The sequence below is a fragment of the Talpa occidentalis genome, unplaced genomic scaffold, assembly GCF_014898055.3.
Source record: "Talpa occidentalis isolate TD23 unplaced genomic scaffold, MPIMG_talOcc4v2.1 talOcc4.5, whole genome shotgun sequence".
Taxonomy (NCBI): Eukaryota; Metazoa; Chordata; class Mammalia; order Eulipotyphla; family Talpidae; genus Talpa; species Talpa occidentalis.
Window position 1 is genome coordinate 117,507,338 of NW_023604861.1, and position 72,089 is coordinate 117,579,426.

Below are 72,089 nucleotides of genomic sequence, written 5' to 3' on the forward strand. Positions count from 1 at the left end.
AAAGGCCCACCAAGAGCAGTGTCACTGCGTTCTGTGTTCCTTGTCCCCAGCCCCACTCCTTGGAGGAAACTATCTATTGTTTTCTGTTTAACCTCTGAGTTTCTTTTTTGGACAGTTAAGTAGATTTATGTATGTCTTCCTATTTCCCATTTGCACACAAAAGGTAGCACACCACATATGCTTTTTGGCATTTTGCTTTTTTCACTTAAGGATACCTCTCTGAAATCTTTCTCTCTCTCTCTTTCTTATAGCTACAAAGTGTTTCATCATGAGTATTTATAGTAGTTTATTTAACCAATCACCTATGCTTGGATATTTAAATTGTTTCCAATATTTTGCAACTGTGAATAATGCTGCAGTGAATAACTTTGTGCAGTTTTTTTTAAAAAAAATATATTATTGGAGTTGTATCCTCAGTTAATGCCCAGAAGTACTATTGGCAGGTCAAGTGTAAATGCAAATGAACTTTGTTGGATAGTGCCAAATTCCTCTCCATAGGGCTTATACTATTTTGTATTCTTGGTGAGAATGCAATGTATGAAAGTGTCTGTACGCCCCCACATCCTTGCCAACAGTGTAATCCTAAGCGTTTGAATTTTTGCCAACCTGATGGGTGAGAAATGGTGTCTCAGTGTTGTTTCAATTTGCATTTCTCTGATGAGTGAAACAGAACATTTTTTCATATGTTTAAGATCCATTTTTCTGACTCCTTTCTTGTGAATTATATGTGGTTGTTTTATTAGTAATTTTTAGAATTTAAAAAATTTAAAACTATTTATTTGGCAGAGTTAGTTTTTAATACAGTTTCCACTAATTGAAGGCAGAATCTCAAAGTACCTGCTGTGGAGAATCTATCAATTGTGTCCTCAGGAATTCACAGTCTCTAAGCTGAACACTGTCACAGTGTATATGAGCATAAGCTCTGGATCCAGATTGCCTACCTTCAAATGCCAGTCTTAGGTGAGTTTTTAACCTCTTGGTGCCTCAGTTTCTCCATGTCAAAGATGAAAACATCAATAATGCTTTCCTCTGAGAACTCTTGTAAGGACTATATGACATGGCAAGTGTAAACTACTTTGAATAGTGCCTAGAACACTGCACATTTCATAAATGTTAGCTATTTTGCAGTCTGAAATGGCCTCAATATATTCTATGACTTAATCCATGCGAGAATCCTGTTATACAGGCAGTTATGAAAAATGAGGACCTAAAAGTTTAGAAATATTAGGTGAATCAGTGGTAAAATCAGATTCATTCATTCATTTATCCATTCCACATTTTTTGAGGGCCTGCTAAGCACTAGGGACTGGTCTAGGTGTTGGGGATTTACTCTCAGTGAAATAGATCTTTGAGCTCCTAGAGCTCACTTTTTTTGTGGTGGTGTTAGAGAGGACTGTGTGGGGTGTGGAAAGAGGTAAAACTCAAGGAAGCCATTTTTTTTTTTTTTGTCTGTCTTCTTCATCACCCGTCTCTTTAGCACCCACGACAGTATCACAATTCATCTGTTAGATGAAAGAATGAAAGAATAAATGACAGTCATGAAAAATGGGGTTCAAGACATAGGTAGGGCCCAAGTCTTGAAAGACCTTTAGCTATTCTGAGAGGGCTCAACTTTATCCTGAGCAGATAAATTACATGATCTGATTTGCATCTAAGAAAACTCAAGCTGGGGGCTGTGTGGAGGATATATAAAGGGGTAAAAAGCAGGAAGTTGTTATCATAAATCTAGTAGGGGAGCATGGAGCCTGGAACAAGACAGAGGATGAGGGGATGGTGAGGAGGTGAGCTGAAGAGAGATTTAGAAGTCTGAATTGGCTTCATGTAGAACTGCCAGGTGTGGAGAGGAGTAGAATACACTAACACAGTGGTTTCACTGAGATAACAAATTGAGGAGGATTGCTGACTGGGGAAAATGGAAGGTCTTTTAATCATATGGATTTGAGGTGATTGTGGGATAATACTCTCTGGACTGTACTTGCATTTGACTTCTTTACACTCCGTGGATTCAGGAGCAGTGGCTAGCATCTGGCCACAGTCTGGCAGTGGGAAGCTAATGGGTTATGCTCAGTGCTAAGTTAACTGCTAGTTCTAACTGGAAATTTATTCTTTGACAGCAAAAATATTCGTCTTTGCATCTTTTTTTTTTCTTATACCCAAGATGACACTTTGCGTAAAGCAGATTTTGGACGCTCTTAAATAGATACTGCATAGAAAGATTATGAAAGGAAATCCATCATCAAACAAGGCTTATGATTTGGAGCTTGGGCTACCCCAGGGGCACACCAGGATACAGGGACTTAGGAAGGAGTTAGATCAGGAGGAAGTCCAAATCTCTTTCCATAAAGACAGAAAACAGATGAATAAACAATCAGCCCTGGAAAACCCCTACAGAGTGGCACCCTGCAAGTTTCAGTGACACCTATGCTATTCTAAAGATTAGGTGGGGTGAAAGGTGATTTTAGGCTTGTGAGAAGACTGGAACAAGACAGTGATTTGGCCACCTGTATTTATCAGAGAAAAGGAATTTCTAATGCAGCTGGTGATGTGGTAAAGACTCCAAGAGAATAAAGACAATGTTTCACTGAAGCCTCCACAGGCTGAGACTCATTTTTAAAAGTGACTGAACTTCCTATAGGATGTCACTGGGTCTTCACAAGAAGGTTCATCACTGTTAGGGAAAATAACAGCTACAATTCATTTTCTGATTGGCGTGCTCGCTGGCTGGCTCCTGCAGGGTGCAAGGAGCAGAAGGGCGAGGCATGCACAGTGAAGACGATCCATCGGGCCAGGGTCCCATGAACAGATGCAGGAGCCTTTGCAAACAAACCATAGGGTGGTCTCTGGAGGGAAAGCAACCTTAGCACTTGCAGTAAAGACCCAGAGAAAACGAGGAAACAAGACACTGGCAACAGCTGGGGGCAGGGGGGAGAGGACGAGGAGACTAGCAGTAGAGTAGGAGGTGGAGATAAAAAGGAGAGAAGGAAAGGAGTGCGACCTCTGCCTCACGTGCAGGGCTTGAGTTAACGATTATGGAGAACAGATGTGAGGAGAAGCGGGTGACTGGGCTGGGAAGGAGGCGCAGGTTCTCTGGAGATCCCCTCTGCGTTTACACGGACCAACCCCGCGCTGAGGGGGTGTGGTACTGAGCTCAGGGAGGTGGGCGTGCGAGACGGTGGCGATGGGGGCGCCGCTCAATTCCTCCCCGAAGCGGAAGGCCAGGAAAACCGCCAGAAGCCGCGGGCAGCCCGGCCGCGCGGAGGCGGGCGCGAGGCCGCTGGGCGGGTCGCGGGAGGGCGTGGGGAGGACGCGGAGGCGCAACCGGGGGCGGCGCTAGGACCCGCCGGCGCCCCGCCGGCTCCCGGGAGGTTGATAAAGCGGCGGCGGCGTTTGACGTCAGTGGGGAGTTAATTTTAAATCGGTACAAGATGGCGGAGGGGGACGAGGCAGCGCGGAGGCAGCAGGGGCTGCGGCGCCGGCGACGGACCAGCGACCCGAGCACGGGGTTAACCACGTCTCGTCCACGACGTCCCTAGGTACGCGCCGGCGGGGCGGAGGCCGCAGCCCCAGGTGGGCGCGGGCGCGGGCTGCGGGGGCTCGCGCGCGCCGGCCGCAGGCGGCGGGGTCTCCGTCCGCGGCCGCCTCAGCGCTTCACCCGCCGCCGCGTCTGGCCGCTGGGCCTCGCCCCCGCCGCGCGCGGCCTGGAAGGGCTGCCCCGGGGCCGCGGCTCCGGCCGCTGGCGGGTGAGGCGAGGCGCGCGCGTCTGCGCCCGGCCCGGCCCCCTGCCCGCCCGCCGCCGCCGGCGACCGCCCGCCGCGTGGCTCCCGCTCGTCCGCCCCGACCTTAGGGGGCGGCCTTGAGCCGGGGCCGCAGCCCCGGGGCGCGGGGAGGTCGGCGGCGGCCCAGCTCGGCCCTGGCGCCCGCAGGGCAGCCCCGCAGCCGGCGGCCGCTCGCGCGCGCTGTCCTAGGAAGGCAGGAAGGGACAGCCTGGGCGCGCGGGGCCCCGCGGCGGCGGCGGAGGGCGCGGGGCGCGCGCGGGGAGCTGACACCCCGCTGTCAGGTCGGGAGGCTCCCGTGCACCCTTCCAGCTGGGAGCCGCAGTCTGCAGGCCGGGGCTGTGCCTGCGGTGGGGGCTCGGGTTCCGAGCGCCGCGGGCACCCCCCACCCCGCTACCCCCGAGCCGCTTTCGCGCGGGGTGCGCGTGGCTGGGATGCAAGTCCAGACTTAGTTGTCAAACTGGGGCGTTGAGGGGGTCACTCCGGTTTCCCCGTCACTCTGGACGGTAGTAAGGCCCGATCAGACCGAAAGTGTCCGTAGTGTGGAGTCACCTGATCTTCGCTCGCTCCTGGGTGTTGCTGCATGTGAACTACTGTATGTGCACCAGGCGCGCCCCTGCCCCCTCCGAGACGCGTTTCTTTGGCAGCCAGAATGTTGTGTGTCCCTCTCACTCCTAACACCCCTATTTTTAGGAGTTTAGCATTTGCTCTTTCGCCGTGGTGTGAATTGAACTCATGAAATCCTGATTGAGAATTTCGATGGTACTTACTGGCATCAAGTTTTCCAAAGGCTTAGTTAGCGATGGTAAAAAGCTTAGGTTAAGCGGGGCCGTGGCACAGATAAGAGTTTATTAATTCTATTCAATATGGACAGATTTTTTTTTATTTTTTATTTTTCTCCTACCACAATCTGAGAAAGATGAACTTTTAGTAAAATGTCAGCCATGAGAACTCACGTTCATAGAAAAATGCATGTGGAATAATACACTTCTTTCATGGTAGCTCTTAGACATAGGTCAGAGGTGATGACAAGTTGTTGAGTTATGCTATGGGAAGGAGAACAGAAAATGAAGTTTGTTTTATTATTACCTGCGAGTCAGAGCACTTGAAAGAACTATTTACAGTTCTGCTAGAGAAGAGACTTTGCCTTAGATCGCTTTTGGTTGGAATCCTCAAGTACATAGTTGCTCTGGAATGCTGTTGGGTTGATTGGTCTTTTGGACTCTAGGAAGTGTATGTTTTAAATTTATTTTTGTGTTTTTTAAGGTAGCAGTTTTAGGTGTAGTTTCAGAATGTTTTGTGTACTTGTACCAGGAGTCACATAACTTTATGCCTTTATGCTGAGAGATACATTGAGCAGAGATAATTCTTGAGAATGTTGATAAGTAAGTTCAGAGTTTATTAAATGTTGTCTGCTACTCAGCAACTTTGTTTCCCCCCCCCGCCCCCCACTGGAGTCAGAACTTTGATAGCCATTCCTAGCCTGCCTAGAACAGTCCCTGTTCCTACCACTTTGCTCTGAATCATCCATTGCAACATTAATAAAACAAATTTAAGATTTTTGTGTTTGAAGAACAAACTGGTGGTAAATGAATAGGGACTCACCTATTTTCTGCTAGAAACTTGTCTCCCACTTGCCTCTGGATAAGTAAAGTGTAAGAGCTGAGTTTTGTGTGAATCAGGTGCCACTCTAGTGGCTTAGTTTTAGACGATATTTTGTCGTTAAGAGAAATGCTTGCTCTTTTTAAGAATGTAGGATCTTCATGCACTTACGCACTCTCAGATTTTATGACTTTGTAGATTGATGAGAAGAATCTGTGGATGTGATTAAATCTATTTAGTCAAATCTTTTGAAATCCTTTGAATTCTTTGGGAGAGGAGCACCTTTAGTAAAGGGATATATATTAGAGGAAAGCATTTCAAAATGAAATTCTTGCATTAAGTTCTAGTGCACCTATTTTGGAGGGTTTTGTTTGTTTGTTTGTTTTTTTAATTTGCTACTAGGTTTTAACTTTAGGGGATCAAGTTTTTGGATACTCATAAGTGAAAGGAACTTAAAATTGTTAGGCCTTATCCAAAATTGTGCTTTTTCCATCCATCCGATATTAAGCAGCTGGTGTGAGTACCTGGAAGACTGTTGCTGAGTTTGCTGCTGGATTTCAAACCACATTTTTTTTTAAATTGGGAGATTTGGTAGCAAAATGCACTTAAATTGTTTATGCATAGTTGGAAGACTGTTCCATATATCCAGTTGTTGGTAGGCAAAGCTGTTTGACAAGGGTTTCAAAGTTTGGAGCCAGAAATATAAGGGATGGTTCAGAAGTTAAACTTTTTTTTTTTTTTTTGGTGATGGAGATTTATAGATAGCTTTATGTCCGCTCTACAAAAGGGGAGCCAGAAAAAGCACCAACCTGAAAATATGATGGCAATATGATAATACTTGGCATATTATAAAGTACTTCACACATTTGGCTTTGATTTTATTTTTTAAAGCCTGCTTGTGAAGGAATTAAGTTATTCCTGCTGGAGGGAGTGATTGTGACTTGTCTGCTCTCACAGAAACTGTTCAGAGGCACCCTTATTCTTTCTCATCAAACTTGGAGGAGGGAGGGTATGGGCCTTTTTTCATTGAAAAGTATCACATTTAAGTAGAGATGACTGGATAAAACTTTGTGGAATGAAGTCTGAAATGTGATAAGCTGGGGCAATTAAACAGTGTATGATGGGGTATGTATTAAGCAGAGTGGGAAATTCTAAAGTAGGAAGAGAAAAGGTAGATATTATAGAAAGCAATAGAAAAATTAATGAGGTAGAACAATTTTGCTTTTTATGGACATTGCAAAGCCAGGATAACAACTTTATAGATGATTTTTCAAGTTACTGGTAAACATTTCAATGTGGTTTAGTAGACATCCTCTTATACTCTGTGGCAAATGGTTGTCAGGTGGTTGCTTTTGTGGGTAGAGAATATCTATTAGAAACAACTTGTAAGTCACAAAAGACTAATTTACACATCTTTTGTTTTCCCAAGGAGACAGTACATGCTTCTGAGTGATGCGAGTGTAATCTTCTAGCCAGTCCACGTAAATCTAGGGGATTCCCTTCCTAGCCTGCCAGTTTAATAAAAATTATTTGTACAATTTCTATTTCTCCAATTCTGTAAGGCACAGTAAAGTATATGTAAGAATGTGCCAGTTTGACTGTTTGTGCTATGTACATATATAATTGTAATCAGAAAGTCTCTTCTATGTTTTTTCTCTCCCTGTAATGTGGACTTTATCTGTAAAGTGCTGACAATATGTTCATGATTGGAGTTATTGTATTAATTGTGATCAAAATGTAGCAAATATTCCTTTGCTTAGTTAGTGCTATAATTTTTTTAAGGTGAGACTTGAACTAAAAAGAAAATTTTAAAACAGGTGATTTGAAGGGGCTTTGATCATTTTATAAAATAAAAATCTACATTCTTCTCAGATATTTTAATAAAATTCCATTTTGGAGAAACACGTGGCAAAATAGTCTTATTAAATTTTTATATCAATTACAGGATTCAATATGAATTAATTTATTAGGTTATGGTCATGGCAGTTTCCAGGTGGAGTACACTGATTTTTCAAACAGCAAATGAGCAAATCTAACTTAGTTCTCTTATGCACAGGAATACCTAAAAAAACGACTGGTTTAAAATCACACTAATAGCGAATCTCTCCTCATCCCTTTCATGTAAATCAATTATAGTACAGCCTATCTAGTGATTAGACCATGTTTTAACTAAAGACACTTTTGAGTTCTGTAAACTTCCTATGACCTTCAGAATGGATTTAGAGTGGAGACTTGGATATTAACTAATATTAGCTCACTAACAACTTTTTCCTTTTGCAGATATCTACCCTAACGAATTTACCGGCCTTTAAAAAATTTTATTAAGGAAATAGTATCTATGAAGACTTTATTTAAATTTTTGTGGTTTATATTTTTCTAACATTTAGAAGGGTTTTTTTTTAGCATTTTACTGTGAAACTTCAAATAGAAAAGTTAGAATTTTATAGCGTTCACCCACATATTCAGCAAGCGTATTCTACCATTAATATTTTACTATTCTTGCCCTATTACATAGTTAGCTAGCCATTCATCCATTTTATTATTTGTGATGTACCGCAGCTAAATTAAATACACTAGTATACTTCTCCTAAATGCCTGAGAATTCACCAGAGTCAGAGCGGAGGGCAGAGCAGGCAGACTGACGAAGTACATTGCTGAGGGGAGCAGCGGGCAGCAGGAGAGGTCTGCTCGCCATGTAGGACCCTCGGCCAGTGGCCGGGGATTGAAACGGCACTGCAGAGGCTGCGGGCAGCTTCGTAGCCCAGCGCTCAACTGCTGCGCCACGGGGGAGGCCCTGAGATTACTTTTCTTATGGGAGTGGAAAGGTGGAGAATAGAGCAGATAGATACAGGATCATATTTAGACAAAGAACTAGCTTTTCCCCCTTGAGATTATCAGTTGACATATTAAATCTTGTATCAGGGCTTTTCCGTTGTTTGTAATGAATACCTACACAGAAAAGTATAGAACTGATCACTTTTCTGAATGTTCATGTAGATGGAGATCAAATATAAACCTTTTGGTATTTTTGAGTAAAGTTTGTCATTTCTAAGTTTACAAGTATACATTACTTTGTGTTCTGTATTGTTGAGGACTTTGTGGAGAGGGTGGACTTTGCCAGGCCTTGTAGAATGGGTGGGTCTTAGAGCTGAGAGTAAGACCACATGTTTGAACAAGTATAAGCTGTTAATAATGTATGTTGGTCAGCTTTTATGCCAAATAGTTTAAACACTTGTCTTGATTTCTAATACTTTCTGAAAGAACTGCTTAAAAAGTATTTAAAAAGCATTTGAGGCAACTGAAAGGTCAAATGGTATTTGAGCATGTTTAATAATAAAAGAATATGGATGTTTATATGTAGTCAAGTAGAGCAAAGAATTGATTTAAATAACTGGATAATTCCTAGAAATACTGAACAGACCAAAATGTGACTTCTCTGTCCTCTCTTTTTGAGCATGTTTGTTTGTCTACTGCAAGGAGTCCTGACACTCAAACTGCTAAACTAGAGAAGGAACACAAGGATGGTAGAAGCTCTGACTTTTTATCCCTTTTTTTCCCCCCCAAATTAGTCACATTTTTATCTAGCTAGAAGAATGTTTATTTGTCTATTTTGGCACTGTTCTTTTTATAGCTGCTCTCTTAGTAGGAATTTTGTCTGTAGTCAGCTGAGTTTGGGGTTTGAGTATATACATTTTAATTTTTTTTAAGTGCTGCTATAACGAGTCCTATGAGCTTAGAGAGTTATGGCAAAAATGGAACTTAATGTCTCTTTCCAGAATCTTGGCAGATACCTACTTGAGTTTGTCATAAAAATCTTATTCTAAATTTAAACTTGAGTCCTTGTATGGGTATATATATATTTTAATGACTCCTTTGCTAACTGGTTTTCCCAGATTTTAGTAGCTTTTCTCTATAGGTTTAATGTCTTTATCTTCCTACAGAGTTAATTTTTGGCTCTAAAAGGGAATGATTAACCTATTTGCCTGAGTCAAGGAAACCTACTCTAATTTCAATGGATTCTTGATTCCTGTGTTAAAAAACCTTGGAGTCATTTACCAATACTACTTCTGGAAATGGAAATTTAGAGCATTGTTGTTTTGTTAAGGCTTATAAAGAAAGAGAATATTCCTGTAAAAATTATGGAATAATTTAGGGTCATCTGTTATCTAGTCCAAAGAAGAATGTTTTCTTGCCATTTTCACTGTCACCTCCTGTCTTTGGGCTTCTCACCTTATGTTCTGGCTCATCTAGTTGCCTTAAATCTGATTTCCATGTTTTAGACTCTCATTACACTTCTTACTCACTCATCACTTTCATTTTATCTTTGCAACAGGGCTTTGGCCCTGTCACTCCTTTTCGAAAATTTCCATTATTCTCCTCAGGGATAAATAATATTCAGCATTTTTAACCTAAACTTTCAAGAGATCCTCAATCTGATTTACAGCGTCCAGAGAGATACAGCTCTTTTCAGGATATCTTTGTTGATAACTCTAGGTTAAAATAATCCAGTTTGTTTAAATAAGCCAATGTAGTGTTTTCTTTATACTGTACTTTGTAGTTTGTGTTAGGACCTTGAAAGTAAAGACCCTTACTAGCAAATTGTACTTCTCTAGTAGCTAGCATAGTGCCACGCGCTCTGATTACTAACTTTGAAGTATGTGGTAGTGGGTGTCTTCCTCGTTTATTTATGACATGTGTATAGGTATGCTGAGCATTGTTGGAGTCCGTGAATATGAAACAATAAATTGCACATTTATTTACATGTAAATATATGCATATCTTGTGAAGATGGGCAAATACAATTTTTATTTTAAAAATCTGAAATTAAAACTCCAGAAAGCTTATTAAGATAAAATTGTTTCCCAAATATTGGGGGACTATAAATTATTTGATGTCTGTGTAAAGGAATAAGCTTTGACAAGGAGCTTTTTGGAAATAGTAACAGGAAAAAGAGCTGTGTGCCAAGATTTGTTACAAAGAAGTTTCCCTCTCTCCCTCCTTTTAATGAGTTATATTTTGATGATTTTTTTTTTTTCAAATATCTTCTTAGTGGGGAGAGGCCTTGCCTGGCCATTTATGAAATGGCAACCCCTGCTTCCCTTAACCTGCTTTCTTTTTCTCTATGGTACTTAACACCAACTGTTGACATATATCTGTTTTCTCTCTCTCCACCTTTAGGATGTGATAAACTCCTGGGGGCACTTGTTTTTGTTCACTACTGAACCTGCAGTTGTTAGAACCATCTTGTGTATGTTTATGCACCTCTACCTCTAGTGTCTTCACCTCACATTAGAATTACCTTAGTGTGGAGCCTTATTACAGATGTAGGTTCCTGGGCACTTACCCCATCAGCTGAATCAACTTTGGGGGTGAGGCCCAAGAATCTGTATCTGGAACATGCCACCCAGGCGGTTGTTAAGCTCTAGTGTGCGTGGTACTTGCTGTTTTATGGTGTTGGTGTGGCTTGTTGAATATTGATGTTCCCTATGGCCATACCTCTGGGGCACAATGATTGCTCCTTACGGAAATTATCCTGTAATATTGAGGCATAGAGGAAACAGCATGTGGCTTAATATAAAGACCTAGATAAAAATTTTGATGCATGCACTGCTTTTTAGCTATAGAATGTGAAATTTTAAAAAGCTTCTTTGAATGTCCACATTTCCTTTCTCTAAAATGGGGATAATTGCTTAGTCACAGGGTTGTTGAAGGAAATACCATATTATCATAGTGCCAGTCATAGAGTCATTCAGTAAAAGTAAGTTTTCTTCCTTGTGAAAGTAAATTCTAAAACAATTTGATTAAAAAGTTGTAAAGTCAAACTTAGGAAAGTGACACAGGAAAATGTAATAGATGCTTAAAGTACAGATAGAGTGTATAATATTTGTGATTTATTTTGAATTATTGTTAAGAGAATTAAATGCTATTAAATGTTGAAGAGTTCTCCCAATAAGTAGTACATAACATATTTTTCATAAATACATGCTTTGAGCCACTTACTAAAATTTTTAAATATACAAATATATTTGTGGCTTAATTTGTTTGCAATTGATTTTAAGGTTTATGCAGGTGTACACCTTTAGATCTTATTTTCATTTCTTATTTTATGGTTTATCCGTGGATAATTAGATTGTAATATTGAGGGTTTTTTTTTTTTTTTGGCAGTTATAAACAATACTTCAGTGAACAAGAAGCCTTGTCTCTCACTTCCTGTGCATATGTGTAAAAATTCCTTTAGTACAAAAAGAACTTACCTAAAAAGTTACAGTATCATGTACTCTAATTCTTTACCGATTTGGAACACATACAAAAATATATCCCTCACCCTAAGTTATTTAAGAGCAAATAGATGCAAAACCCTTGGGGTGAGATTTTTTTGTCAGATATCCCTTTAGATGAAAATAGAGTGAACCGTAGTGATGACTTTTACTTGCAGAACCTAAATAGAATTTTTCTGAATTCAGTCTTTTGCTTGGAGTCCCTGAAGTCATCATTTGTTCCAGCATCTCTTAGCTAGTCAAGGAAGTTGACATCGTAAGCTGCAATCTCATTTAAAATATCTTAACTTTGGTGGTGGGCGTTATATAATACCTACAAGTGCTGAGATGAGAGACTGTACACCTGAGACTTGTACAGTGTTGTAAACCGTTAATCACAAGTAGAAAAGTCTAATTTAACATACCATTTTACAATTTTCTTCATCCATTTAGAGAAACAGAAAGCAACTTTTTGTTTATTTCCTGTTTGGTTAGTAATGAAGGAAGGAGTTGAATTAATTATATAGTCTTTAAAAGTATTTTTTAGACTGGTGATTTAAGATGGTCTGATGGCTAATGGGGGGATGTAACTGATATTTGACATTGTTAATAGGTCCCTTCTGGAGTTTTTGTTTTTATTTTTGCAATTTATATTGTAGTTCTAGTTTTTTATGCAAGAAATTTAACTTTATAAGTTCTTTTTTTTTTTTTTTAAAGATTTATTTATTTATTCATACAAGCACTGGGTACAGTCAGAAGCGCTGGAGGGCGAGAGAATTCACCAGAGCCAGAGCCAAGAGTAGATCAGGCAGAGTGAGAAAGTACACTGCTGAGGGGAGCAGCGGGTGGCAGGATAGGTCTGTGCACCATGTGGGACCCTCACCCGGTGATTGGGGATCGAACCGGTGCTGCGGAGGCTGCGGGTGACTTCGCAACCCAGCGCTCAACCGCTGTGCCACCGGGGAGGCCCTAACTTTATAAGTTCTTAATGACACTTTTATAAGAGCAAATGGTGAGTTAAAACCTTTTCTTATGCTATCTGATTAACTAATAGCTGCTTTTTTAGGAAAAGTATTTTATCGAAGTCCAAGCTTTTCTTTTTTATTCTGGTCTGCATCAATCTGGGGTGAGAGGGTGAGCCCAGCAAGTTATAAATGCTCACTTAAGTGACTGATGATGACTGCAGACCAATAATCTACAGACCAATAATATTAACTCTCATTATATATTATTTTAACATTTTAGTACATTTTCTACATATATATTTTTTTAAAGTAGAGATCGATGTAAACTGCATCTTTATACCGAATCCTCAATAGTTAGGCGGGTAGTTCCTCCATTTTCCCAGAAAGAATGAAGGATTATAGTTTTTCCTTCTGTGAAATTTTGGCATCCATAGAAACTACACGAAATAAAAGAAAATGAATGTTATGTACATATTAAACCCCTGTAAACTATCGTGATCCTTGGTGCTGCCTTATGTTTTGAGGACCAACAGTGTTGGTGTCATGCTGGAGTTAGTTAGAAAGGTGGTTTCAGGCTCCACCTCAGATTTACTGAATCAGAATATGCATTTCAACAAGATCCCCAGTGGTTCATATGCATGTTAAATTTTTGAGAAACACTGGTATAGAGGAACTAAGAGAAGACCTGGCCTAGTTCTCCCTCCAAACTGTGGCCTAGTCTTTAAAATGAGGGAATTTGACTGCATGATATTTAAAGGGCTTGTGAATGACATACTAGATTTCAGCTTAAATACTGAGACAAATTTTAAGCATATGTCCTAGTACTTGAATGTCCTCCTCGTGTCTTGACTTACTGAGGGTAAGAATAGTCTACTGATGCTTAAAACATTTCTAAAACAAAAGTAATGCCCTCCTCTCCCAATATAAAAGCCATCTCTCAAGTTAATAATACATTTTCAAATGAAAATAAACAAAATAACTTGGTATGACCACTTGCCAGAATTCATTCACAAAAGAGTAAATTTGTCATCACTGGAGACACGAGATTACTTTTCTAGGTCCTGTATTCAAGTCAAGAGAAAATATATGGAACTGAATTTAAGCAGTGTTGGAGTTTATGGACAGCCCCAGTTTTTCATTACTCTGAAATATAACCTTCATGGGCAATTATTCTTAAAGGGGTTAATACTAATTAGAATGTTTTTGTTCTGGAAAATGTTTGATAAATTGGTTGTATTGCTTTATCCTATCATCTAATAAATGAAAATGTTTAGGGGAATAGGCTGGATTTGATTTTTTTTTTTTTAAAAGCTGCCTTACTGAAATAAAATTTATATAAATTTTTTTTTGATTATAGTCTATGGGTTTTGACAGATATATATAGTTTTGTAACCACCACCATAATCATGATATAGAACATTTCTCACACCTCTGAAAGTCCCCTTGTATTCTGTTGTACCTTAGTTAGCGTGGGCTGCTCTAATAAATCGTTATACACTGGGTGGCTTAAACAACACCTTTATTTCTCAGTTAGGAAGACTGGTTCAGTTCTGGTTCAGTTCAGGATTGATGTATCAGCCAATTCAGTGCCTGAATCGGAAAAGAGGTACAATCTTCTTTATGGTTAGTGGGTGGCTGTTTTCTTGCCTTATCACCTGGTAGAGAGAGATCAAGTCTCTCAGCTACCTTGTTAACTCCATACAAGAGGCCTCCACCCTCATGACTAGGCTTCTTTGGTTGTCTGCTAAGAGTTTTCTTCCATGAGCAAGATAAAGCAGAAGTCAGGATATCTACCCCCTCCCCCTGCTAAAAATTGCTCTTGCAAATGTAGGAGGTATACATTACTCCAAAGACCTTATAATTATATCCAGAGTTATTATCATCTCATTTTCCTTGTTGATGTTCTAAATTTTGAAGAGCAAGTGTTAGAGAAGTGTGTGTGTGTGGGGGAGGGGGGTTTAGTGATTCTTGGCTTTTCCACTTTGAAAGTGTTTCTTGCTAAACTATTCTGAGTGAGATTCTAACAGGTCAAGTTTGCTTTGAAACTATGCATTGTTCTTTTTTCCTTGACTTTACTAAATGCATTCGTTTTTTAAAAGATTCTGCTTTGTTAATAATCTCAAATAGTAATTCCTTCTTAACTTCTAGGTAACAACGGCATCTAGGTAATTCTTCCTTGAATCTAATGGCACATAACACTTGCCACTGAATATCAGTGCCAGTCAGTTCTCTTCATAAACCTTTCAAACCATTTTTTTGAGTTTAAAATCTTATTCCACTGATAGCTCAGCTATCCAATTTGTAAGTATTTTGAAGACTGTAGGTAGTGCCTGTAAGAAAATTATCTCCAGTTCAGAGCTTTATGGATTTGTTGGTCTATCCATCATATCAAGTTTTCCCATGTCATTAATCACCGTGCCACATTTTACAAAAATTACTGGTAATTGTGTTATAGGACAGGGAGAGGGGCAGCCCAAACCCCGCAAACCTGCCTATTCTACATGGGTTCTGCCATCCGCCGCATCAACACAAAACATAGGAGACTTTAATGGGAAGGAACTTTAATAAAACTAGGAAACAATACAGGTAAGGCAAAGAGTCTAGTTTCTAAATGAAGCATCCAGAGTTACCCGTCCCCTCGTGGGTAAAAGTCCATCCAAATGGGATTGGCCCAGAACAAGGCCCCAAAGCCTGCTACAGGTCTAAAGCATCTTCCAGTGGGGACCCACAGAAAAGGGTCACAAACAACTGGACAAGCCCGGAAGGAAAAGAGCAAAATCAACATCAGGATAAAAGCTGCCATGGTCACCTCCCCACGGGTCTCACCCACATCTGTGTCACCTAGTCCACGACCAAAAGACAAGCGCAGTTTCTTCACGTGTCTCTAGGCTCCATGCGCCTCCTCCAGGTCTCCTTGCTCCATCCTGCTTCCCTCCTTCCTCAGTCTCTTCTTCAGCTTCTCCTCTTCCTGCTCAGCTCCACCCTCCCTTGGGTGGGGCAGGGAACCTCCCCCTTTCCTGGGGACCACCCTGTTACAATTGTACCGACCTAGAGATCAGTGCTTCTTGTAGTTGTGCTTCCTGTCTTTCCCAGTGGTGCTTTGTTGGACATGACACTTTGAACCTGGAAGATAACTTGTTCAAGAGTGCCTTTCTACACTTTAAAAATTTTTTACATTTGGTGATTTTTTCTTTTTCTGGGATCATAAAGCATAAAAGTTCCAGCATTTAAAGAGAATTTACAAAAAGTTGAGAGCAAAATGCATATTTGTGTTAACAATAAAAGCAACTCCACGTTTTTAGCAGATTTATTGCCTCCGCTGATCAACCAGTGATTCTTAGATTGAAGTTGATCATAGTGTTTATATAACCTTAAGTTTGAATTTTGATCTTGATTGTGGGAATCTTAACTCTGTTAAAGGTCAAGTAGGATAAAGGTTATTCAAAGTAAAGCTGTTTCCATTTCAGACTTTTCTTGCTTGTACTTAGAGAGGCAATGATGAGGCTTTGCCAGTTTTGCTGTTTGTAATTCCTGTTTTATAACCATTTCCAGCTTTTTACCCCCATTCAGTTGAGAGAACCATATTATTCCTATGGGAAAAGCACATTGAAAGTTGCATTCTCAAGTGCCCTGTGAGAAGTAAATCACATATATACAAATGAATAGCACTTTTCTGATTAGTTTTCAGCTTTAAATTGTATACTTTATACAAGGTACACTATTGTACTCTTAAAAATGTAAATAGCACATACATTTTTCTGAATTAAAAAAACTGTAAAATACTATTTAAGCATTTGATAACTTGTTACTATGAAATTAAAAGAAATTCTAAATTGTAATTTACATTTTTTTGGTTCTTAAAGCTATCTAGATTATGAAGACAGTTTATACCTGAGGAAACAAACATATAATTTAATTTATATTTAAACTGAAGTCGTTTTGTCTGGATGCAAATTACTAGTATTGATGTTGGTATTGATAGTAAAGAAAACTTTATGTTTAGAACTACTTTAAGTATCATATTTTTGATAAACATTTAGTGTTTGAATTGTGATGTCCTGTAAGTGTAAAAAAAACAGATTTCAAAATAAAAAGAACATAAATATTTTAATTTAAAAATATTGATTACGAGTTGAAATGACAATATGTAGATATGTTGGGTTAATAAAATATTTGTTTCTTTTCACTTTTTAATGTGAATGCAGGAAACTTAAAATTATACACGTGGGTCATAGTTCTTGTGGACAGGATTGGCGATTCTATATTTTTATTGGTAATTTTGGAGTCTCTATCAATTACTCAGGGAGCATTGTTCAGTCTCAAAGTATGATTATGCATTTGTCTTTTTCTTTTGGTTCTCTGAATCTTTTGTTTCAGGTATTTTTGATCACTTGTTTAGGATTATTATGTCTTTTTGATGTTTACGCATTTTCTTTGATTGCCATGTTGGATCTAGTAATACTTTTAGTTGTGAAGTCTACTTTGATATTCATGTAGCTACGTCAGCACTGGTATATGTATAGTGTACCTTTCTTCCTAACTTGTACTTTCAGCTACTTTCTAACATCAGGGCCATTGCAGCATTGTTTTATGAACTGCTTTTTTCCCCCCTGTCAGGCCACATTTTCCTCTTTTTTTGCATGTCTAATAATATTGATGTTATATTTGATAACTGAGTGTTTTGGATTCTGTTAGTTTTTATTGTGGTAAGTAGTTTAATTTCTGATTGCTCTTGACCATTCGTGGGCTTGGTTTTATGCTTTGTTAGTGTCCAATTTGGAAGATTTGGAGGCAACTCTTAACTTGGAGGAAACACTCCTAAATCTCCACATTGTCTCTGCATGTCTTGTTATTAGGCATTGTTTGTTTGACCTTTAGTGGGTCTTACTCTACAGTAGTCCTTAATTCTAAGATGTGGTCTTTTTGGGTGTTTCATAAGATCTCTGTCCTGTGACTGGGCCAGAATGTCCCAGTGGTGTTTAGACTTCTGGACTTGTATCTGTTTCTTTCTTATCCCTGGATTAGCTGTTTACTACTTTACAGTAGTAAATTAGTATAAACCTTGTGTGGTGGTATTTCTGCACCTTTGAATCTTATTACTCTTGCTTGGCCAAGGACGTCTGATCTCCACTTCTGCACAGCTCCTGTTCACTGTGTTCTGCCTCACAGATTGCACAGTTTTTGCAGTTACTTGTGATTGGAAGAAGTCCCAAATGGTTTTTTGATATTTTCTTTCCTCCCTAGGTTTTGAAAAAATAAGCAAAACAGAATTGGGCATAACCTGTAGTACTTTGTGATTGCTTTTTTCCATTTATCTTATGTTGATTTTAAAAAAAAATATCCAGTTTCTTAAATATGTATATGTGTGTTTAAGTTGCATTATATGTCAATATACCATTAAAATTACTATTGGGCCATTCTCCAGTTTTTAGACACTCAACATTAATTTTTACTACCATAAATAACACTGGTAAACAAGTTGTGTATCTTTGTTGGAGTCTATGTATAATTTCCTAGAAATAGGTTTAGCATGGAATAATCTTTTTAACCCTTTTAAAAATGTATGCTAGAACAAACTTTTGATAACTTGGATACAGCTTTTATTGTATAAGTGTTGCGTCGAAGAACCAGACATCAAAACATTACTTTGCTTTTGTTGAATGACTCATTTTTGTAAATGGACTGAGTAAACTGAATTCAGTTGCTTTCCATAAAAAATTTATTTCAAGTTTTTATTTGGAATAAAATATACTTTCATTGCTCTTAAAAAGTGAGCCATTGTAGCTGTTTCTCTTGCTACAAGTTTAGTTTTGGATTGATGTAATCTAACTTTAGTAACAGTTTACTGTAATGCAGATTTTTATTGTTTTAGCTTATAATTAAGCTTGAAGTTCGTTGATGGATCTAGGTCAGTCCTGAATTTTACAGTTTGAATACATGTTAATGTATGGATTTGGTGGATTTATGATCAAGTATGATTAAACATCAATTACAAAGACAGATGTCTTTTTGTTTTTTATAGTTTATTTTTTAGAGAAGCTTCAGATTCACAAAAAAATTGAGTAGAAAGTAGAGAGTTTCCTTATAGTCCCTGTCCCTGCATGTTTACAACCTCCCCACAGTCAATATCCCACGGGAGAGTGGTACTTTTGTTATAGTTGATGAAAATTCATTGACATATTGCAACAGGGTGGTCCCCAGGAAAGGGGGAGGTTCCCTGCCCCACCCAAGGGAGGGTGGAGCTGAGCAGGAAGAGGAGAAGCTGCAGAAGAGACTGAGGAAAGAAGCAGGATGGAGCCAGGAGACCTGGAGGAGGCGCATGGAGCCTAGAGACACGTGAAGAAACTGCGCTTGTCTTTTGGTCGTGGACTGGGTGACACAGATGTGGGTGAGACCCGTGGGGAGGTGACCATGGCAGCTTTTATCTTGATGTTGATTTTGCTCTTTTCCTTCCGGGCTTGTCCAGTTGTTTGTGACCCTTTTCTGTGGGTCCCCACTGGAAGATGCTTTAGACTTGTAGCAGGCTTTGGGGCCTTGTTCTGGGCCAATCCCATTTGGATGGACTTTTACCCACGAGGGGACGGGTAACTCTGGATGCTTCATTTAGAAACTAGACTCTTTGCCTTACCTGTATTGTTTCCTAGTTTTATTAAAGTTCCTTCCCATTAAAGTCTCCTATGTTTTGTGTTGATGCGGCGGATGGCAGAACCCATTTAGAATAGGCAGGTTTGCGGGGCTTGGGCTACCCTTCTCCCTGTCCTATAACAATATCATTAACACCCAAAGTACATAGCTTATGTTAGGGTTCATTCACTCTTGGGGTTGTATGTTTTGTGGGTTTTTACAAATACATGGACTTGAATCTACCATTACAACATCATGGTTTCACTGCCCTAAAAATCTTTCGTGCTCTACCTCTTCATCACTTCTTCCTTCCCTTCCCCAACCTCTGGCAACTAGTGATCTTTTTCTGAAGATAGGTGCCAGGTGACTCTTTATAGACCTTTTTGGAAATAGGTTACTATGTGTACTTAGTGTCAAGGTATGGAGAAATATTTGCTGAACAGTTGTCTGTAGGTGTGTTTTAGCTTTGAACTTGAAAGATCCCTTTTTGGACTGGAGTGGGAGAACTGACTTGGAACAGTGATTTGGGAACATGTATTTGAAGACAGAAATCTACCATTCCCTTTCCAGTAATTTCTTGGCAATGAAGAATGGAAATAAAACCACCATTTTCTATATAGATTGGTGTGCCATTTTAGCCTATCAATACCAGTGTTGTGGCTGGACTGTTCTGTGTGGTTCTTACTGTGATTGCAAGATGCCTTTTAGCAATAACCATAAGGAAACTTCAAAAACAATAAAGCTTTATTATAAGATCTGGAGATTACATAGCACACTTAGGGCCACAGGTGAGGCTGGAGGGAGAAGGTGAGGTTGCAGAGGGAAGAGTAGATAGCATAAGCATGGCCCGAGGGTCCTGCTTTTATTGGGTTCAAAGGTGGAGACCTAGGGTTTTTCAGGCTAACTCTTTATTGGTGAATTTAAAAAATAAGTGGGAATTTAAAGTGAGGGGAAGGGAGAAAGGTAAAAATAAGGCACGGTGGCCCCAATTGTCCAGTTATCTACATCAGCCAAGTGAAACAAAAGGAGCCTCAGTGGCGCGTAGGGAAGGCAGCCTGGCTCTTTAGTCATGTGGCTAGGAATGTCTTTTCAAGCTAGCACTCTTTGAAGTGACCTCTAAAAGCTCAAGTCGGGCATTTGCATTACAAATTATGTGATTATAAAATTGGCTTATAAAATAGGTAAGGGGTAGATGTAAAGCTCCTGAGTGAAATATTTGCATTTCATTCTTTCACAAACTATTTATTAAACAGCTGCTACATGCATGTCAAATACTGTTCAAGGTGCTGGGAGAGAGATTGGTCAACAGGATGATTTAGATCCTTATTTTGTGGCACACACATCTTGGGAATCTGGGAGAGATACATGGTACACATGTAAACAAATGAAAAAGTTACTTTGGATTTTGGAAGGTCTGTGGGAAAAAAAAACCTGTCTTGGCTAGGGCGTCCCTGGTGGTGCAAGGGGTTAAGATGCAAGCTGTCTGCAGCCACTCCAGCACAAGTTCGATTCCCCAGCCGGCCAGGGAGCAGTTGTCTACATGGCGTAGCAGACCTCTCCTGACTCACCTGCTGCTCCCCTCAGCAGTGTATTTCAGTCAATCTGCCTGTTCTGTTCTTTGGTGAATCTCTGACCCCCTACCCCTCTGGCCTGTACCCCAGCTCTTGTATTCTTAAATAAATCTTTTAAAAAGAAAAAAAAAAACCCTGTCCTGTCTAATTGATGAGAAAGGGTCTGTAATTTAGACAGAATGATTAAAGAAGGCTACACTGAAGAGATGACATTTGAACTGACACACAAATGATGAAGAATTAAAGCCAAATTAAATTTCTAGGGACAGAACATTCCAGATTGAGGAGAACATAGGGCCAAAATTCTAAGATGGGAAACAGGTGTGACCTATTCTAAGTCAGTAAGATTTCTTTTGAACAGTAGTGTGATACAAGATGAACCCCGAGGGGAGGCAGAGGCCAGATCATAAAAGACTGTGGAGGCATGCTAAGGAACTTAAGAGTTTCTCCCCCCATCCCTTTTTTTCCTTTGTATTTTCTGGTTACAGTGTGAAACTAATTGAGGATTTTAAGCAGAGATTGAGCATCTTGGAGAGTTTTTATAGAAAGTCAAGTTATAGGTGGGTTAAGATTGGTTAGGAACCTCAGGGGAGGTATTCTTAAGGAAATGATATTTAAGCTGAGACTTAAGGAGTAAGTATGAATCAATTGGGGGAACAACATGGAAAAGAGCATCCCAAGAAGAGGACTATCACGAGTGAAATGAGTTTATAAAGAGCTTAGTAATAGCATAACAATCTAAAAAAAGGGTTGGTTTGTCTATCTGTAGTTTACAGAGGGGAGAGTAGCACCAAATGGGGCAGGAGAGATTTGACAGTACAGGATCTTACTAGGCATGTGTAGGATTTTGATTATTAATTCTTTGTAACAGTGATATTAAAAAGAAGAGTAATATTATTTAGTTTGCTGCTCTGTGGAGGTTACATTGGTTTGGATTAGAGAAGGGGACAAGCAGGGAGACCAGTTAGGTACTGCTCGGAAAGAAAGATGGCAGTGATGGGAACAGGGGTGGCATTAGTAGAGATTTTGAATGAAGACAAATTTTAGACCTTGGTTATTGATTAAATTTACAGATAAGGGAAAGGAGAGTTGTATCAAGGACAGCTCCCTGGTTTGTGCCTAACGAATGGTTGGTGATGTCAGTTTGTAACAGGGTGGTCCCCAGGAAAGGGGGAGGTTCCACGTTCCCTGCCCCACCCAAGGAAGGGTGGAGCTGAGCAGGAAGAGAGAAGCTGCAGAAGAGACTGAGGAAGGAAGCAGGATGGAGCCAGAAGGAGACCTGGAGGAGGCGCATGGAGCCTAGAGACACGTGAAGAAACTGCGCTTGCCTTTTGGTCGTGGACTGGGTGACACAGATGTGGGTGAGACCCGTGGGGAGGTGACCATGGCAGCTTTTATCTTGATGTTGATTTTGCTCTTTTCCTTCCGGGCTTGTCCAGTTGTTTCTGGCCCTTTTCTGTGGGTCCCCACTGGAAGGTGCTTTAGACTTGTGGCAGGCTTTGGGGCCTTGCTCTGGGCCAATCCCATATGGATGGACTTTTACCCATGAGGGGATGGGTAACTTTGGGTGCTTCATTGAGAAACTAGACTCTTTGCCTTACCTGTATTGTTTCCTAGTTTTATTAAAGTTTCTTCCCATTAAAGTCTCCTATGTTTTGTGTTGATGCGGCGGATGGCAGAACCCATTTAGAATAGGCAGGTTTGCGGGGCTTGGGCTGCCCCTCTCCCTGTCCTGTAACAAGTTCACAGCTATACTGGTCAGTTGAAATTGACTGTGGCATTAAGTAAAGATTTTAAAATTACTGTTACTTTAATAACAAATGCCTGTAGTGCTTTCTGTAAACTGTATATATTCAACTCCAACTCTCTTAATCATGGTGCCAGCTCTCTGAGATAGGTACTATTATAATCCCCATGTCCGCATGTTACAGGTGAGACAACAGGAACAGAGAAATTGTGACAGGCCTCTTGGCAGTTTGTGTTCCAGTTCATGGTCTTCACCCCTGATTAAGCTTGGAGCTTTTTACCATTCAGATGGTATACTGTTTCGCCATTTTCATGGACTTACCTAATGATGTATTAATTTTAACAATATATGTAGCTTTAATATTGTACCTTACTTTAACTATATTGTACCTTTCCTGAAAAGTTTACTGTTTTGTGCATTCATTTAGCACATCTGTATATCACTGTATAGCTGTATATCACTGAAAAAGGCAGTAGTAATACCCTTTTAATTTACCTGCTAACTACCTTTACTTCCAAAGATGGTCCTTTGAAATTACTTGCTCTTCATTTTGTGTTGTCACTGTTTGCAGCACAATTTGAAATAGTGTTGTTGATTTTGCTGTCTATATAGTTAACTATATTGTATGTACAAAGTACAGTATGTATATAAAGATTTTGCTACATATATGATGTGAAGGTAAAGGTTCTAATAGTCTTGCAAAAAAAAATAAGCTAAATGTTTCTGTAAAGAGATTAAAAGTCCATTCATGTACCTCTATAATCTTTGCTCCGAGAATAGTGTTTCATGTGCATAAGGTGTCGTTGCACTGTTGCCTAATCATGTGCCGCTTCTCGTGACTGGTTGTCTGCTTGAGAGGAGGGACTGTCACAGTATTAAACACAGTAGATTCTGTATTATCTCTGGCACTTAGTAAACAGGCTCAAGGGAAGAGTCTCTTAAAAAATTGATAATAAGAGGACAAGGTCCCCAGGAATAATTTGTTGCTACTTGATATCAAGCTGTTGATAGGGAAGAATGCCAGACAAGGTATATAACCGCTGGAACTAACTATGCAGTTGTGTTTTTTAAAGATCAGAAACCTAAACTATAGAAATTTGTCCATGCTATACATGTTGTGTAGTTGTTTCTTCACTCCTTTATCCCTGTTCAGTAACGTTTTTCTGTAAAGTTTACTGTCTTTTGGTGTGCCATGATGAGTAAAGGACACATTTATATAGCTATTTTTAAGGAGCTTTGTAACCTTGAAGTACTGCCTAGTGTTTGGTGAAAAAGAGCCCATAGGTATATGAAACTATGGTATGTAACTATACCTCACTGAGCATTGTCTCCCAACAAAACAATCCTGTGCTTTGCTTTAATAAGACAGGCTATACTCTTATGTTTTTCTTAATAGGGACCTGTTAAATAGATCATGTAATACGTGGAAACTTCGTAGATTTTAACTTAGCCCTTTAAGTTTCAGAATGAAAAATACTGTTTATAGTTCACAGATACATGTTTTAATCATTGTTTAAAATGATTACCTGGAATAGTTTTCTAGGTGATACCTGTGGGGAAAATTGGGATCTGAATTTCTAGGTGAAATTGATTTTTCTCCCCTTCTGAATCTAGTTTCTGTATGGTTGGTGTAACAGGAGTTGTTTATAGAATAATGCAGTGCTCAAGAACAGCTGTCCATAATTTAGCTGTTCAGTTTAATTGAGACAGAGGCCACAGTTAGTATTGCTGTTTACCCATGTATATATAGAGGAAAATTCTATAAGTTTTCTTGGTCCTAATGTAGAGGGAGTGAGAAATCTAATGCATCCTTAAACATCACTTTTTAATTATTTTCACATGGGGGGGAAGGGAAATGTTACTTGAAATTTTGCTTCAGTTGTGATCCTTCAGGAAAAGTTTGTAGTGCAGTGATTAATGTAACCCGTTTCTCTTTTTTAATTTTAGGTGAGGATTATGAAGATGATGACCTAGTAAATTCTGATGAGGTTATGAAGAAACCATGTCCAGTGCAGATTGTTCTTGCTCATGAAGATGACCATAACTTTGAGCTTGATGAAGCAGCTTTGGAAAAGATACTGCTGCAGGAGCACATACGAGATCTTAACATAGTAGTGGTATCCGTGGCAGGAGCTTTTCGTAAAGGGAAATCATTTCTATTGGACTTCATGCTTAGATATATGTATAACAAGGTAAGTAGTGTTTTTTTAATTGAACTCAGTTTTAAAAATGCCGGCTAATCCTGTTTAAAAGTAATGTCCTAAAGTTTCAGTTTCTCCCCTGTTGTTATCTTGGTCACTTCTACAATAATGGGTGAAGAGTAGTTTACTAAGAGACTATGTGAAAGTACATCTGTGTATCTCAAATAAGTTATCGTCAGTGACTGTTACTTTTTTTTTTTTAAGATTTATTTATTTATGCATACAAGAACTGGGGTGTAAGCCAGAGGTGCAGGGGGTGAGAGGATTCAACAGAGTAGGAAACAGAACAGGCAGATCCACTGAAATTCACTGCTTAGGGGCTCTAGCAGTTGGCGAGGCAGGAGAGTCCTGCTGTGCCATGTCGGTTTCTTCCTGGCCAGCCAGGAATTGAACTCTTGCTGCAGTAGCTGGCGATAGCTTGATAGTGCACTTTAACCCCTGTGCCACCAGGGAGCCCCAATTTTTTTTTAATATATATATTTATCTTCCCAATTTTCACAGCACATGTGATCTTTCATTGATATTACATTATTTCCTGGCTGGTTTAACCTCTTTATTACTGTGGCTCCCATGACTAATACAGTAATTGGTCTATATCTTCTTTTCTCTATACATTTTCACCTTTTTAATGGTATCAGGAGGTGATTTTTCCCCTCCTGTTCCTTAACTCTGACTTCTGGATATTGTATCAGTTCACTGCGATGTATTGATTCCAAGTTGGTCATAGACAATAGATGTTAGAATGGGAAGATAACTTAGATCACTTGTTTAGTAATGACAGATAATTTTTACCTCCAGTGCGATTTCTGATTCCACCTCTGATCATTTCGTGGGAGTAGCCATCCACACATCTGTCTTGTATTGTCACTTTCTGAACTAGTGAAATCTCTCCTTTCTTGGGGAGATACTGAAGCCACAGAAAAGTTGTGATGGTCTGAGTGTGGTTATATACCTAGTTAGTGGTTTCTAAACAGCAGTGTGCTTAGAATGTTCATTTGTAAGATTTCCCTATAGAATTCCTGATATAAATCTTATTCTGGTTTGTGAATTAAAAATTACAAACTGTTTTTTTTTTTTTTTTTTTTTTTTTAGGATAGCATGCCACTAATTATAATAATTTAGTGGTGGGTCATGCTTTTCCTAGGAGATGACAATAAGGAAAAATAACAGTGGGGCAGCTTTGGATGTGTTTCATTCCCCTGTGTGCCTAGGAGGGTGGCGGGCTGCCTAAAGAAGTAGGAGATAAGCAATGGGTCATCCTGACTTAGTAGGTCTTCTGTATTGCTCCAAGTTACTGCATCCAAGGATGCAGTTCACTAAAGGAGTGAAACGTGAACATTTTATTTTGTGATTTAGAAATAGATGAGTATTGGGCCTCCCCGGTGGCGCAGCGGTTGAGCACTGGGTTGCGAAGCTGCCCGCGGCCTCCGCGGCGCCGGTTCAATCCCTGGCTGCTCCCCGGCCACCAGAGGAGGGTCCCACATGGCGCGCAGACCTCTCCTGCCGTCCTCTGCTCCCCTCAGCAGTGTACTTCGGTCCTTCTGCCTGCTCTGCTCTCTGCTCTGGCTCTGGTGAATTCTCTCACCCTCCCATGCTTCTGACTGTACCCAGTGCATGTATAAACAAAAACAAACAAATAAATAAATAAATAAATAAAGCATGCCTCTATTTTAAAAAAAAATTAAAAAAGAAATAGATGAGTATTTTAATTTTGGATCATAACAGTTGGATAGAAACAAAAACACTAGCTATTTTTTTTTTTTTTTTAGCTAAGATTATGCTGTGACTTTTACCAGTTTTTTGCTAATTAGGGAAATTCTGGTTTTTAGGTTTCATTTTCTTGTGAAATAGTCTCTTGGACAGTTTGTTTTTGAATTGCTACATGTATTAGGAAAGTTAAGTTTTATCTGAAGTACAGGAAGAAAGAAAAAATTAGCCTTTTGTAAACTTGAGAGATGAATTAAAAGTTTTTCTAGAATAAAATTTCTTATGTTGAATTGATACTTTGTTATAGTTAAACTTTTATTGGGAAATAGAGACTCTCTGACTTATAGAATATAGACTGACTTATGACAGTCATGATGACTGCAAGGCAGGAGGTAAACTGCAGGAATTCAAGTACTGATGATACACTAGTCATTCTCAAAAAGTTACGAAATGAAAAATGATAACAATTTATGTAAGAATTATTAAGTTGATTAGGTCAGTCTTTTAAAACAAAATCACATGTGTGGGCAGTCACATAACCGGAGATTAAGATCTGTAATGGGAGACAGAATTGATGATGCCGGTGGCAGAGAGATTAACTTCTCACTCTAAAATATTTGTGTATAGTCAGTATTCTATGCCTTTTCCTTTTTAATGCTGACTTGGTTAATTGGGGGTGGAGTTGAGGCAAATGTATCTTTCCTTTGTTTAAATTTTCCTTTGAAGTAGAATTTACATGCAGAAGAGTGCACAGATCTTGTATACAGCTTGATGAAATTGTATGTATGTGTGCACCCGTATCACCCCTATCCAGATGATAATATAAGAAATGCCCCCACTCCTCTCCCCCTTATATTCCTCCTTTTTAGTATCTACCCCCAAAAGGTGACCGATATTGTAAACTCCCTCTATGTGGACTAGTTTTGCCTATTTTTAAACTTCACACAAGTGAAATTACACAATTGGGGTTTGTGTTTGATTTTACTTCATTAACATTTTGTCTATGAAATGTACTCATGGTTTTGCGTTTTTGTTATCTTAATGTGCCACTACAGTGATTATACTGGATTTTATTTATCCATTTAACTGTCATAGGATGTTTGATTTGATCTCATACCTTTTAGGAAGCCGATTTTTGTGACTCACTGCTTCCACAGTGAAGTAGGTTATTGCAGTGTCAATAGGAAGTCAGAAAAATGCTGATCAAATTTTCATGTAAAAAATAGTTTCAATTGTAGGAGTCAGTTTAGAAAGGTTAAAAGTTAATTTAGTATAATTAAGTTGTATAAATGTGTATAAAAGTTAATGTGGGATATTTTGAAAATAAGTAATAGTGATAGTTGCTAGTTGAACTTTTCTAGACAAAGCATTCTTTTTTAAAGAAATATATAATTCTTACATCATTTTTCATTTTTGCACAATGTATGCATTTTCATTTTGGTTATATTCTCCATACAATTGCCCCCACCCCCCAACCCCACCGTAGTGTGTTTACAGTTACTTGTTGATTTTGATTTTTTCTTTATTATAGTTAGTCTTTTTCCTGGCCCCTTATTTAGGTTTTCTAAATTCCTGCTATGAGTGAGACCATCCGGTATTTTTCTTTTTCTTTCTGGCTTATTTTGCTGAGCATGATCCCTTCCAGCTCCATCCATGTTGCTGCAAATTGCATGTGTTTATCTTTTTTGATTGCTGAGTAATATTCCATTATGTATATATACCACATCTTGATCCAGTCATCTATTTTCGGGCATTTGGGTTGTTTCCATAGCTTAGCTATTGTAAATAGAGCTGCTGTAAACATAGGGGTGCAGGTGCTCTTTGGAATTAATGTTTCTGCGTCCTTTGGGTAAATACCTAGGAGTGGAATTGCTGGATCATATGGAAGTTCTATGTTTAGTAGGTCCAGAAATCTCCACACAGCTCTCCATAGTGGTTGGACCAGTTTGCACTCCCACCAGCAGTGCAGGAGAGTTCCTTTTTCTCCACACCCTCGCCAACATTTGTTGTTGCTAGTTTTTTTAATATGTGCCATTCTCACTGGTGTGAGATGGTATCTCATTGTAGTTTTGATTTGCATTTCCCTGGTTACAAGTGATGTTGAACATTTTTTCATATGCCTGTTGGCCATTTGCATTTCCTCTTCAGAGAAGTTTCTTTAGCTCTTCTGCTCATTTTTTGACTGGATTATTTATTTTGTTTTTGTTGAGTCTCATCAGCTCTTTGTAGATTTTTGTGATCAGTCCATTATCGTTAGTGTTGTGTGCAAAAGTTTTCTCCCAGTCGGTGGGGTTTCTCTGTTTTGGTTATTGTCTCTTTTGCTGGGCAGCAGCTCTTTAATTTAATGTAGTCCCAGCTGTTAGATAAAGCATTCTTAATGCTGTACAGCCTTGCTTTGACTTTTCTGTCATATTTTGTCCTTTTATTTTTTAAAAAAGATTTATTTTTATTTATTTATGCATACGCGAACTGGGATGTAGCAGGAGGTGAGAGGATTCACCAGAGACAATGGGAGAAGAACAGGCAGATTTAATGAAATAACTGCTTAGGGGAGAAGCGGGAGAGACAGGACAGGTCTGCTGCACCTTACATGGTTAACTCCCTGCCTGGGGATCAAACTCAGGCTGTAGCTGTGATAGTGCTGAGACTTAACCCCTAGGCCACTTCCTATTTTTTCTTTTTGAAACTTTATTATTATAAAGAATTTTAGTCACTTGAAAGTAGATACAGTATAATAAATGTCCACTGATAATTTTAGCAATTATCAATTTCATCCCTCTCTTTTCATCCATACCCTAACTCATTTAATACCTTCTTATTATTACAACGTATTCAGATGTTATTTCATTTGTAAGTAATTTAGTATTTATCACTTTAAAGATAAAGGCTTTTTTGAGATATTATAGTAATATCATACATAAAAGAATCCAAGAGAATTTTGTTATTGATTGGATTGGTAAACTACAGGGGATGGGAGTTTTGTGGGCTAATAATTATAGATGGTTTAAAGTTTGAGGCTGAGTTTTCACATTAGGTAATGGACTAGATGATACTTTCCTCCCATTTATACCAGCTTTTTTAATAAACGACTTCATTCCTTATTGAACCTACCTTAAACATCTTTTCTCACCCTTGATTTGAGCTTTACTGTTTGTTTTGGAGTATGTGTTCAAGCTATTAGAAGTATTTCTGAAACAAAGGAATCTTTTCTGTGGAATACTTTAAAGGGTATGGGATATAGGAATCTTGACATCTGACTAAAGTTAACTAATTTATTGTGACCTAGGTTAATATTTCCAGACAAATTACTTATGAACAACTTTAGCTCTGTGGTTAGCATTTCATTGTGAAGAATTTTAAACATAACCTCAAAATAGAATAGTGTAGCAAACCCTAGTTTACCTATCAGTATTTTCCTCCTTGATGCCCTTACCCCCCTTTTTCTTCTGGAATATTTTAAGCAAGTGTCAAATGTATCCTTTCACCATAAATAACAGTCTCTAACAGATAATGACTATTATTATTATTATTATTATTTTGGCATAATCACAATATTATTATCACACCTAACAATCATGTTTGCCCCTGTTTAACACCATCTACTACAATATCCAGTCTGAATCACATTTCCCTGTTGATTTTGAAAAAGACTTTTTTTCCTTACATTTGGATTGTTTGGATCAGATTCCAAACAAGTCTCATGGTTATTTTTAAAGTTGATACTCTTTTTAAAGAGAAAATTAAAGCAGTGTGAAAACATTTTAGTATAAGCTATTCTAAGAGAACTGTGCTATTTTGACAGCCATTCTGTCTAGAACTTAGTTTTGTTTTTCTGTGCAAGGAGATGTCAAAATGGCTGTGGAAACTATTTTTTATAATTTAAAAATGTTACTGGGAATCTTCCCAAAAGGGGGAAAAGTGTGTGTGATCCCACTTATCTAGACGCCTAGAGAGTAAATAGCGAACAGCTTTAAGACATTTCAGGTTTGACACCATATCTCCTGCAAAGCACCCCAGAAGAGATTTGGGGCTGCATGTGTAACTACTGGCATAATGTTGCAGTGTATTTTCTGTCTCTGGACTAGCTTCCTCATCTGTAAAACAAGGAATGGGTGATTTCTTACATTCTTTTTTCGTTTTTAAATTTTGTGTTTTACTTTACATTTATGCTTGACTTAAACAGGATTCTCAAAGTTGGATTGGTGGAAACAATGAACCACTGACTGGCTTTACATGGCGAGGTGGCTGCGAAAGAGAAACAACGGGCATACAAGTCTGGAATGAAGTGTTTGTGATTGACCGACCTAATGGAACAAAAGTAAAATGCTATTTTCACATTACTGTTTTTCTCTCTTGTACTCTTACTTAAGCTATTTTCTGGTATTAAAGCTCCAACAGCACAGAACTAGTAATATCTGATAACCTTAATGTATATGGATTATTATGTCAAAAATGCATGATATTTACCAGAGTACTTTTCTTGACTTAGTATCTGATTTCAACATTTATCATTTCTACTTGATCTTTATAGTAACTTTTAGTGAATATTTTACTTAGTATTTTAAACCTTTATATTCATAGGTGGCTGTGCTGCTAATGGATACACAGGGTGCCTTTGATAGCCAGTCAACTATCAAAGACTGTGCAACAGTGTTTGCTCTGAGCACTATGACTAGCTCTGTCCAGGTGAGACATGTGGTACTGGGCTTGACCAATCCACATGATTCTAATATCTTTGCTCTTCCTCAAGATGCCTTTTGAATGAAGGGGAAAGAGATTAAAATTAAGGAGCTATTTATATTTCTTATTGGTCATGTACATTTTCACTCTTGGGGTTGACTCACAATGTGAAATTTTTTAATTGGAGTGCTTATCAAGAGAGGAAGCAATAATCCCATAGCCAGTCTTCCTAGTTTATCATTATAGAATCCGTTCTTTTTTTTTTTTTTTTTAAAGAAAGGAAAAAGATAATGCATGTTATACTTAATTGAATCAAGTTATTTGCCTGCCAGGCACAGAGTTCATCTTTATTTTTTAGTTAGCCAAACAAGCCAAGTAATTAGCCTTAGTTTTCTACTTTATCTATGACAACTAGTATTCAATTATATGAACTAATGAAGTTAGAGGCACAAGAATTAATTCATACTTAGGAAACAAGTGATATTTGTGTTAAACAAATGTATAGACAAATCTAAAAAGGGGTAATATCCTTTGTTTTTCACTTATTCTGTCTGTATCCTAATTGTGTTTGATGTTCTTTCAAGTTCTAGTCTGTTCAAGCTAGGCTTTTTCTTTCCTGTATAATTTAGACTGATTGGACTGAATTTAAACCACCACATGTCATTTTGTATTTCTTGACTTTACCATTTTTGAGATCAGCTGACACTTCTAGCTGAAAAATGTATCATTAAAGTACAGTGTTGGGCCCAGCTGGGATGAAGTATCAAGTATACTTGCAGATGTTTAAAAAAAGGATGTGCTTTTCCTGAGATAAGAAATGTTTCTTGTCACTGGTAGATTATAGGTGTTACCTGTCACAGTGTCTTGGAACTTTTATAATACTTGGGAATACTTCACATGACCTGTCTGCATAAGTTCCCATTTCCTTCCTCAATTTGAAGTATATAACTGTCAGAGTGGAAAGAAAGTTTAAAAAGAGGAGTGCTTTTCAGCTTGACTTCTGTTTATTATAGGACTTGGGCTCTCTGTCATTGCCAATTAAGTGACGCTATAAAGGATTCTTAAAGTCTCTTTTTTCCATTTTGTTCTTCATCTTTTTGTCTGATCTTGCAATGTCACAACTGCCATTTCTTTGAGGCAAGCAGAAATTATATCTTTGTGTTTATATTATTACATTATAGCCTCTCATGTTAGTTGGTTTTAGTATATGCCTTAAATTGTCATGAGGGAATTGTCTGTCCCAAAACTTGTACTTTGGTGTCCTCTTGTTTAGTTATGCAACTTTATGATAGGAGGAGTTCTAGCTTTGGACAACATTTAAAGGTACTCAAACTCTTTGTTGTCTATAAAATAAGGATTTCACCTATCTTGTTTATCTCAAATGTGGTTGTTGTATGCGGTTAGAAGTGAGATAATGCATAAGAAAGTGCTCTGTAAGCTACTGATAATCAAGAAGATTAAAATTATTTTTATTATTGCCTTCTTCCTGATCTTTGAAGCTGAATTTCTTTCCTTCATTACATGAGCTTTCTGGCTACTAGATCAATAACAAGTTGATCCTCCTGGCATGTAATTATTGAGCATCTATTAAATAAAAGGCAGTATGGTAAGAACTAATGATCAAAGGTAAACACATCTTCTCTATTTACTATTTGCAACCTGGTCCTGTGTTGCATCTCGATCTATTTTCTAACAACTCAGACCCATATGGCTAGGAATAGGTTGATTATGCTTTCAGGTTGTCTTGTTTGAAATCAGTCAGCTGAAAATATTTTAGTTTTGCTGGTCTATATTGGCTATTTATATTCTTGACCTCCAAGTGGTTCAGCTAGCTTATCACTTATCTGCTGTTAGAACAGATTTTTCTGTTTTTGGAGTAACCCTGTTTTCTTAGACACCTTAGCAGAGATGACATCTAGGGATACCCACTTTTTTCCTCTGGTGACCTAAATCACCTTTTAAAGGTCTGACTCAGCAGACTGAACCTAGTGAATCTTTTCTCCAGTTTCCCTTTCCTGAGAATCCTTGGACTTTCCATTATCAGCTCTGGGGTTTGTGCCTTGGAACACTTCTAAAAATTCTAGAAAGGGCAAGGGTGCCATCTACTGTTGCACAAGCTGGTGAGAATTTCATGTTGTGTAGTTTGAGGATTTTCTACACAAGTAAAAAGAGACCACATTAGACTGATGGTAGTCAAGGCATCCAGTGAATACTCTGAAGTGTTTACTCTATTCCAGGGAGGACTGTGCCTCTTATATTTGTTGACATAGAAAAATGTGGAAATAGTTTTCACTTTTTCTTTGAGGAGAAAAAGAAACTGCATAATACACTTCATTTTTATGGCTGCCATTTTCTAGACTTCCATTTTTGTGTGTTGATATTTTTTACATAATTTACTACCATTACTTCCCTCTTAATGTTTACCCTGATGGTAAGAAAAAAGAGAAAATCCTTTTCGCATGCCACTGGTTAAGATAGTGGCTCAGCCATTCATTTGTGCTGAGGTATAAAATAGCCTTTATTTCCACAAGTTATACACAAATAATAACAAAATTTTCTTTTAACAGGTATATAATTTGTCTCAGAATATTCAAGAAGATGATCTTCAACATTTGCAAGTACGTAGTCTCAAAGAATATTCAAAACTTAATTCCCACTTTATTGTGAATTTATGTCTTAGACGCCTATAACATGGTAGAAGATTGACTATTCTGTGATTTAAAATCACAGATGTATGACTGAAGTAAAAGAGATTTTAATATATATCTGGTGTGTTAAAAAATGAAGTGCTTGAACTCCCAAATTTTTTTAAACATTCTGATATCTGGTGGTCTGATATAGAACAGTTTTATAAATGTCTTTCAATCTCTTTGGGGGCGTTATTTTAAATAATTTGATTTAATAGTTATTTACAGAGTATGGCAGACTTGCAATGGAAGAAATCTACCAGAAACCATTTCAGGTAAATAAGTATTTTATCATTTAAAAATCTATTCCTAAAGGGATAAATAACTTTAAAAATCCTTTATTATTGCCTGTGGTGACGTCTCCTTATATACAGTGAGGTTCTCAAATGGAGGCAATTGTTTGGTATAGGGGTTGTCGGTGGTATTGATTTAGGTAAACCCTTCAGATAATTATGAGCAATACTAACCATTTGGTGACTATAACTTCTGATAAAGATTATTTAGCGGAGATGGGGAGGCTTCAGTTGTTGAAGTAATGATTTTTGTAAAATTTTGTAAGAAATGATTTTTTTTTTTTAATCTTTAGACATTAATGTTCTTGATTCGAGATTGGAGTTACCCTTATGAACATTCATATGGTTTGGAAGGTGGAAAACAATTCCTTGAAAAGAGATTGCAGGTAAGCCCCCATTTTTTAAAGAGAACAGAAGCACCCAACCAGCTAGAGGAGCGGGCTACTGCAGTGCTGTGTTGGCCGCTGTTTTCTGCAGTGTCTTTGGAATAGGCCGCATACCTAGGTTAGCCCAGGTGACTTCAGACATGATTCCCCAATGTCCTTGAGTAGAAACTAAGGATAAATATTTCTCTCCACAACCAGCTGCCCTCTAAGTAAATAAAGGATGAAAATTTGAAGGAGACTTAACTTTTCATCTACTTAGATTGCTTGGATGTCTCTTTCTGGCCCAGCTGAGCTGCTGGACATTTGAAGCAGGCCAGATGGTAGAATGTGCATGTGTTGCACATAGATGATGAGTGAGACCCTTATTCCAAGAAGTGGTCTCCCAGAGTGACCACAGATAGAGCTACAAGAGGCATTTGTAGACTTCATCTGCTTAAGCCTTTTATGTTTATAATGCAACGATTACCCAGAAAAGTAACTTGCCCTTCGTCACATAACTAATTAATTAATCCAGCTGCATATAGTAGACCTTCCTCCCCACCCACTATCCTGAACTCTAATAGGCTTTGTTTGCTGTTACACTTTTTATGAAAGGATCATACACACTGTGTGTTCTTTTGTATGTCTTCTCCTGCCAAATTATTTGTTTCTGATGTCAGTCCCTATCACTGCATGTTTAGTTTGTTTTTGCTTATTGCTTTGCAGTATTCCATTGTATGGATAGACACGTTTTCTTTTTTACTCTTGATGGAGAGTTAGGTGGTTTGCAGGTTTTGTTGATTATGAATGATGCGGTGGTGTTTTGTTTTTTTCTTTTTTAAGAATAGTATTTGAGAAGAGCCTGGAAAGATATGTGAATGAGTTATATTTGAATAAGTAATTGTTAAAAATAGTGTAAGCTTAAGACTGTCTTCAAGAATATGCATGACAATCTCTTTTCCCAAAATAGTAATAAATAGCATTAATCATGAGTTACTGTTGGGCCTCCCCTGGTGGCTCAGCGGTTGAGCGCTGGGCTGCAAGGCTGCCCGCAGCCTCTGCAGCACCGGTTCATTCCCCGGCGAGAGTCCCACCAAAAAAAAAAAAAAAAAAAATCATGAGTTACTGTTTAAACTGCTGACATCCTAACAGATTTCTGAGGTTGTTAGGGCTACACTGGAGCTTTTCACCTTAGCTGTTATTTTGCTCAAGATCTGACCTTTGATTTGTAAGGAAGTTACTACTTTTCTTTCTTTTCTCTTTCCCATTATGTGATAAAGTGATTAAAAGACAACTTCTTATTTTATGGATTGTAAACCATAAAACCACAACTTTTGTATGTTTTAGATATTTGTCTAATTATTGTTTATACTTTTTGGTATCCTTGGCAGTTAACACAGGAAAAAACAACTTTCTTGGTTTAAGACTGAGTGGGGTCTTGCCAAAGTGGTCAGAAATAGGTCTTTGGTAATATTTTACATTATCAAAAAACACCCATCTAGAGTAGCACCTAAGTTGAGTGTTCATGTACGGGAGCGTGTGAGTGTGTGTTTTTAAAAAAATCAGTGCAACCTTCACCCTGTCTCCTTCTCCCTCAGGTTAAACAAAATCAACATGAAGAGCTCCAGAATGTAAGGAAGCACATTCACAATTGTTTCTCAAATCTTGGTTGCTTCCTTTTGCCACATCCTGGTCTTAAAGTTGCAACTAATCCTAGTTTTGATGGGAGATTGAAAGGTGGGAATTCCCATTCTTGCTGAAATCAGAACTTATTTTTTAGAGGCTGAAAGTTTTTTAAAAATACATGGTTGCTTAAATTTTCTGTGTTGTTAATGATATGATTGTCATGTTCTCTGTGGTCTTTCTAGCATACCATTGGTTTGTTGCAAATGCCTAGAATAATGATTAACCTATTTTATGTGGTCTGTGGCTCAGCACTGATGTTCTAAAAATTCTGAAGACTGAGAACATTTCAGTATTTCACATGCTTTGCTGTCTGCTAAAAAGTTTTACCTATGCTGTATTGGTGCAGTCAGAATTAATTCTCTCTGTTCAGGGGTGATAGTATAATTTTTTTGTGTGTGTTTTAGTTAATTTAATTAATACATAATGTGAAGGGCCTCCCCAGTGGCGCAGCGGTTGAGCGCTGGGTTGCGAAGCTGCCCGCAGCCTCTGCAGCGCCGGTTCGATCCCCGGCTGCTCCCCGGCCACCAGAGGAGGGTCCCACATGGCGCGCAGACCTCTCCTGCCGCCCGCTGCTCCCCTCAGCAGTGTACTTCGGTCCTTCTGCCTGCTCTGCTCCCCGCTCTGGCTCTGGTGAATTCTCTCGCCCTCCCGCACTTCTGACTGTACCCAGTGCTTGTATAAATAAATTAAAAAAAAAAAAAAATCTTAAAAAAAAAAAAAAATACATAATGTGAAATTTGTCTTGGTACACCACAATCTTTTTTGTTCAAAGCTGAAAAATTATTGGGGATGAGGGAAAGGGGGAGCAGAGTACGGGATTATATTTTCCCCTAGGGGATAAGATAAATTTTCTTGAATGCGTTTTTTTAAGGAGTTAATCTGGTTAAGATCCTGTGTACTACTGTCTCATGAGACAGAATTGTATGAACATTTACCAGTGAAGACATTTATTTTTTTGCACTAATATGTTGACTAATTTCATGTCCACCAGATATTGATGAGGACTTTAAACGAGAGCTTCGAAATCTGGTTCCATTGCTGCTTGCCCCTGAAAATTTGGTAGAAAAAGAGATCAGTGGATCTAAAGTCACTTGTAGAGATCTTGTAGAATACTTTAAGGTAGGAAAACGCTTAGATTCAAATGGTTGTGTCTAAGTTGGAATTATAGATGATTTATAATTCATGTCTATACAAGAAATTATTTTAAAGCAAAAAAAATTGTAATTTTTCCTTAATTTGGATGTGTCAGTGTTTAAAGGTATTTAAAAGATTGTAGCAGACAACTTGCATTTCTGTACAGTGATTTTATTTGTTTATAGAATTATCCACCATTTTTTCCAGCTTCAATATGGAGAAAGTTAACATTTGCCAAATTACTGTAATACCACCCTGTCATTTGTGAATGATAATAGTTATTAGGAGTACAGTTTTTTTTTATCTCCAGTTATAAAAGCTTTCTCTCCTTTCTGAGGACTTGATAAGAGGAGCTTGAAAGTAATAAAAGTGTTTTCTGAGCTCAAGTAAATAGGTACAAGATTTATTTTCCTCTACTCTTCCCTAGTTTTTATAGCTTCCTTGCCAGGTCAAGACAATTGTCGAGGGTTGTCTTCATAGTAAAGAGATATGTGGAAGGGCAAATAACAGTGAATTAAGAGTGTATTTTTGTCCACTTAACAGACACTTAATGATTACTCTCATACTGTATTTATGAATTAGAATCAGTAGAAACAATATAATAAAAGAATCAGTAGAAAGTTCAGATGAAAAATTCCTAAATGGAATTACTAAAACTCCCATTTCTTCCTTCTTACTTTTAAATCATAAATTAGTTAATTTCTTTCTTGAACTGAAATACAATATTAAACTGATCAAAGTCAAAAACTAACATTTATTTGAAGCATAGGTAATAGGGCAGATTTATGGTTTTCGTTTCATAAAGTGAATGGTATTTTACCTATAACATTAAAATATGAGATAACTTTTATGGAAGTTGGAATTTAGAAAACATTTCTCTAGGATGTTGTTTAGCAGCATTTGTGTTTAATATTGAGAAGACAATCAAAAGGAATGAGCGAGTATGATTTTTAAAGTTTAGTCTTTCCTTTGAATAGTGTGAATGAATCATTTTATATTTAATGATTTTTCTTTCTTTGGAGATGTAGAGCCAAATTGCATGACCTATTGATATAATGAGCCTTCTGTATTTTTAGGCTTACATTAAAATTTATCAAGGAGAGGAACTTCCACATCCAAAGTCCATGCTTCAGGTAGTGTGTGTGTGTTGTTACATCTATTTATTTATGAAGGAGAAAAAATTCCTTAGCGATAAATGATGGAAATGGAGTGGTGCGTCTTTGCATGCAAATAAGTTTTAGATACTTAAAACTAACATGTCATGGGCCCAAAAAGTTTTTTTATGAAGTTTTTGTATCTAGAGATTGTAGACCTTGTACACATAGGCCATCAGAAATGAGAGTCCTCAGTACCTTTCCTTACCATGCTGAAAAAGTGGAGGAAATTTTCTGTGGCAGAAGATGACTTTATGTGGGTCCTTCTGAACTAAGTTGCTTTGTTCTCTGAGTCCTTGACAATAAATGCTGTTTTGAAATAACTAATTTTCTGTTGTTATTAATGATGTAGAGCAGCTTCTAGTGAATATAGATTTTTTTTTCCTTTTGAATTTTTAAAAGATGTACTTTTGGGGCAGTCTTATTTTAACATAGTTCATGTTTTTAAATATTTGCAACTTTGGGCAACTTCTCAGTTTTATAGTGGACTAAACAAGTGTTTCTTCATAAAAATCACATAATCCATTCTGTGAATTTCAACATGTCTCTTGTGTAATACTGATAAAGAGATAGAACCAGAATCAAGATAGTTCTTGATTTTTTGCATCTGGAGACTCAGCACATTTTAGGGTTCTCTCTTTTTAATTTTATTTCCGGAACATGCATGGTAATTTCTACAAACCCCTTTCAACAAACCTAAGCAAAACAAAATTAGGCAGGCAGCCAATTAGAGGCAATCATTCTGCCTTAATACTGGTGTTCCCTTTCATGGAAAGGAAAGCTGGAAGTTGATAATACTTTCTCTGGTTCATTTTCAGACTTTTTATTGTATATAACTTACTGTAGTTATCAAAATTTATAGAGACATTGAGTATTTTTGGCATAAAATTGGCACATTTTATTTTTTAGGCAACAGCTGAAGCTAATAATCTTGCTGCAGTAGCAGGAGCAAGAGATGTCTATTGCAAAAGTATGGAACAGGTTTGTAACTAAAATTTAAATCTGACACTAGAGTGAAATAAAAGATTTTCCTCTTTAAAAGAATTGGGCTAATTTGTGCTCCCTATGCATTGTCATGTGACATCATTGGCTCATTTCCCTTTATCAGTTTTTGCTGGAAATAAATGAAGCCAATAGATCACATGGTTAGAGTGCAGGACACAGGTGGTTAGTTCTTACATAAACTACTCTGAAATGTTTTTTCTGACACGTGATGCATAGTGCTGTTATTGATAGCCTCTGATGGAAGTAACATTTGCTTAAGACCAATAGCAGTGTCTGTACTAAGCTTGCTAATATCTGAGGCATTAATATACCCTTCTTACTCTTTTGCCACCAGTCTTTTGTCCTCTATTGAAATTGGTGAGTGTAGTCAAGTAAACACAGATTGCAGTGTAATTTTTTTTGTATTTACTGGTATTTGTCTTATTTGAAAATTTTATTTTGCCTGAGTAAGTTAAACATGTAAGAAATAAGTCACAATTACATGTGAGGTATTAATGAATACATTTAAAACAATTATAGATGGTTTGATTTTTTTGAGACTGAAACATGAGCAGGGAATTTCTTTCAGGTATAAATTATTTCTAGCCTGTAATCTGTCCTGTAATCCTGTCTGTCCAGGTATGCGGTGGCGACAAGCCTTACATTGCACCTTCAGATCTGGAGCGAAAACACTTGGATCTCAAGGAAGTGGCTCTTAAACAGTTTCGTTCCGTAAAAAAAATGGGTGGAGATGAATTCTGCCGTCGTTATCAGGACCAGCTTGAGGCTGAAATTGAAGAAACCTATGCAAATTTTATAAAGCACAATGATGGCAAAAACATCTTCTATGCTGCTCGTACCCCTGCCACACTATTTGCAGTCATGTTTGCTATGTATATAATCTCAGGACTGACTGGCTTCATTGGCCTAAACTCTATAGCTGTCTTGTGTAACCTTATCATGGGGTTGGCACTGACATCTCTTTGTACATGGGCATATGTGAAATACTCTGGGGAGTTCAGAGAAATTGGAACAATGATTGATCAGATTGCTGAAACACTATGGGAACAGGTTGGTATTTATCTTTTGGTTTTTCATTAACTAATCTTATCTCTGTGACTTTTTCCCACCCTTACAGCATTTGATACCTACTTTGCTCTATATTAGGACTATCAAAAGGATATTTTCTGGTTTGTTTGGATGTGCAATCTGAATATAAAGTATGAACTGGAGAGTTTTTTTTTTTTTTCTTTAAAGTCATAATGTGATTATCCTCTGATAGAGTCTTAGCCATAGGCCTGTTTATGCCAGACAGCAGGCAGTGAGAAACGAAAATGTAGTTACTGATTTTTGACGGTAAGCAAAAGAAATTGCTTAATAATATTGGATAGTATTTGGGTCTTTGTTGCCTGCCACGAATTAGAGTAGTGATTTGCTATGTACTCCAGGGAACTTCCCTGTAGGAATTTCGTAAGCCAAAGAAACTTTGATCTCTGTACTATGGAAACACTAAGGAAAAGGGACAGTGCCACTGAAAACCATCTTTTAATCATAATCTTTTCCTCAGCCAGAATTCAAATCATGATCTTTTACCTCAAACCAGAATTCAGTCCTACCTGCCAAGTATCTACTATGGAAAGCAATGTGGTGTGTTGTTCAGTTGTTTGCTGGAATTGCCTGTGTACAGAAAGTTCCACTGAAGAATGTTGTCATTAAAATGATCATCGAGATGTGCTTGAGCATCATGTCAAAGGCCAGCATGAAAGCTGCAGATATTATTCATGGACAGTAAAATAGTCATTTTCAGATAGCATTTTTGAATTGATGAAGTTTTGATCTTACTTGAAGACCTGGGATATGAAGGTCCATGATTGTTTTGGCTTTAATTTCAAAGACTGAAGAAATAAACCATTTTTTGAAGAAAGTTGGCTGGATGCTGATTTTCCTGTAATAATGTCATTATGATTTGATAAACTGACCTATTAATTTGGATTTTGTATTTTTTCCTTAGGGCAATGTTTTGTTTATTCAGATTGATTTGGAAACATGCATTTGGATATTTCTTAAATTTAAATTTTTATCTCTGATAAAAATCTCACTACTTCATATTCCTTCGATATTTTCTAACAGAAGATGGTTGAAAAGCTTTCATACAAAATTTTGGACCATTATTTACTGCAACATGAATTTCTTTTTAAAACACAAATTTCAATAATTGCACAATGTCTTCTTTTGGAAACCAGTCAGCTCCTGTATAGCATTGTTTCTGGTATTTTAGAAGTGCCCTTATTACAAGACAATTAAATGGAAGAATCTATAAAGTTTGTAAAGTAATTTTCAATATAGTCAAGGTAAGGTTATCAGTAGTCAGAGAGGGTCTGTGCTGTGTGAAGAAACCTTGTCTAAATTTTTTTTTGCATTTCTCTTTTCTTTTGCTTCAGAGGAGTCCCAGGAAGGTGAGAAACCTACATAGTCTTAAATTCTTGTAGTCTTAAACTCTTTAACTGCACGGCACTCCAAGTCATTCTCCTAACGAATCACTCCATGTTTTAGGTGTTTTCCAAACTGTTTGAAGTTACTAGACGTCGAATGGTCCATCGTGCTCTTTCATCCGCACAGCGACAGCGACTGTCATCTAACAATAACAAGAAGAAAAATTAGACAGTATTTTTACCTTTTTTCTCTATCTGAAGTGTTCACACTTACACATGTAGGACAATAAGCAGGACCGTCTGGGCCGGTCTGCATAAATGCTGTATACATACCAGATTTGATGCTGCATATAGGGTATGGAATTGCACATCCATCTCATAGGAACTGTAAATGGTTTGATTAGGAGGAAAGTAATTTTTGTTGCTTTATGAAGTGTCTAACTGCATTGTTTGTAGCATCATGCCTTTTTTTGGGAGACGCATCTTTTTATTTCCCACATTCCTGGTTATTTTTCATCATTGCTTTGAATTGAATTTTTATATCTATTTTTATATGTAACTCTTTTTTTACCTCATGTTTTTATTTGTTTTGCACATTTCTCATACCACAGGTATTGAAGCCCCTGGGTGATAATTTGATGGAGGAAAACATAAGGCAATCTGTAACAAACTCCATCAAAGCAGGCCTGACTGACCAGGTGTCTCATCATGCCAGATTAAAGACAGACTGACAGTTCATCTCCTCATGGACTCCACTCTCCCTTTTTTTCATGCTTGCTGTACAATGAGAACTCAAATAAAAATAAACCAAAGTTTACAATCAACTGTAGAAGTAGTTTAGTATAACTGGCTTCACAGATGGCTGCCACAGAGTGTGACAATTGTTTGTTGGTTTTAAGCGTTCTGTTCACGGCTCCAAAGACATGGAGATTGGCTGAGGAGCGTTAGTTTCATCACGCACATTTGTGCCATGTTTAATCCTTTCCCCCCCCTTTTTCTTAATCTAATGTTAGTGAACTTTGTCTTATGTAAAAGGATATTTCAGGGAAATATTTTAAGAAATCTATTCAGAGTCTCTTTAACACAGTGTCCCATTGAAATTTTAATTTTTAGAGAAGTTATGAATCACTGTATCAAGAATCAGATGGGAATGACAATGAAGCCTTTATTGAGCCACTACATTAAAAGTATATATTGCTTTACTGCCTTCAATACCAGTATTACATAAATGCATGTGTCAGAAACTTCACAGCAATCACATGACAACTCTTGTAGCTAAGAAAGTGATTCTGAGGTGTACATTTGTCTTGCCTTTTTAAATTTATAAACCTGCCCTAAAAGGAGATGCATATCTGGGAAACTGAACTGTCTTTATGCAGTTTCGCCTTCATGTACATAAAATATGCCATTAATTTTATTGGGGGAGAAATTCCATCCAAAAATGTTGCCTACAGCTATGAGTTAAGAGTGTCTGTACAGTGTGTAGCTTTTATTTTCTAAAATCACAGATAGGGCATGTATATGAATTATAAATATATAAATACGATTTTGTATTAAAAGTTTTGTAGTTTATGGCAAAATCTGGTTCTGTGGTAGGCTAATAAGTACAGTCCCTGTGAAGGAATGTTTGTGGCTCATGTCCGTGTGTGAATGCATAGACAATTTGAAGTTTTTGATATATTTGTGATATTTATCTTCCTTGAGCACTGCAATCTCACCCCACCCCCAAGGGAATTCAATGGGAATGTTTATCGTGACTTTGTCCTCTGTTGCATTTTAAAGTTATTTCCTGTAATTTATTTTCAGTACATAATTAAAAATTTGTTGTATATATAAAATGAAACTTGTGATTCTTTTTTTAAGAAATTCTTTCAATATGTATTCCATTACATTAACCATATTTGTTTAGACCAAAAAGAGCATGAGCAGGAAGCACCCAAATGAGAGCTCTAAGGTATTGTACCTCAGAAATAAGCTGTACAAAATTATTTTTTCTTCTGTCTGTCTCTGTTAGGGTAAACTTGTTATGATTAGCCTGGGGGTAGCTGGGGATTTATTCATTTCTCCTTTCTCGCCTTTTTTTTTTTTTTTTTTTGGGTGTTAAATGTAAGACTAACATTTTTGCAGTATTTTTGTGGCCTCCTTTCTGAACAGCTATTGAAGCACTTAGTTTGGTTTCAAGTGGAGAAAATTTGGATGTTGAGTTGCATGCCTGAAAGCTCTAAATTAACTTTGGTTGATAAATTTCCTACGTTCCCCCTTTTAAATCCTGTTTTTATGTGGTTGTATTTGTTTTCCATCTGTATTAAATTGCTACCAACTCATCTGTTCTTAAACATAAAGAATCCACCTGAAAAGTGTCTCTTATTTCTTCTGCCACCCTGTTTTATGAATGCTGTGGACTGTTTTTATGAATGAAAAAATAAAGTTTGTTGTATTATAGTAATTCTTAAATTAAAAGCACATCACTTTAAAAAAAAAAAAACACGTAATGAAATCCAGTTCCATTGGATTTCTTAGTATTTTTTTGGTCAGAAGGAGAGTGTTTTTCCCAAGGAAGAAGTCTATAAAGAATTCCAAGAAGTACCTTGGTTTTAGCTGGAAGACTCAGAACATTGTTAAGCAAGAAATAAGAAAAGGGATTAAAGGCGAACTCAAAACTATTGACTAAAAATAACCTTGGTGTTGGTATATTTTCTGTGGTATAGGTTTTTTTTTTTAAGTAATCTATATTATAAGGTTTTTCATTATTAAAGAAATGATTAGTGATAAACTATCTTCCCAATTAAGACAGTTTACTTTTGTGTGAGGGACAGTCATTTGTGACTCTGCTATGGATCATGCTTTATGGCATTCTCATGAAGCTAACTAAGTCATCCTTGCTTCACTGAAAATATTTTGTGGAGTTAAACAGCACTATTTCATTTTTGAGGGTTATATTTTCAGAATTGGGCAGGCTAGTCGTGACTTGACCTTTGCTGTAGGCATGAGTGCTGATGGTCTTAATTATGTTGTCTTAGAATGTTTGAAAGAAACTTTTGGTCTTCATTTTGTTATGAACCCATTAAAAATAATAAAATTTCAGAAAACACTGATGTTGCTGTTAATGGTCCTCATTTGGAGTTAAAATGGCCTTTCAAAGACTTTGGTTGCTTAACTAAATTGCATTTTAGCTTAACTAAATTGCCTTTTAACTTGGGGAATTGGCATTTTGGTCAGCTGCTCGCCCAGGTTACTTGGGTCTGCTGCACAAACTTTGAGGCCTCAGAGTTTCATTTATTGTCGATTTCTCATATTTTGACCAGACTTGATCTGTGCACCTAAGTGTTTTTCCATGCTTGTGATAGTTGTGGGGTGATGAAAATCAGCTTGGGAAACTAGCAGCTGTGCTGTTGGCAGCTGTCTTCTCACATGGCTGGAGTTTGCTAATCAAATGACTGTCTTACTTGCATTTAGTTTAGAGCCTCTGTAGAGAGGGAACGTAACTTTGGGAATCTTCCATTTGGTTCCTGAGCAAACAAAGCTGAATTAGGACTTTCCTAAGCAAGTTAGAAATGCCACTTCCTCTACCGAAGTCTTCCTAAATCCTAGGTAGTTCAGATATGCAGTTGGCTGGAATTGAGGCTGAAGAATTGATCTGTTCTTGTCATACTTCAGTGCCTTATAATGATTAGGTTCTTAAACAGGTTTATGACATTTTGGACTCCTCATAGTCAAAGTTAACAAGCAGTTGACCAGGTTAATGATGCCTAAAGATAATGTATTAATAGACCTAGGAATGGGAACCATGAATGTTTTCAAAATCCTTGCGCCTCTGAGCACTCACACACATACTAGCATTTCACGCACATCTTATGAGAAGGGAAACCAAACATTTCTCTGGGATCTCAGGTTTGCAAATCCAAGCTTCTACTACGCACTTCCAGAGGATGGTGTCAATAGGGAGTTCCAGACAGAGCGAGTGCTGTCCCGAACTCAAGATGAAAGCTATCTTGGTTATATTCTGGAAAACATTAAAATGTGGGAAAAAAATGAGATTTTGTAAGTACTAAACAAAGGTGAAAATCACCCATAATATTACTTATATCTAAAAGACAAAGCAAAAGGTGAAAATGTTCATGTGCTTTGTACACTGTCAGGGTAGTTATTTGGTGTGTGTGCTAATCAGTGTATTTTGCTTACATGTCTATAGATGCGTAAACATGCTCCTGGTTTTTATTTTGCACAAAAATAGAATTAACCTATATATATTTCATAACATGGATATTTTCCTGGGTCACTAATTAATGTTCATATGGTTGCTTTGCTTTGAGTCTTCTGAGGGTGGATGGGGTTTTGAGTGTGCGCTAGACCGTGGGTCACTGCTAGCAGTTTTCTTACATTTAATGACACTTTCCCCTTAACAGTGTTGGAGGGAGACTCAAGTCATGAAATGGGAAGAGTACTTGGGAATAGGTGCAGGGGTAATTCCATCCGTTGATCCTATTTGGCCAATAACCTGATAACTGCTTCCTAATGCTCGCCCATAGCTAACTTTTTTGGGCTACTTGAGATTTTTTTCAACTTTCTAAGATGTTTATAGGGTAAACAACACTATCATTTTGGAAGTAAATGGGTCTGTGGCCCTTGATGGGGCAAGAAAGGGATGTCATAAAATGCAGGCACAGAGCATGAAGACAGCCTAAGAACTGTGTAGACTGGAAGATACTTAAATTTCAATTCCAAGAAAAGGAGATGGACCTTGGAGTTAAAAACGGAGCTCTGTCCTCAGCCCGGTTTCCAAACTAAGAAACTCTGGGCAAACACGCAGGAAACAGCTGTGACCCAGCATCTTCATCTATAACGAGGAGATCACGTCTGCCTCTCCGGAATGGAAGGATGAGAGGAGAATGTGTATCAAAATTCTAGTTAATATTCTTTTTGAATCCCTTTCATAGGAATTTTGTAGTTGGTGGTGTCCTGCAGCTTAGTTTCCAGCTGGAGTATGGGGGTGGGGGGCCTCCGGGAATCAAGAAGCAATACCCCAGGGTGTCTTGAGAATTCAACTCGGTTCTGACACCACCTGGCGAGCGGCAGCTTCCATGGTAAAGGGTTCAGTCTCCCCAAACTAACCCCCTTCAGAGGCCCCAGGCCAGCCCCACAGTTACCTGTGTTTCTGACCAACTGGCTACAGACTGGAGGTTTCAGCGACCCCTTCCTCAAGACTTGAGGTGCCCTGGCAAGCCAGGTCCTGCGCTTTGACAATGCAGTAAACTGTTCCCAGGACACCTACCGCAGGTTGGATTAATTTGCTAGAACTGCACCCAACTCAGGAAACCTGTTTTCTCACTAGATCACTGGTTTATGACGAAGGATACTGAAGTGTCTGAAGGAAGAGCAGATGGAAAAGATTCACAGAGCGAGGGATGGAGGGACAGATGGGAGTCCTGTGTGCTCTCCAGGTGTGCTGTTCTCCAGATTTTCAAGTGTTCTCCAGCCTGAAGATCCCTGACGCTCCTCCTTTCTGGGCTTTTATGGGGCTTCATGACATGAGGATAGTTAACTCACCGGCCTTTGGAAATGGAACTCGATCACCAGCGCCCTTTCTCCTCTCCGATGGTCAGAGAGGGACTGAGCTTCCCACCCTCTACTCGCATTGACTTTCTGGGCAACCCGCCCCTCCACACTTAGCTTGAAATCTGTGTCACTCACAACACTTTGGGAATTTCAAAGGGAGCTGTGAGCCAGGAACCGGGTGAAGAACAAGTATCTATGAGAAATATCTCCTAAGTCACAAGGTTGCAGGAATGATATCTGTGAAAAAAATCATCTGTCTTCCTTTTACCTACTTTTAATTTTATATCCGCTACTTCCTGAAGAGGATAAAAATGAATCTTAGAAGGTGAAGGTCATTGCTAGTTCATCTGTGGAAGAAAGCAGTCTCAGTAAATTCATCAACGGGATTAAACTTGGAAAGGATATATCACGCTTCATGCATTCAGAAAAAAATATGCATTTTTTTTTTACATAATACCTCGTATTTCTGTGCATGATAAATTCTCAGAATATTTTAATATGAACTGGACTAGCCAACACTATCCTCCCACACATATCATCTAAGAAGAGTTAGGTAATTATTTGACAGTTCTGAACTTTTAAACATCAGTGGTTGTATCTCTCCCCTTGCCTTCAAAATGCTAAAGAACATCATCATTAACTTAAAATAATCTGGTAAAATATAGCATGATCTTCAACTTTGAGTTAGGGCTGCAAAGGTAGGTTACCCTTACGGATATGTAATATTTTGAGAATTTTAGTATACCTATTTGATGCAGATTCAAATGCATCTAAGCTAAATACACCAGTGCAGAGGCAATACGTTTGGGGTGGATTACTTATGTCTTTTTTTTTTACAGATAGATTTATTCATTTCTGCATACAAGAGCTGGGGTATAGGCCAGAGATGTGGGGGTAGAGAGGATTCACCAGAGACAGTAGGGGACAGAATAGGCAGACTGACTGAAATACAGAGGGGAGCAGTGGGTGAGACAGGAGAGGTCTGCTGTGCCATGTGGGCTGCTTCCCGGCCAGGGGTCGAACTCGTGTTGCAGAGGCTGCGGACAGCTTCATAGGTTGTGTCTTAACCCTTTGAGCCACCAGAGAGGCCCTTCCTTCTGTCTTGATAGAGGCATCCTCTAAGGCTCAGAGAGGTGGCCCACATTTCCCAAAGTGTGCTCCAGGGTTGGGGGCCAGGCCTACCAGCTTCGGAGTCCAGACCGCCATGACGACCCCCGCTGTCTCACATTGTGAAGACCAAACAGCCCTACACAGGTAGGGGAAGGAAGAGAGAAAGAGAGAAGCTCAGCAACGGTGTGCATTGGGCTCCAGTGCGTGGGGCTGAAGGGCTGAGGTGGATGTCCCAGGAGATGAAGTTGTAAAGGCAGAGCCAACTGACCATGGAGAAGGACTAATGCTTCAATGACCAGGATCTGCCGATGATCCTCAGAAAAAGGAAAATAGAAGAGGTAAGCAGCAAATTTTAATAGTTGGATAGTTTCTCAAAGAATGGTTTTGTTTATTTTTTTAATCAGAATCACCCCAGAGTACTTGCAAATGCACATTTCCTGGCCCAATCACCCTGTGTAATGCATTTAAATCTGTATTTCTAATTGGCCTTTTTGATAATTCTGATGCAAACTGCAAATGAAGGGCCAGCACAGGAAAGTGTTTCTTCTTCTTTTTTAAAGATTTATTTATGCATATAAGAACTGGGGTGTAAGCCAGAGGTGCAGGGAGTGAGAGGATTCACCAGAGAGAGTGGGGAGCAGAACAGGTGGATCCACTGAAATACACTGCTGAGGGAAACAGTGGGCAAGACAGGAGAGCTCTGCTGCACCATGTGGGTCACCTCCCTGGCTGGCTGGGATCCAACTTGTGCTGCAGTGGCTGGTGACAGCCTGACAGTGCTGTGTCCTCAACCCCTGTGCTACCAGGGAAGCCCCAAGAAGTGCTTCTTAATGGCGGGTAGGATTATAGATCTCTCCTACTGTTTTTAGCTTTTCTGATGAGGGAAGCTTTCTGCACAGAGCTGAAATTATGTTCTTGTAGATTTTACCTGGGAGGGAGGTGGTATCTGTGTTGGTAAGGACAGATGTGGACAATAGACTGAAAATATACTTTTTGTCCATATTAAGGTGAATAGAGCTCTCCCAAGCAACAGACCCAGTCTTAAACATCCATTCAGAACTGCCATTTTGCTTCTAAAATTTTGCTTCACAAAAATACTTTCCTTAAGGAACTAACTAACTTTAGGCACAAGAGATCATTGCAATCTTCTTGCATTTCATTATGGGAATGTTTAAGAATGATAGGAGACTTCACAGAGTTCTTGCATCCATCTTTGTACACAGAGAAAGAAACTCAGGGCTAAATCATCAAATGTCTCTGGTAAATCTGCCATGAATTTACAGCTTATCAAAGTATAGTCTTCAAAAATATCCAACCTGGCTGTCATACAAATTAGGTAATGAACAAATTTATTCACTTCCTAAGGGAGAGAGCAGTAGTGCCTGTTCAGAGCAGACCTGGAGGGGCAGGAGTTATGCACCCCTCCTGGGAGGGTATCTTTACATGGGTGCTGGGGGATCTGAGCCCTTCATGGGTAGGGAGCAAAGTCAGACAGACCCAGGTCAGGGAATTCCTGACCTCTGGTCTGAAGACCACTTCACTCTGAAAAACCAAAAACCTGACACAGTCTATTGATAATTGATCAGAAAACCTTTCCAAATTTTTAAATTTATTAATTTAAAAGTAAGACAAGTTATTTTATGAAAATTATCTTCAGCTATAAGTAGCCTGAGAAAAAGGTATCATTTTACATCTTTGCAAGTAGAATACTTAAATTGCTTATTCTCATATTTCTGCATTCAAAAGTTGCAATGTTATTTTGATGGAAGAAAATCTGCTCTCACGCATTTATGTAGTTGGAAAGGGAGGAATTTACAGAATTCCCCAAGTGTCTTGAGGGCCCCAGGGATCTTTGGATTACCCTTTGAGAACCACTGCACTAGATTAAGAAATATCCTTGGTGCATGTTAAACAGTGGCCCAGGAGGACTTTGAAATGATATGCTGTTCTGTCTTTTCCTTCATTTCCAAATTTTGGATAATTTTTCTTAATACTTCAAAGTGCATGCCATGCTCCTAATCAACAGAAACAGACTGGGAATGACAAATCCCACTTTTGAGCAGTGGGAATTGGAGCTATATTATAAACCCATTTCTTTAAAATAAACAATCCCCAAACAAAAGACATTTTCCTCCCATATAAAATGTGTGCAAGAAGTTTTAAATATATGAAAAACAATCACGTTAATACTGAGCTGTCAGAGATAAACACTGATTTGATTTTTTTGGTACCTCCTTCATTGGTTATATGTATTAAATGAGTAAAGTGAGTATGTGCTTGAGTTTGATAGCATGCTAGACATAATTTTTAACATGTATTTTAAATTTAATATGCCAAGTGGACTTTTTTTGAGAATAAATCATATTCTGGTTTTTTTGTGGCTACCTTTGATTTTGTTATAATTTATCTAGCTTCACAATCTTGCGCATTCGACATTTCCATTTTTAGTGTGTTGAAAACACAGCTGACATCTGTGCACATCTTTGCTAATCTGGAGATCATTACAAACTCCTAGAAGTAGAATCACTGCCCTCTAGAGGCCTTGTACCAAATTACAACCTTCTTCAGCCATCCTCTAGGAGACGGTGCTGCCTCCAATGCTTAGGACAAGCGCCTTGCTGCCTCACGACTCCTTCCCACATCCACCCTCAGAAAGAGAAGCTATTTTTCTTCATGCTGCTTTACATATCACTTCATCCAGTGGTTCTCACCTCTGCATCAGGATCGCAGTACCCTGGCCCTACCTGGGTCTTGCAATCGGACTGAGAACGGCTCCCTGCTGGAGCTCCACCTTCCACCTTCTGCCCCTCCCTGCGTGCTCCCTGTCACCCACTCCTTGTCACTGACAAAGTTCCCTAAATGCTTCATCTCCCTTGGTTTTCTCTTCATTTCTTGTCTTAACCGAAACCTGGTTTCCCCTCTCACTCCCTGAGCTTTCTCAAAGCTGCCTCCCTCCTACCCACACTCCGTGTTCTTCAGGCCCTAAAGGTTGTCCTTGAGCCTAATTGCTGATTTCAAATCTTTTCTTGTATTAAACAACAGCAAGCAAAGCAGCTTCTTTAGAGTTGCTGGACTTTTCCATGCATCGCACACCCCTACTGTGGGCAATTTGCTTAGCCCCCTATTTTCTCTTCTCCCCCTCGCAGACAGCTACAGAGGGGCGCTGACCCTCTCTTCTCTTGGTGCATGTTCTACGATTATTCTAGGTGTCCTTAACGCCACATGAGTGACCATCCTGCACCTTGTGTGCTCTTTCCTCAACAGGGAAGCCCCAAACCTCAGCGCACTGAGGTCTATATTCCAGATTTTGATTTGATGGTGTTTCTAATTGCAATTGGATTCCGTCTAAATACCCTGTAAACTCTGGATGAATTGTAAAATGAATCAGCGGATCTCTATAGAGTAGTTGGGGAAGGCGGGGAGGAAGAAGGAGAATTAATACAGTATACATGACAGAATTAATACAGTATATAGCAATTAGGCTCAAGGACAACCTTTAGGGTCTGAAGAACCCAGAGTCGGGGTAGGAGGGAGGAGGAAGAGGAGGTGGAAGTAATAGTCCCCATTCCATGCTCCCTTTTTTCAGCCACCAACTCGCAACCTGACCTGATGAAGTGACTCAAACATTTATTCCCGTGGTGTTCAGCCTTTGGTGGCCCTCTGCTTCTCCACTGTTGCTCATCCTCTGCCAACTTTCAGCATTACCCAGGGAAGCACAGGGGGGATCTCTAGTTAAACCCTCCTTCCTTCCTCTCTCCCCTCAACACCCAGCATCAGTTGCCTCCTTGCAATGGCAAGTGGCCTGTAGGACAGGGTCACGCTTGTCTCACCCTGGCTTTCCTGTGCCCAAGACAGTTTTCTGGACCCAGCCCCTCCCCAGTTTGGCTTGTGCAGTGTGCCATGGTGTAAGGGCCCTGGAAAGGCTGAGTGCGACTCTCAATTGGTAAAAACATTACCCTGGTGGAAACACTTCTCTCTTGGATATTTTCTGTATCATACCCATTAGCACGTAATTCTATTTCCTTTAGAATGCTTCTGCATTGTATTCATTTGTTGACTCCTTAGGCTTAGCCCAGCCCAAGCTTCTCAAGTGAGTTCAACGGCATAGTAAATGTGATATTAGCACTAACAAGACTCATTCAATAATTCCATCCTGAACTAAAGGTGAGGCCTACTTCCCACCCTGCCTTTACTAATCCTTGAGAGATACACACACATCACACATGCCTGGAGGGCTGGTGACAGCAGGGGGCTCTGGAGAAGCAATGAAAGAAGACACAGAAAACTTGAGGATGATCTCTTCTTGGAGACAATCACATGCCCTTACCCCCTCCCTCCCTCATTTTTTTAAACCTCATGACCTTTAGATCCTAGGAGTAGCATTTCTCTAGGAGTAGCATTTCTTCTAGGAGTAGCATGTCTTCTAGGAGTAGCATTTCTTCTAGGAGTAGCATTTCTTCTAGGAGTAGCATGTCTTCTAGGAGTAGCATTTCTTCTAGGGGTAGCATTTCTTCTAGGAGTAGCATTTTGATAGTCTACCTTTATTTTTAAATCAGAATATTCCAGTTTCATCATTTCGTCTAGCCCTGTGGAATTGTTAGAGGTCGCCAGGCATACCAGATTGCCACTGATTTATCCCAAATACAAGAACAGAATGTTTACATTTTGTTGTTGCTGTGCAGTTGGTGTTATGCCAAGGCAAGCAGAGTGCATTAGCTTGTCTCCCTCACCTCGAAGTCCATCATGCAGCACACATTTCGGGCGTGCCTGCCGCGTGCCGACCATGATGTGTGTGTGGACACAGTGGTGACCCCCGGGCACTGTCCCTTTTGTCACAACTTTATAGTCCAGCAAAGGATGCTGGTACTGTTAGGGGGAAAGGATGTCCTGAGCTAATTCCATACAGGCTTTGTGGACTCCAACCCCCTCCAGACCAAAGCCATAAAGACATTGGGAAAGACGAATCCTGTCACCACCAAAGGGAAGGTGGCTGGAACCTGAGGGTGGAGTTAAGCAGCCAGGTTGGGTATAAAAACCAGACATGTGGGCCTTGGGGTCTCTCTCGCTCGCTCGCCTGCTGGCTTCACGGCTCCTGGCTTGCGGCAGCTCTCAGAGTGCCATTTGGGATTCCAGATCTGCGGATCAGGTAGGACACATTTAAAACTTTATCTCCCACTTTTCTCCCTGAGTTGTACATTTCCTCATTTCCCCTTCCCTTGTGAATAAATCTTTTATTAATCTTTTGTGCATGCCTGCAGCAGGGTATTAAATCCCTTTTAAGCATGCGGGTGAGGACCCACATTCAGGCAGCCCGTTTTATATCAGGGCCGCCCTGTAACAGTACCTTATCTTCTGCTGCTGAGTTAGAAAGTCATGCGATTTACTAGAATACAGCAGGGGGCAGATGAAGGCCATTTTTCAAAAGCATCGTGCCAGGCTAGCATTTTGGAAATAGCAGCTTAGAATTGTTACTTAGCTCAACTTGTGAAGGAAACTAGAATATGGTCTTGGATTTTGTTATTGCTTGTCCAACTTTAGTTGCCTTTGACATCAAACCTAGAAAAAAGTCAAACTGAAAGTATGCTTTGTCTTTCTCAGTCAATGTTTTTCTGCATGAGTTACAAAGGCAGCTTGCTAGGAAAAGGAGCTCTGCTCTGAATGCTTTTGCAAATAAAGACTATACAATGGATTTAATTTAGTATTTTCTATAAAGCCTGAACTTCCACTTAAGTGTTCGCTTGCACTGCGCTGTAGCTGTATTTTCACTGTTGCTGAGAGGAGAGGCAAAAAGACCATCGGTCTCACCAGCTGGTCTTGTTCCTGTTTCTGCAACAGCAGCCTTGTCCGCAGCCTCAGCTCTTCAGAAGGAATAAGAAAATTTTAGAATTGTAGAGAAAGCAAAATGTGTGTATGTATGTATGTCCTGTCAGAGTAAGGGGCAGGCCCCCCATGGTGCTGGGAGCCAGTGGGGCTTTTTCTGGAGCAAGAGCAGGTATGCTTCCCATCACACAACAATCAGGTCCCCCAAGCTGGGTCAGGGGCAAGGGTGGGAAACCAAGCTGCCCTGACCACCATGTCACCTGGTGCTCTTCATAATCCCCTCCCCCAACTCCCGGGGGTGCTGGGCTGGGTAATCAGTGCAAAAGACTCATCCCTAACTAATGCTACTGCTGTGAGCAATAAACTGGCCGTTGTCACTGATCCAGGAGTTTGGGGCCAGCACCGGGTATACTATAAGCTATCCTGGACATGCAAAAAGGTGGCAATAATGCCCAATCAACATTACTACTAAACTTGATAAAGAGAGAGAAAAACAAAACTAGACCATTTCACTTCTGAATGTAGAAGCCAAAACACTAAATAAGACTCAATACGCAAATTCAGTAGAAAGTATACAAAGAATGAAAGGAAAATTAAGTCAAGTTTATTTCAGGAATGAAAAGAAAGTTTAAAATTTGAAAATAAATTTTAAAAATCTACAATGTTAGGTAAAAAATCTACTATGTGTAAAGTGGGTGATAAAAGCCTGTTGATAAAATTTAGCAACTGTTACTAGTAAAAACTCCAGGTAAAATATGGACCAGATAAAAATTTTATAAACATAATAATGATTATATGAAACTATGTAATTTATTGATAATGAAGACATTTAAAGACCAGGAATTGCTACTACTAATGCTTAGTAGTATTTTGGAAGTTTTAAGTTTTAAATAATGCAATAGGACAATGTAACATTTAAATGTTAGAGAAAACCCCAAACCAAATAATATAACTATATATTTAGAATTTAGTGACTTTAATAATGTACTAGTATGAAGAGGAGAATTTGGTAAGGTAGTTGAAAATGATAAATGTAAAAACATCAACAGTTTTTCTCTGTACGAGCATATCCAGTTAGAATTTAAGATTAAAATAAATAACATTTTTGATAGAAACAAAAACTACATAATACTAAGGAAAAGACTGATGAGAAGGATAAAAGACATACATTAAAAAACTTTAGAATCGAGTTCAGGGACATAAGGCAAAACTAAATAGAGACACACAACAAATTTCTGTAGCAAAATACTTTACAATTCTAATCCTCATTAATGATTTACACATTAAATATTTGCATACAAATATTTTGCATACACATTTAATAAAATTTGCGTACACATTTGCATACACATTTAATAAAATCCAAATAAACGTAATTATTTTGTATGGGTAGAGGGAATCACAAAATGATGTTAACATTCTTACTGTTAACATTCTTCTCATATCTGCGAAGAGCTAAGAAAGCACTTGCTTTACTAAGACCTGAAACAAAGATGCAGATAATAGGGGATCGGGGCTGAAATAGAGCACCGGGAAGACAAGAGTCAGGAGTGGACTAAGCAAATATAGAAACATAATGAATTTTAAAGATGAGATTTTCAAATCAGTGGGAAAAGGGTGCTTTAAAAAACAAATAGGACTGGCATACAGGGGTATTCATTAAGACAAAAAAAGCTACACCTTTAATTCACAGCATATCTATAAATAAATTCCAGGTGGAGTAAAGATATGAATCTAAAGATGACATTTTAGGGAAGGATAATAATACAAATGTGGGGTTTCCATGTTTCCTCCTCATTCCTGCCCCAAAACCATCACAAAAAATGAGAATGTCAAGATTGGAGACTCAACTGCCAGTCTAAGTGTTTTTCTTCTCAGACTGCGATTTCTAAGACCCTGGGAAACCAGCCACAGAGGCTGAATGTGCTACAGAAAGATCAGAAGCTTCATAGACGTGCATCAGAATCTCAGCTTGGCTGCATATTACCTGTGGGACTTTGGGCAAGCAGTTTAATTTCTTTAACCTTCAGTTTCCTCTTTAGTGGAATAGGTGTAACAATATTTTCTGGGAGTCCCAGAAGGACTAAATCCATGGCTGTCTTGAAAAAGGTGCTCACTTAGTACCTGACACATGTCTGGTCTTCAATAAACCTCCTATCATTTTCAACTTCTGAGAATTTGAAAAAGAATGGCTTTGGATGCTTGAGAAGGTTATCGTTACAGCACTCTGCAGTTAAGAATAAAACCAGTAAAGACGCCTATTTTAATTCTTTTGGTTCAAACGTCTTCCAGAAACCTGAGAACTTTCAATAACGGCAGACCAAATTGATGATTCTGCTTCTTAGAGAAGAAAATCAATAAACATTAACTCCTCCGAGGCAGAAAAATTATAGGAACCACAAGTTCCACAGAGTTTCATAATCTTGTGACAAACACCCTCCAAGTTACTTATAATTCCTGGATGAGGAATCTTTTCAGCAGGATTCTATCAGCCAGGCCCAAAGGCAGCTGTGTTTCCTTCTGGTTTTATTCCTTTGCTTGAAATATTTGTTTCCACTTTCGCCTATTGTGAGCTTGGCCATCTCTTGGTTTGGTAGAGTCTCAGCTGTACAGAGCAGGCCAATCTCCACAGAGCATCCTGGGAGGCCTCCTGGGCTGGCCACTAATTGTTGGTCTTCAGTTCCAGCAATAACACGCCAGGCTGAAGTTCTGTTTCTTTGGAACTTTTTTTTTTTTTTTTTTGGCTTATTTCTCAGCCTCCTCTATTCATCTTAGAGAAGTACCTCTAAGTCTCCTCAGGGAGATACCATTCCCATCATTATTTCTGGAATTCAGGGTCTGTCCTGGGCCACAGGAGAGCCCTTTGACCTTTCCATGCCTCTGCTCAGTCATCTTGGGTGTCATTTTCCTTCTGATCAGTAAACATGTATCTGTTAGTAAAATCTGTCTTGTTTTTCCAGTGTCTAATAAAAGACTATTTGGGTATCATTACAAAATATTCCAAGCCCTACTCTCCCCCAGCACAAGAAAGAAAGTCTTATTAAACATCATCAAGGGAAACTATCTGGGACATGCAAGCATGAGACACAAGGTGTAACCAGACTGGAAATGTAACCAGGGGCTGAAGCCAAATGCTGTTATAAGTAGCGCCCCCTGGAGGAGGTTAAGGAGCATGACTAGCTCAGGTGAATACAGACACAGAATTGGCTGGGATGGAGACTGGTAGGAAATGTAGGGACTGCAAAAGCAACCCCCAGAATTCAGCATCTTCAGGGACTATTAAGCATTTTCGTGATTTCAGCATTTTCTAGGATTAAGTGATTCCGGGTTCAGTCATTCCTGTTCCCACTAGGCCGAACTTTCAGAAGGCTGTTGCAAGCCTCTAAAGGACTGGCAATCTCAGAGGGAGGGAAGTTCAGAGGCTATGCAAGATGCTGAGTGACTGAAACTGTTCCCAGCTTTGCTGCTATGAGAGCCTGGAAGGAAAGGGTGAAGACCCGGAGCTGGACGCCTCAATGAGCTGTGTGAGTGTGACCATTTGTCGGGTCACTTGGCAGCTGCAGCTGCCATTTCCAGTGTTGCTTATCTGGTGCTGTGCTGTCATATCTCGGCAGCTCTGGTGAGCATCTCCTGTTGCATCTTCTGTTGTCTTTATGAGTTGGATCCTGTCTGCCATGTTCTCCAGGGCCTCAGTGGTGGGAAGGCACCATTATAGATGGCTTTTGTTTAGGACTTTGAAACAGTGGACACTGCTTTGGGTGAGGTAAATGGCCATCTGTGGCCTCAGTGACTCTTTGTTTTCCCTGGTTTGTTAAATAAATCCCATTATTGTTGTTCTCTGAACCTGAGTGGTCTTGCAATTGTGTGTGCAAGCGAAGAACTCAGACAGTGACAGGTAAACTATCCAGTTTTAGTGCCTCTTATTGCCCAGTTTTAATGCCTCTTATTGCCCAGTATCAGAAACACAACTAGACTATAGGCTCTTAGATTACTCTCTCCAATTCTCGGACCCAGATGATCTTTTTTATATCTGTTTCTCCAGCTCTTTTCTCTCTGGTGGCTTCCAGTGCTTGCTTTGAATCAATATGGCTGCCTACTCATGATTACATAACGTTTCCTTTCAATCACTTACCTTCATCTCAGGACTTAGCTCTGTGACAGTTCAAAGATTAGAAGAGCCTGATTGGTGGCCTGCCAGCCAATAGACTGATAGTCTTAAGTTGGGTGTCAACCTTTGGTCCAATCAGTTTTGGCCAGAAAGCAGGGTCAGGTGATAAGCATTGACTGTGGGTCAGAACAGGCTCTCGGAGTAGAGGGCTGCTTAGGTCATGTCAGCAGCTTCTCAGAAAGTAGCCAGGCACCAACCCTAGCCCTTCATGTAGATAAAGCCTGATAGTCTACAAAGCAGTTTTACACTGCTTTTTATTTTCTCCCTTATTTGATTAATTTCTTCATTTAATAAACATTTTTTTTACAGTCCCTATACCAAATACAGGAAGAGATATCACCATATTTGGCCCATGTTCCAATATGAGTAAGTTGTTCTCAAGGCAATTAGGAATAGGGAATTCAGGGTTAACTGCAAGCAGAGAAAGTAATCTAAGGGCACTGATGGAGCATAATGGGTGGTCATGGACATGCAGAGTCAGTTACGACTCAGGCTTGGGCACGAAGAGAACAATTGTGACTTGATTATCTTTATACATCACAAAAAAATCAAGAGATTGGCAGGGATGGTACAAATGTCACCTGATTTGATTGCTGCGACAACAGGCTCAGAAGGTTTAGGTGATTTGCCTGACACCGCACAGCACTGGAATGTAGACTAGGGTCCTCTGACTCCCGGCCCTGTGCTCACTCCTTCCACCTGAGGCCCCCTCCTGACCTCCCGGATTTGCTCTGGTGATGCCCTAGGTAGAACTTGCACATGCTTGGGTACTTGGAGACTTGGCTTAGTCATTACCTCAACATGTGGTGAAGTCACGTTCTATGGAGGCTGGGGTGGTGGGGTAGGGGGGAGAGGGGAAGAGGATGGTGAGGAGATGGAGTTGGGGAACATGTTGTCGCTTTGCCTGGGGTGGAGGAGGTTGCAGCTCAGAATTCTAGCTCACATGACAGGCTGACAGTCTGACTCACATGCAGCAGGGGCGGGGAATAGGAGTGGGGATCAGATAGACCCTCACAGAGCCTCTGGTGGGCTGTATGTTAGGGATGGTGGAGGGTGCAGAAGATGGAGAAGATTCTCACTCTTTTTACAAGTTTCCTCTGAGGTGGAATCAGCAGTACTGGAAAGTTCTGTTCTGCGTAGGCCTGCTGGGCAGCCCTTACATGTTGGCAGTGTCCAGGACCACCCTGGGTGTGGTGTGACATGAAGTTGGCCTAAGGAAGGGGGTTGGAAGGAAGTCAGGGAAGGTGGGAAGGTTTTTTTTTTTAAGATTTATTTATTTATGCATACAAGAACTGGGGTACAAGCCAGAGGTGTGTTGGGGGGGGGTGAGAGGATTCACCAGAGACAGAGGGGAACAGAACAGGCAGACTGACTGAAATACACTGCTGACGGGAGCAGTGGGTGAGTCAGGAGAGGTCTGCTGTGTCATGAGCTTTGCTCTCTGTCTGGGGATCAAACTTGTGGTGCAGTGGCTGTGGATAGCTTCATGGTTGCTTCTTAACCCCTTGCACCACCAGAGAGGCCCGGAAGGTGGGAGTTTTTGCCTTGCATTCCCTTCATCCCTCTACTTCCTAGTAATCACTGCCCTTGTGATCCACACCATGCTTTCTGCTGTCAAATCAGTGGTGAGGACCATGCAGTGGAAGCAGTAGTCCGGGAATCACATGGAGTTTGCAGAATGTACCTCATTGTATTTTCCTGTGATTGGGAAAACACAGACTCTTTGCGATTAAACTCGCCACATTTCTTGCTCTTGCTTCTTTCTCTTAAAGCCTGAGTCCATTTTTATTGTGATCAAAATATAGAAGACACCTCTTTTCTGTAAGAAAACTAACACTGTGACTGCGATGGCCAGCGACAGCTGGGTCTCCAAGCTGGGGCACAGACTGAAGAGGCCACATCCCCCGGGGGCCATTGCCTCTCAGCGCCCACCACCAACTGCCACAGAAGGCAGTAGTGACTAGCTCTTCCTATTTTTGTAAGAGCAGGTGGAAATTTGAACTGCAAAAATATCAATGCAAAATTGGCACAGAGTGAATTAAAAATACAATAAGAACAAAGCATAATTTGGTTTAAAAGCAGGTCAGTTTGTAACTTTTGCACAACCTGTTTTTTAAAAAATTTATTCCAGGTACCTCACCTCTCGGTATTCTTTCTCAAAACACACGACTTTGGTATATTCTGAGATGTCAGGTGACCCAAATTGGGAGACAGTCTATGAAACACTTGGTCAGTGTTCTTCCACATTGTTAAGGTCATGAATAGCAAGGAAAGACTGAAAAACTGTCACAAATCAGACACTAAAACACTTAAAGAAGAAAAAGTCCCTCCAAGTCCAAGACAGCCTTCAATTGTTATGGTTCTGAAATGAAGCCAGATTTCCAATGTCAGTACAAATGCTGTTCCATTGGTGTTTTTCTTCCAACCTGGGAGCACGCTTGGCATAAACTTCAGAACTATGGCCATTTTCTTTCAGACAAAATGGTGCCAGTGATTCCTAACATGGGTCTGCAGAGAAGCCCAGAAACATGCAGGCAGCCAAGTAACTTCCGATACAAAATGGCGCCTCTCTTCCTATTAGTAAGGAATCTGTTCAATGACCACACACCCAGCTGCACTCCCAAATCTCACTGCCCCAGAGTTTGGGAGTCATGGATGGATTTAGGTGCACTCTAAGGACTAACCTTTTACCTAAAGATATGGAGGTTTGATCTGTTAGCCAGGATATATGACTGCATCATTTTTTAAGTGGTTCCTGCCTTTGTGTAGCAGGGTCCAAGAAGACCCCCCCCCACCCCTTCTTTCTAGGAAAACATTCCCCTGTCAGGAGAATTGGAGAGGCAGAGAGGGCTGAAGTGAGCTGTCAGAGGAAAGGAAGGAACCAGCATGGGAGTGAGAAACTTTTACAAATATTTCCATCTCTCAGGAGGAGTTAAGTTTCTCCAAATTTGTGGTTCCTGTGGCTCCACAGGAATCACATCGCTCTGCAGGGTTCCCAGGCAATTATTCTTCCTCATGAAGCTGAGCCTCTGCTTTCAGAACCCAATCAAGGGACCACAAATCAAAGATAGCTTGGACTCATTCCACTAATAGCATGGAAAGCCATTAACTGCAGTTGTTTGAAAAGGGAAGTGGCTCAGATATCTCTGGTCTCACAAGAAACGCTTCTGTAATGTCAGATTATGGTTACCAAATGCTTAGTGGACAGAAGCATCACATTTCTCATAATGAGAGGTTATTTATTGCACCACTGAACCTACACACTCTCCTTTGCTCACTTGCACAAGATAAGATGAAGAGTCCTTTCAAGTTGAATTAAGCCTAAAAGGAAAAGCAACACACATGCTCCCAACTAATGCTTGAGTTTCGCTCCATTGTGTAGGGAGGGAGCACAGTTGGTTCCCCTGTGGGTGGTCTGAAGGGCTGTCAACGCACTCCTTGACCCAGTCTCTAATGCCAGTCTCCAAAGCTTGAGGCTGAACTCATGGGATCACTCTTTTTGCATCCCTGAGAGTCTTTTTAAAAAATCTTAAGAACCTGTGGTGGCCACCATTATTAATTTAAGAGGAGCTCTGACGAACTAGTTTTCCAATTCTCCCTCCTTGTGGTTCTGAGGGGGCACTCATCCCAGAATGCTACACTCTGGTCCACGAAGTAGGAGTGTGTTCTTCCCTCTGGCTACAGTGATTGGACAGATACAGTCAGAAATGGACACATGACAGAGTTGGACCCAATCGGAAGTCTTTCTTATGATAAGGGAAAGGCTTCTTGACTCAGGGAGGTGGAGGGATGGAAAGGAGTCTAGGATTCTAGAAGTTATGTCTTCAATCACCCACTTCTAATGGAGGGAGTAATGCCAAGTGGAGGTGAGGACAGAGGAGAGACAGACAGCTGTCCTCACAGCGCTTGGGCCCAGTTCTGAGAGCCCAGATATGCTCCAGTGCCCTTCAGGAAAGTCCCTTTGAATTAAGTTTGTTAAACAGCTTTCTACCACTCACAAGATAGGCTATTCTGACTGAATTACTCATCGACGTGCCTGTCTTCTACAATTTCTCTTAAACATCTCTTCCCAGTGGGCAAGAGGAGGCATGTGGGCCTGCTGACCTTGCTAGGTTTAGAGTCCCTTTCTCCTGCCATAGCTGGACTCAGAAATATCAGGTGCCTCTGCCTGTCAGGAATGGAGCTGAGGAAGTAAAGTAAATGAAAAGGACTTGCCCTGGCAGAATGAAACCCAAGAAGTATGGGGCAGCTCTTTCTGGATTTTTATTCATTTTGCTCACTTGGTCTTTCTGGTTAGGTTCTGTTGAAAAAAAGCCTCTACAGCTAAAATAATTCTTTGCTCACTAGTCTAGGAGATCTTTACATGCTTTTTCACTTCAAATGTTCTTTATTATACAACTGTCAGTCACCTGGCCTTGGCGTGCACAGCGAGGGAGGCCGCAGCGCTGGCTGTGTTCACAGGAGGGGCAGGCTCAGGCCAAGAGTGCGGAGGAGGGAGGGCGGGTGGCCGTCATGTGGGGTGGAAGCAGGACTAAGCTCCCACCAACTTCTGCAGCTCCTGCTGAGATAATCCTGGAATAAGTCAGGCCTGTCCTGTTTCCACCTCAGCTGGCCACCCTGTCCTCCCTCTCATTCTTTGCTGCTCCGTCCTGGCAGAGGGCATGTGCGGGCATGCAGAGGGGTCTGCCATGCTTGACTCAGGAATGAACCCAGTGGGAAGGTAGTTGTGTGCCAAGAGCAGGTGCTCTGAGGTCTGGAGGGCCCATTGTGAGGTAGGGTTCGGAGGGGAAGATGAGGGAGGCATGTGGGTGAGGCTCATAATAAACTCCCTCTGGTTCCAAGGCTCTTAGAGTCTGATTATCAATTATAAGTAATCCCAGGATTTGTTCAAAGCTCAGCCCCAGCCCCAGTGCCCTGTGGCTGGTGGAGCAGTCCATGTGACCTTTCCTATGTCCTGAGTCGACAGTCTCCCCTTGGCCTTTGTGATGATGAGGAGCGGTTCTGAGAACACAGCTGGGAGATGTTTATCCTGCTACAATGAAAGTCACCATCATCTTATTTACTGAGTTTTTGTGCAGGTATGTTAGCAGAAATGCTATGCATGCAGTGGAGAAGGAGAAGTTTACAAACAGTGTTTATTGGACACCTAATGTGGCCTACATGTGACTCTGCACTGGGCACTTGGATGCAAGGGAAGGCAATGGAAAAAGATATGATGACTTCCTGAGTTCCGGTTCAGTAGGAGAAGCAAAGACAAGGGAAGAGAATCTGCTTGAATGCCTTAGGGCCTGAGCAACAGGAAGACCTGCCCGGCCAGCTGTGTTTGCACTGGTTGTTGCAAAAAAAACTAGGGTACTGGGAAGGATGACCCAATTCTGAGTCCTAGCAAGGAAGTTCAGGAAGCAGATGACAATGCAAGAAGTCCGGGACACAGGAGCTGGTGGAAAGAGATTCTTACCAAGCCAGGCAATGCAAACCGAAGCTGCCAAGATGCACCAGCGCAGCACCAGAGAAGCAGCACCAGACAAGCAACAGCAGCTGCCAAACAATCCGACAAACGGCCACACTCACGCAAATCAGCAAGGTGTCAAACTCCAGGTCTTCACCTTTTCCTTCCAGGCAATAACAGCAGCAAAACTGGGAACAGTTTCAGTAGCTCGGCTACCTGCAAAGCCTCTGAACTTTTCTTCTCTGAGTTTAGCTGCTGGAAACCTCTCCTGTCCTTCAGAGGCCTGCAACAGCTTTCTAGAAGATCAGTGTAGTGGAGGCAGAAATGGTTGACCCCCAAATCGCTGCCGATCCAAAATAGTTGAAATCCCGATTGCTAAATCCCAAATACTCAATCCCAAATACTGAATCCTGGGGGCTGCTTCTGCTTTCCTTGTATTTCTTATCAGAGTCTCCACCCCCACTAACACTTTGTTCGCATTTCCCCTTGAGCTACCTATCCTCACCAGCACCGCCCTCCAGGGGGCACCTCCTGCAACAGTCTTTGGCTATAGCTGGGTTACACTGGGAGAATGTGTGCTGGGCCCTGGGGTGTGAGACCCTTCTCCCCTACTGTGCAACCATAGTTCCAGTCTGCTTTACTCCACAGCTAGCTGTGGCATGCACCGAAACACAAGAAGTTTCAGAAAACATTTTTCAAAGAAAATGTCCTTCCAGGGTTATAATTTAAGCAGGGGAAAGTAGGGTGACTTCAAAATCATGTTTCTGTCGTAGGAATGAAATTGTGTAGTGTCCTTTCAAATTTTGCTTTGCTGTATTTTGGGAATGCCTTGGGCATTACGGTTGTAGGGGAGGGAAACATGATCTTACTGTAATCTGAGAAAAAGTGAGTATTTTCCTCTACTTCTCTGACGAAGTGAAAATAGAGTGTGTGTGTTTTTGTGTTGCTGGTTGGAGTATCAGATGACTTGACATCTGATAAGACCCTTGCTTTATGTATTAGTCAGTAAGCTGCCTGGGAAAGAAATTGTTAAATCTTTCAAAATCAACATCTCTAAGCTTTAAAGCGAGGGTTTCACCAGAGCAATAAGAAAAGACATTACAGTTCAGTTCTCCTAGCCCTTTCTTCTTTACCCCTTCTGTATTTTCTTCAAGAAAAAGAAGAAATTTGTCCAAGGGAGGAGATACTTCAGGACTGCTTGTATCCCCCTAAACCCAACCTCTGACAATTCATTTTCCAAATTTTTAAAAGCTCTGTGTATTTATCAGAAGCCAAATGTTCCCAAACATTGAACACGTGTCTGTTGAAAGTCCCCAGGCACCCTGGGCTGGCTGGATGCAGTTGGTGGTGTGGGATCTTGTCTGACTATAGAATGTGTGGGAGTGATGTCTAGAGGGGGAGCCCAGGATGGTGGGAATGAAGCCAAAATGTGCAGCAGCTGCAAAGAATGTTGGGAACCTGCCTCCACTGCCCTCTAACCTGAGAAACAAAACCTGCTCTGGGAACTGGCATCACCATGGGAAGGGTGGGTGCTGGAGAACCTGGACAGGGCAGATGGGCGAGGTGTGGGTCCCTGAGGATTAAGTAAAAGTCAGAGAAACACTCGTTCAGTCTGAAGGAGGAGAAAGTTCCTGCCATTCTATACTTCCCTTTTCATTTCCTGAACTAGGTATCACCTCACATCTCTCTGGACTGCATCTCCCTTGTCTGACGACGGGGAGTGAGCTAGGTTACCTTCAAAGTCTTTTCAGCTAACCTCCTGTACAGGTTACAGTGCTAACCTACTAAGATTTTTACTGTCTATTTGTGGAATCCATTGTTTTTAAAGATTTATTTATTTATTTATTTATTTTTTAAAGATTTATTTATTTATACAACACTGGGTACAGTCAGAAGCACGGGAGGGTGAGAGAATTCACCAGAGCCAGAGCGGGGAGCAGAGCAGGCAGAAGGACCGAAGTACACTGCTGAGGGGAGCAGCGGGCGGCAGGAGAGGTCTGCGCGCCATGTGGGACCCTCCTCCGGTGGCTGGGGAGCAGCTGGGGATCGAACCGGCGCCACAGAGGCTGCGGGCAGCTTCGCAACCCAGTGCTCAACCACTGCGCCACCGGGGAGGCCCCAAGATTTATTTATTTATACAAGAACCGGGGTACAGGCCAGATGCGCGGGAGGGTGAGAGGATTCACCAGAGACAGAGCGGACAGAACAGGCAGACTGACGAAATACACTGCTGAGGGGAGCAGCAGGGGAGACAGGAGAGGTCTGTCGCGCCATGTGGGACCCTCGCTGGCAGGTGGGGATTAAAACAGTGCTGCAGAGGCTGCGGACAGGTTCACAACCCCGAGCTCAACTGCCTGTGCCACGGCGGACCGGGGGACCCTGTGGCATCCATTGTTAACATAAATTAAGTTGCTGGGACTTTGGACTTTTGTTTGTCATCTCCCGCCTTACAGGTCTGATTAGCAATTCCAAAGTAATGGTTCTTCAGTGATGTGTTGCTGTGACTTTGGGTTTTTGATTTTGACTACTTGCTGATCTTTGCCTGAGGGGTTTGCAAGCCAAAAAGGGAGCAGCTGTGGTTTGAATTAGCAGATGGATACTAAACAGACTCTTCCTACGTGGTCCAGCAATCATACTCCTTGGTATTTGCCCAAAAGTCTTGAAAGCTGATGTTTGCACAAAAATTTGCACATGGGTGTTTATAGCAGCTTTATTCAAAACTGCCGAAACTTGGAAGCCACCACGGTGCCCTTCAGCAGGTGAATGGATAAATAAACTATAGTGATCCACCTAATGGATATTATTCAGTGCAAAAAAAAAAAAAAAAAGGATTATTAAGCTATAAAAAGACATGGGATAATCTTTTTTAATTATTATTTTATTTTTAAATATATTTTTCACATCGTTCTTCATTTTTTTTACAATGTATGCTTTCTCATCTCAGTTATAGTCCCCATGAAATTCCCACCACCAATTCACCCATATACCATCGCCATAGTCCATATGGGATAATCTTATATGTATGTTATTACTAAGTAAGAAAAAATCTGTAAAGGCTACATAGTGTGTGACTCCAACTATATGAGATTTTTCAAAAAGCAAAATTATGGAAACAGTAAAAACAATTAGTGGTTGTCAAGGACTAGGGAGGTAGTGGGTGGGATTAGTAGAGTGGGTGGTAAAATTACTCTGTAGGATATTATACATACATGTCATCATGTATTTGTCAAAATCTATAGAACCTACTTCACCAAGAGTGAATCATTTTGTAAATATGGATTTTTTTTTAATCTATACAAGCACTGGGTACAGTCAGAAGCGTGGGAAGGTGAGAGGATTCACCAGAGCCAGAGCAGGGAACAGAACAGGCAGACTGACGAAATACACTGCTGAGGGGAGCAGCGGGCATGGCAGGAGAGGTCTCCATGCCATGTGGGACCCTCGCTGGTGACTAGGGATCGAACTGGTGCTGCAAAGGCTGCGGGCAGCTTCACAGCCCAGCGCTCAACCGCTGTGCCACCAGGGGAGGCCCTGTAAATATGGATTTTGATGATGATATGTCAGTGTAGATTCGTTAACGGTAACAAATGTACTGTTCTGGTGTGGATGTTGATAGCTGAGGGGGCTGAGTGTGTGTGTGTCTGTGTAGGGGATATAAGGGAAATCTTTATACTTCCTATGGAATATTGCTGTGAAGCTAAAACTTCCTTTAAAAAGCAAAGTCTGTTAAAAAATGATGACATTTGGATTTAATTTAAAATAAGAAAATCAAGAGCCAGAGCATAGATACTAAAGATCAGGGGAGATATGCTGAAATAACATAAGTTGCTGAAATGTAAGTAGGTATAAAATAAATTATCAAATAAGATTCAAGGGAAGATAGCATTATCTACATAGACCAATTATATCAGAAGAAATAGAGAAAACTGCTATTCATCTACCATCTCTGTTAGGGGGAATGGGGCTGCCCTGTAACATCAACAAGAACCCAGAATTCAAAACACACACACACACATACACACACACACACACACTTATGGTTGATATTGTCTCCAGGGAAAAGAGCAGGAAGGAAAACAGACACTGCTGACTGCAGAGAAGAGGATATCAGTGAAAAAATCTGAGCAAAATGGAAATGAAATAAAGGGATTCAAAGGTGAAAGAGACACAACCAATCTGTATAAACTAGAACAGTCTCTTTTCTATTACCCTCTGTAGAGTGAGTTTTGTCTTTTTTTAAAAAAAAGATTTATTTATTTATGCATACAAGAACTGGGGTACAGGCCAGAGGTGTGGGGGTGAGAGGATTCACCAGAGACAGAGTGGGGAACAGAACAGGCAGATTGACGGAAGTACACTGCTGAGGGGAGCAGCAGGTGAAACAGGAGAGGTCGGCCTCGCCATGTGGGGTTCTCCCCGACCCTGGATAGAACTCTTGTTGCAGTGACTGCAGATAGCCTCATAGTGGAACAGGGTGGTCCCCAGGAAAGGGGGAGCTTCCAGGTCTCCTGCCCCACCCAAGGCAGTGGGGAGCTGAGCAGGAGAGAAGAAGCTGCAGAGGAGACTGAGGAAGGAAGGAGGCAGGATGGAGCCAGAAGGAGACCTGGAGGAGGCGCATGGAGCCGAAAGACACATGAAGAAACTGTGCTTGCCTTTTGATCGTGGACTGGGTGACACAGATGTGGGTGAGAGACCCGTGGGGAGGTGACAATGGCGGTTTTTGTCTTGATTTTGATTTTGCTCTTTTCCCTCCAGACTTGTCTGGTTGTTTCTGATACTTTTCTGTGGGTCCCCACTGGAAGATGCTTTAGACTTGTGGCAGGCTTTGGGGCCTTGCTCTGGGCCAATCCCATTTGGATGGAGTTTTACCCAAGAGGGGCGGGTAGCTTTGGGTGCTTGATTTAGAAACTAGATTCTTTGCCTTTCCTGTATTGTTTCCTAATTGTATTAAAATTCCTTCCCATTAAAGTCTCCTATGTTTTGTGTTGATGCAGCAGATGGCAGAACCCTTTTAGAGTAGGCAAGTTTGCGGGGTCTGGGCTGCCCCCTCTCCTTGCCTGTAACAATAGGTTGCTCTGACTTAATCCCTTGCACCATCAGGGAGGCCCGAGTTTTGTCTTTTTTGAATTGATGTAAGGATAAAATAATCTCAGTATCATCTTAGGCATATGAAGTACTGAAAGTAAAGGCATGCTTATTTGTGAAAATCAAACTTCTAAAAAAGTAAAACTAAAATAATTTTAAAACAAAAACTAAGGTAGAATTTTTTTGAAGTTTGAGAATAAAAAAGGTTGAGCAAAAGTGATGGAACTGGAAGATTAGGAAACATGCATAAATGAAGGACCAGGAAACAAATCATAACGTTAATGAGACAGAACAGAAATCCATCGACATAACTCAATAAAGCTTTCCTTAAATATATGACTTGAATATATTTAATAAAAAGGTAAGCTTGATCCTAGAAAAAAACTGACCAAGAATGGCCCACATGGCGACAGACCTTAATAAATTTGCTGGATTTCAAATATATGGCAAGACTGCTTTGAGTATTGCCTGGAGTTAATAATCATAACTTCTGGCTTCTTTCTGTTTGGTATTTTGCCATTCTTTTATATTTAACCTTTTTGAAGTTATGAAAATTTTAGTCAAGTTTTTATTATGTTACAGAATGGCATTTTATGATATAGTAAAAGAAAAAATTAAATGGATACCAGAAATAAGCCTGTCATATTATTTTGCGATTTTTTAAAATTGTTTTTATAAATATCTTTCAGTCTAGAGTTTTTGCTGTGTTGGATCATCTAGGCAATAAAATCCAGTTACTTATCAGGAATAAATGAGCTTTAGGTTTCTTCACAGCCACATTCAGTGCTAGAAGAGAGCAGGCAGGAATATGTGCATTGGAATAAACAGCATAAGTAGGGTTCAGTACTAACTGCAGTTCCAGGCATCCCCTGGGGTGTCCTGGAACCTATCTGCATGGAAAAGCGGGGGCTACTGGACTACTATACTGTCTGATCCTTTACAAAATGAGTTTGTGGACCACTGGGTTAAAGGTTATAATTTAAAGCAAGAAAATCAAGCAATGAAAGTAAAAATGTATGTAACGCGTCAAAGGTAAACACTAAAAAGTCATCAGGAATGGAGAAAAGGGGGAAGAGAACAATGGCTATTACTTATTATAGTGAGAGAGTTGCTGGACTCCATAGAGACAGAGGCACAAGGAGTGACATAAAGTTGGAGTTGCAAAAGTTACTCTGAGACCAAAATATACAAGTTCTTAATTATCAAAGAAACACACACACAAATATAGCAAGGAGTTTATACAGTAAAATACTTACAACAGGGCCTCCCCTGCCGCAGACCAGCACAGCGATGGACGATGAGGCCGTTTCAGGGTTGAGAGATTGTGCAGGGTGGTCAGGGATTCGGCTAATGACAAACAGACACACCTCAAGAGAGTGAAAGTCTGAGTGTAATTTTATTTAAGTTAGTGGCCAGTATATATATGTTTTTCTAAAGACATAGGATCGGTTATCAGTGAACTAAACCAGTTGGCTCATAGGTTTACTTATCAATGACAAGGCAGTGATTTATGTCCAGAGATACATTTGGATCTAGGCACATTCCTAAGCAGTCAGACCATTAGTTTTGTCTTTTATTTTATATAATTACATTTTCTCTTAGCTAACCACTAAATTCATTAATTATTATTAATTATAACAGGTGCACTTGTTTTTATGTAATAACACTTTTTCATTAAGGATCAAAGCTAAGGAATTTTAACATATAACAGAGCAATTATTGAACTAACAATTTTGTTGTTACACAAGGTTTAGTGGTGTTTCATTTGAGTCATCCTTGTTACTAGATTTCATATGTTTCTTTAATTCAGCAATCAATGACCTTTATAGAAGAGAAGGAAGAAGTTTTAGAAAGAGAGTGAAGGGATAAAATTTGTAGGTTTGAGGAGACGAGATAAGGTTCCTTTTGGTCAGCATTCTTGTGGTGGCTCCTTGTGGTCGTTATCTTTCAACAGGCTTCCATCTTATCTATGTCTTGGGTGGGGGGGGGGTTGCTGTTCTCCCCCTGCGTGCTGGTTCCTTGCCCAGCCAGAACTAGGGACGGTGGCTAAAGCCATTAGCCCTAAAGGTCACTGCAGGGGGAGGTGCAGCACTCCCCGGTGGTGCAGCGGTTGAGTGCTGGGTTGCGAAGCTGCCCGCGGCCTCTGCAGCGCTGGTTCGATACCCGGCTGCTCCCCGGCCACCAGAGGAGGGTCCCGCATGGCGCGCAGACCTCTCCTGCCGCCCGCTGCTCCCCTCAGCAGTGTACTTCGGTCCTTCTGGCTGCTCTGCTCCCCGCTCTGGCTCTGGTGAGTTCTCTCACCCTCCCGCGCTTCTGACTGTACCCAGTGCATGTATAAACAAAAAACAAACAAACAAATAAATAAATAAATAAAACATGCCTCTATAGAATTAAAAAAAAAAACTTACAACAGCAATAAAAATAATGAAATAATACAACAGATTATTTCTCGTATCCATTAAAGAAGATTTTTAGATATATTACAAGGTAAAACCCAATTTTATGCCATACATAAGAACATAACTTAAATAATAAGAATTCAGGAGGGTTGAATAGATACAAACATAAAGAAACCATAATGTAACTGGTGGCTGAAGCTAAAAGACTGTTACAGATGGTGCCCCCTGGAGGGGCTTGCAGGTGAGGATAGATAGCCCCGGGAAAAATGCTAAGAAGTGGGGTGGAGTGACTGACAATTATGGGAGAGGGTATTGAAGAAAGGGTGTGGATTATTCCGGCTTCATAATTTGTTCTGGGATTCAGCATGAGGGATCAGCAGATTTGCCCCCCTCCCCCACCTCGCTGACCTTCCAGAAGGCTGTTGTGGGCCTCTGAAGGTGGAGGCCTCCAGCAGCCAACATCAGAGAGGAAAAGTTTAAAGGCTCACAAGTAGCCAAGCGACTAAAACTGAGGTTTTTCTGCTGTTGTGGCCTGGTGGAGAAGGGAAGACATGGGAGCCAGGCGTCTTATTGAATTGCATGAGTGTGGTTGTCATTTGAGCACTGTAGCTGCTGTTTTGAGAGGCAAGTTCTTAAGTAG

The 72,089-nt window shown here is 40.0% G+C and overlaps 1 protein-coding gene across 1 annotated transcript; it reads left to right on the forward strand.

Moving 5' to 3' along the window:
* The first annotated feature begins 3,413 nt into the window (after positions 1 to 3,413).
* Positions 3,414 to 43,700, forward strand: ATL2 (atlastin GTPase 2). Its single transcript, XM_037528209.1, is given in 14 exon segments — positions 3,414 to 3,495; positions 3,498 to 3,533; positions 24,487 to 24,731; positions 30,631 to 30,765; positions 31,029 to 31,133; positions 33,695 to 33,745; positions 34,033 to 34,089; positions 34,401 to 34,493; positions 36,071 to 36,209; positions 37,150 to 37,277; positions 38,369 to 38,425; positions 39,356 to 39,427; positions 40,070 to 40,501; positions 42,474 to 43,700. Coding segments are annotated over 14 exon segments (1,740 nt in total). The 5' UTR covers positions 3,414 to 3,425; the 3' UTR covers positions 42,594 to 43,700.
* The last annotated feature ends 28,389 nt before the right edge of the window (positions 43,701 to 72,089 follow it).